The sequence below is a fragment of the Camellia sinensis genome, chromosome 5 (assembly GCF_055761805.1).
Source record: "Camellia sinensis isolate YWXY chromosome 5, ASM5576180v1, whole genome shotgun sequence".
NCBI classification, from domain to species: domain Eukaryota; kingdom Viridiplantae; phylum Streptophyta; class Magnoliopsida; order Ericales; family Theaceae; genus Camellia; species Camellia sinensis.
Window position 1 is genome coordinate 92,547,121 of NC_138965.1, and position 72,089 is coordinate 92,619,209.

The window sequence follows — 72,089 nt, forward strand, 5'->3', positions numbered from 1 at the left end:
TGTAAACAAAAAGCAAAACACGAGGTCTACAATTAGCTCAAGTCAGAGTAGTGTGTGTATTTCGGTTTGTCCAAATTGTGGAAGGAAGCATAGAGGTATGTGCTATCATGCATTCGGTGCCTGTTTTCGATGTGGCAAGACAGGCCATGTAGTGAAAGATTGTTCTCTTGGGTTTGATAATACCAACCACCCTACGGCAAGTTCAATCGGATCTGCCTCTGCATCTAGAACAAATATGAGAACAAACATTGGGAGAGAAAACTTAAAACAAGGCCAAGTTTTCGCACTAGTGCTTGGTGATGTGCTAAACACCGAAGCTGTGGTGTCAGGTATAATTTCCATCTGTGCTCAAAATGCGTATGTGTTGATACATTCTGGCTCTACACATTCTTTTGTGTCGTATGCTTTTTCACAAAAATTGACTAGACCATTAGAACCTATGAATTATTTACTATCTTTATCTACGCCATCTAGAGGTTCTATGGTATGTGCTTATTTTTATTCGACATGTGATATTGTGATTGGTGATGTGATGTTGTATGTTAATTTATTGCCTTTGAGAATTAATCATTTTGACTGCATACTAGGTATGGACTAGTTGACGAAGTATTATGCAACTATTAATTGTGTGAATAAAACTGTCGTGTTTCAACCACCTGGTATACCTGAGTTTGTATTTGTTGGGAATGGGGTAATTCCTCCACCATACTTGATTTCTTTTGTAAAAGCCAAAAAATTGTTGAGAAAAGTGTGCCGGGGTTACTTGTGTTGCATTTTGAATGTGACTTTTGATAGTCGTAATGTAGAGAACATCCCTGTAGTAAATGAATTTCTTGATGTATTTTAAAATGATTTGCCCGAAGACCTAATTGATAGAGAGATTGAGTTTACTATTGGAGTTATACTGAGAACATAGCCGATTTCTAAAACCCCATACAGAATGTCAACCTCTAAATTGAAAGAATTAAAAGTCCAACTTCAAGAGCTACTAGAGAAGAAGTTTACCCGACCGAGCACTTCACCTTGGGGTACTCCTTGTGTTATTCGTTAAGAAGAAAGATGGGTCTTTGAGGCTAAGTATTGACTACTGTGAACTGAACAAAGTGACTATCAAGAACAAATATCCACTACCTTGAATAGATGAGCAATTTGACTAACTCCAGGGAGCACAAGTGTTCTCTAAGATAGACCTTAGATCCGGGTATCACAAGCTAAGAGTTAAGGCAGAAGACATAGAGAAAATTGCATTCAGAACTAGATGTGAGCACTACGAGTTTTTGTTAATGCCGTTTGGGGTAACTAATGCACTTGCAGCCTTCATGGATCTTATGAATAGGGTGTTTAAATTATATCTGGATGAATTCGTTGTTGCATTTATTGATGATATTTTAATCTACTCTAAAAGCAGGAAAGATCATGAGAACCATCTGAGAATTGTGCTACAGACCTTGACAGAAGAGAAATTGTATGCAAAACTCTCCAAATGTGAATTCTGGTTGGACAATGTGACATTTTTGGGGCATGTAATCAACAAGGATGACATATCTGTGAACCCACAAAAAATTAAAGCTATTGTAGACCGGCCAAGACCGACAAATGTATTCAAAGTCAGAAGTTTTTTTGGGCTTGCTGGCTATTATAGAAGATTTGAGAGAGACTTCTCTAAACTTGCCTTGCCATTAACACAGTTGACACAGAAAAATATACCATTTGATTGGAATAATCAAAGAGAATCTGCCTTTCAAGAGTTGAAAACCGGGTTAGTAACTACACCAATTTTAACTTTACCCAATGATACTGATGGGCTTCAAATTTACAGTGACACTTCATATAAAGGTTTGGGGTGTTTACTAATACAAAATGGTGAGGTGATTGTTTATGCGTCTCGGCAACTCCGACTACATGAAAAGAATTATCCTACCCATGACCTTGAACTCGCAGTTGTGGTTTTTGCTTTGAAAATCTAGCGTCATTATCTGTATGGCACGACTTGTGAAGTGCATACTAACCGTAAAAGCCTCAAATATTTCTTTACTTAAAAGGAATTAAATATGAGACAGAGACGATGGCTTGAGTTGATCAGAGATTATGACTTGCAAATTCTATATCATCCGGGAAAGGCAAATACCGTTGCAGATGCATTGAGTAGAAAGTCAATTAGGAATTTATCATGTTTTCTCATCGGTGAGAAAGAGTTATTATATGATTTGGAGAGGAATGAGATTGAAATTGTGTTATGTGAATAGGGTGAAATTCTAGTCGTCATCTCTGCCCAACCTGTAATTGTTGAAGAAATTAGAGAGAAGCAGTTGCAAGATGAATTTTTGAAGAAAATTGTGAATGAAATGACTCAAAATCGAGGCCGAGATTTGTGATTGAAAATGATGTGCTAAAATTTCAAGGTAGACTTTGTGTACTGGACTATTCTGACTTGAGAAAACGTATCATAACCGAAGCTCACAGCTCTAAATTTGCTATACATCCGGGGAATACAAAGATGTACCATGACTTGAAACAGAATTTTTGGTGGCCTGGAATGAAGAAAAGTATTACTGATTTTGTGGCTAGGTATTTGCATTGCCAACAGGTAAAAGCAGAACATCAACGACCCACAAGATTGCTTTAACCGCTTCCAATATCAAAATGGAAATAGGAGCACATTAGGATGGACTTCATTGTTGAATTGCCTCGCTCCTCTTGAGGTATGGACTTTATATGGGTCATTGTTGACTGTTTAACTATGTCTGCCCATTTTCTGCCTGTTAAAACTTTTTATAATACGGACAAGTTAGCTAACATTTATGTGAATAAGATTGTGAGATTGCATGATGTACTAGTATCCGTTGTATCTGACAAAGATTCTAAGTTCACATCAAGATTCTCGCAGAGTTTGCAACAGGCCTTGGGAACTGAACTGTGACTGAGTAGTGCCTACCACCCATAGATAGATGGCGAAACTGAACGAACAAATCAAACTTTGGAAGACATGTTACGGATGTGTGTGTTAGATTTCCAAGGGAATTGGGAGACTTACCTCATTTTGGGCGAGTTTGTATATAACAACAACTATCATTCAAGTCTTGGAATGGCTCCTTATGAAGCTTTTTATGGTAGGAAGTATCAATCTCTAATTTGCTAGGCTGAGGTAGGTGATAGACCATTGTTGGGACCAGAACTTGTGCAAGAAACAACTAAAAAAGTGAAACTAATTCAACAACGTTTGAAAGCTGCACAAAGCCATCAAAAGAGTTACGCGGATGTCTGGAGAATAGATAGAGAATATAAGGTCGGAGACCATGTGTTTATAAAAGTGACTCCAATGAAAGGTCAGACACAATTTAGGGTGAAAGGCAAGTTGGCACCGAGATACATTGGGCCGTATGAGATTCTAGAGAAAGTCAACTCGGTAACATATCGAGTGGCCTTACCTCTGGTTATGGAGAATATGCACAATTTTTTTCATGTCTCAATGCTTCGGGATTATTTAAGAGATCCGTTACATGTGATTGAGCTGACCCATGTGCTTCTGAAAGATGACTATACAAATGAAGAACAGCCATTCCAAATTGTGAACTGCAGGATAAAAGATTGAGGAATGAGGAAATTCCGTTGGTGAAAGTTGATTGGCAAAACCACGAAGGGACCTAGTTAACTTGGGAGACTGAAGAAGATATGATGAAGAGATACCTTGAACTGTTCTCTCTGGATTCGATATTCTTCCAGATTGAAGGTAATTTGAGTTTGGAGGACCAAACTCTTTAAAGGGGGAAGACTGTAACAACCCCCACCTATGATTAGCCTATAAACTATGATTAAGAATGCCTAATAAGTAGTTAAGAAGAAATTTTGAAGTAATTGCATTTTTATTGCATTATTTCAGTTTATATCAGTCTGCTGTAGAAATATCTGTCTACGTTTCTGTTTTGATATGCAAATTGAAGGCCTTATCTGCATCCAATCATGAAATTGACTAAAGTTTATGTGTTATTTTATGGTAGGTTTAATTGAAATTTGATTCGAAATAAAATAATTAGAATAAATTGATTACCACTAATTTAAGTTAACATTAACTAATCAAAGTTTATTAGCCTAAGTTAATGAGCCTATATAAGGCTCCATTACATGTTATTACACTTATACTCAACATCTTTGAGCCTTCAAAAACGTGAGCAGAGGAAAGAGGGAGAGAAATTGAGATCAAAGCTTGGGAAATAGGGAGTTGAAGAAACTTGAAGAGAGATTTGATGAATTAAGCAAGGATATTACTACATTTCAAGAATTGAGAATCTTAGGTAAGGATTTAACTCACATTTTGTCACTTTAAGCTCATTTACTTGTGAATTCAAAGGAAATTAGAATGTAATGCATGAATTAATCTTAAAAATAAAAAAGAAGAGCATTCCATTCATGCAAGTGCATTTCATGGAGTTTTGATGTTGTTTTCAAAAGAATTCTCTCATACATGTGATAATTCTAACTTGGTTTTGGGAGATCATCATGATTTATATCATTTGACTTCATTTGACCATATTTTGGAGGCTTATAAATCAATCCATTTCATGCATGTTTTGTTCTCAAAGTCTCTAGTTGGTTTTGGTTCAATTGCCATGCTTTTGGGCTTTGATTTTGCGAAAAAAATTTGAATTCACATTGTTTTACAGGTTTACATATGTTTCTTCAAGCTTTTGGCCCAAAAGAACATGTTTTGCAGCTTTGAATTTGAGTTTTGGACATAGAACATCAATTTGGAAATTTCAGAATTCTGCATCACCGCTCGAACGACAAAAGCTATGCTCAAGCGACCACCCTTTGTTTCGCATCTCAGCTCAAGTGAAAAGAAGTTGGCTCGAGCGTAAAATTCATTCTCTGTGAAGTTTTAAGAAATTTTGCAGACCGCTCGAATGACAAGAGTTGCACTCGAGAGAGGACCCTGTTTATTCAGTCTTTTGCTCCAATGATCATCGAGCGTCCATTGAACGAAAAATTCTTACAACCAGTACTTTTGGAGACCTAAGGGCTCAGTCAAGCGTAGGAAGTGACACCTGAGTGAGGTGCCTTCGTTTTGAAAATTTTGCTAAGTGTTTCAAAGTGCATTTTGGCATCCTTATTCCATTCTACGCATTCCTAAGACATAATTAAGGCACAATAATGAGGATAAGACTTAAAACACACCAAGAAAGAAAAGAAATGAGTTACGTGTTTTGTGAGCATATGTGTAGCTCGACTTTCTTCACGCACCCCCCTATCGGAGAGGCACGAATTGGTCCTACAGGTCGGACTCCTGTCGTGGTTCTGAATCTAATCTCACAAAGTGCAATGTGAGACTGATAAACACCAAAGAGTCCAATCCGGCAAATCATTTTGGAAAATCAGATTTTAAATCAAATAATGCCAAACTGGACTGCTTTGCAAGATTATAGAGTCGCCACCTAAATATTTTGTTTTTGGGAAATTTAGAAACCCTGACTTGTGGCAAAGGTCACGTGTCCATCATCACCAAAGTTGCCTCGGCTCGGGAACTTGGGTACGAGAGGGGAAGGTCCTGAAATGAGCACCCCCACTCGCCCGATCAAAGGATTGGCCTCTACTAAGCATGATATGTTGTTTTATAAACCTCATATGTTCTTATCCAGTTATTAGCTAACTTTACTATGTGACGCACACGTACAAGTATAGATTAACTCACGAGAATTGGAACAAAACAACTCATGTTTGTTTTCGAAAATGGTTTGCAGGTGCCACTCTCAAGTGGGCTAAAACGCGGATTTGCCACTCTCAGGTGGGCTTAAAACATGATTTTGCCACTTCACAAAGTGGGCTTAAAACTCACAATCATCGAATTGTCCCAATTCAAGCAACCAAGCCTTCATCCACAGGCATTCATGCAATTAATCAAGTAAGCACATAGCCTCATTGCAAGCATGCGAAACATGGCATCACTCACACTCATGCAAGTATGCTAAGGCATAAAGCTTACAGTGTACTCCGAGCCAAAACAAAAGCTAGTTAGAAATATGCATTATCCTAACTATCTTAGCAATGCCTAATGCAACACATGCAATAATGCAATTAATAGGCTCGACTATCTAAGATGGCATATGATTCAACTTGATAACATGCTTTGAAACACGTATTCAAATAAGTATAGAAATACAATGCAGTTTGAATGATGCGCCTGTAGACACCCCATTTTTGACCGACCTTAAGACTCAGACGTCATCGATTGAGCGCTCGGTGATGGTGCATGTTGTGCTCGTTCTGAGGTTTCGGAGTTTCGGCTGAGAGCTTTATCCCCGGACCTTGGGACCCTTTTGTGCTTTGCCTCGGTTTGCAAACCTGGTCTTGTTTTCTCTTCCCGGAGGGAGGGAGAGGTCTCATAGACCATCTCTTAGTGGCCGTAGGCTACTTTTCGTGGTCGCAGGCCACTGTTCCCGTTTGGAGACCAGTTTTTGGTTTTCAGAGCCGTCGGCCGCGCGCCTCGGTTCGGGACCGCTTAACATTTTTCCTTTGGCACAATTTTTGGCACACACCTTGTTTCCTCTGTCTAGAGGGACACTGTGGCCCGGGAGACCACCTCTGTGGTCGCACGACACTTTCGATGCTTAACAGCCTGTATTTGGGGCACCCGGCTGCGCGTTTTGACCCCGAACCCTCGTTTTGCATCCGTCTTGGTTCATTTTTGGCATGGACCTTGTTTTCATTGTTTGGGAGTTGGTACAAGGGTGGGAGACCACCTTTTCTCCTTGGAGACCACTTTTCTCCTCCCAGCCAATTTTCTTGTCAGGAAGCTGCTCTCCTTGATCTTTGAGCCACATTTACTGGTCTCCCACCATACCACTAGCCTGCATTCAATGTGGAGACCATCAAATGGGGCTGCCGACCACCTTCCATTGACTTGAACCTTTTGAACTGGTTGGCCGACCAGGGGAAATGGTCGGCTAACCACCTGAACTGGTCGGCCTACTCCCTCTTGTTTTGTCCTTGTGAGTGTGTGCCAGCAGTGCCAATTGGAAGGCACAGTTTGTATCATCCATACACGTGTATGGAGGATCTTGAGCCTTGTTTTCTAGCTTCTTGAAGAATATTTAGCCTTGTATCTCTATAAGAGAGGCCCTCCTCTCCCTTGGTTAGGGTTCAGATTTTTGTCTAAGGCTTATGCATACACTTCCCTCTATATCTCTTTGTTTTGGGTTCAAAAGGGTCTTGTTCTTGACCTATTACACTACACCTCATAGCCACACACCTCCACCATTGTTCTAAGGTTCTTGGAGGGTCTTGAGAGGTCTCAAAGAGTTGGTTTTGGGCTGGAGAAGTTGTTGTCTTGCTGAGCTTCAAGGGTAACACACTTTTTCCCTCTTTTAAGCTTTATTTTGATCCATCTCTTTGCCTTATTTTCATGCATATTTGAGCCTTGTTGTCAACTAAAAAAGGTTTTTTTTTTGAGGTTTTTTTGATGTTTTTTAAGGTCATTTTGTTGTTGGGGGTCATCTACCCCCTTGCATGCTTCATTTTGCCTTGTTTTGAGCCATGCCCTAAGGCCTTTGTGTTGACCTTTGCTTGGCCTTTTAACCACTAAAATCCAGCAGATTTTCAGTGGTTAACATGTGTTTTTGACAGCCAAAATCAGAGAGGGGTGACCCTCTCCCTCATTGTCTTGTTCACTACCATTTTTGGCATTACAAAGGAGCCTTTATTTGCACACCTCCAACCCTTGTTTCAGACCCTTTTTCGTGACTTTCAGGGCCTGCCTACGCTCTTTCTAGAGTTGTTTTTGTCACCTTGGGTGTGTCTCTTGCATGTGTAGAATAACCCCTTATAGCCTATCAAAGGAGCATGTCATTCTTGCATGCATTGATTATGTTTCACTGGGTTTTTGGGCTTTATTTGGCATGTCATGTCTCTGAATTTTGCTGGTTTAGTGGCCTCTTGAATACCTCATATGCTTGTAGTGTAATCCATGTCCACTAGCTCACATTGCATGTTGTTTCGGCCCTTGATTCTAGCATATTTTGGCCATGTTCTAAACTGATTTTATTCATGATTTGGGCTGCCTTAGCTCTATTTTGAGGTCCCATGGTCGAATGATGCTTTCCATGCATGCTTGTAGTGTAATACCCTTGCCTAGCTTCGAGTTTTGAAGCCTCTTGCATGCTTAACTGGAGCTGTTTTCATGTCTTGGCATCATTGAACATGTTATTTCAGAGCTTATACTTGTGCCATATTCCATGTTTTTCACTCTTTAAATGCGTTTGAGAGTTGTGCTTGTAAGCTTCATTTTTGGGCTATTGCATGAGCTTCATTTTTGGGCTATTGCATGAGCTTCATTTTTGTGCATTGCAAGCCATCATTTTAGTCCATTTTTCCACTGTTTTGGGTCTGCATAGGGACTGTTTGGGGTTGGTTTGGTCTTTTGGGCATCGCTTTGCATATCTCTAGTGTAATGCGCTTCACTAGTTTCGGTAATTGTGCCATCCAACTTGCATCGGGTGAGTTGTTTGCATGATTTGGGACCATCTTGTATGTCATTTCAGAGCTGGAACATGAGTCATTGTATGTCATATTTCATCTGTGTCATGCTTTGGTAGAGTTGCACTTTGTTCCTTAGGTTTGGTCACTTGCATTTGTGCATGTTTGCATGTACCTTGTTGCCTCATTTTCATCATATTGGCCACTGATGTGGGTGTGGCCGAGGCCCATCCATTTTGGTTTAAGTCCATCTTGCATTGTGTATGCCTTATAGTCCATGTTATCGCATGTTTGATCATTGCATTGTGTATGCCTCGTTCATAACATTGCGTATGTTAGTGCATTGTGTATGCATGCCATATAATCCATGTGCATTGAGTCTGCCATTGATTAATTCATAGCATTGTGTATACCATTTGCATGCTTGTATGTCATTCCGTGCATCTTTGCATCACTTGGTTGCATTGCATTTAGATCGCATGCTAGAGTTGCATTTCTCCATACATTATTTGTTACATTGTGTTTGGAGTAGGGTTTAGTCCAAACACGGGAAACAAGGGATGTTCCATACTCAAAGTGACGAAACGTGCCTCGTTTCTTAGTCACCGACACTCTTGATCATCCATGATGGAGTTGTTGGTTTTAGTTGCTTATATGTGCATTCATGTCCCATTGAGTCATGCAATTCGACTCCTCGACCATCATGTATCGGGATGCCTGATTGGTGGCCTGAGGATCGAGGACTACACTCCCTAGAGCTTATGCAATGATGGGGAGAGTGGTCGAGCACACATATGTTGAAAATACATTGCCTTCTATCTCCCTTGCCTTTGTTGCAGAAAAAACAGAAACCAAGAGAATGAACTAGTCGGCCGATCTGGTTTTCTGGCAGGCCGACCACCTTTTCTGGTCTTCACCAACAAGGGTGGTCGGCAAGTGGTCTCCTTTGCACATAGCTTGGTCGGTAGCCTTCCCAAAGCTTCCCTGGGTGGAGTTTCACCTCTCTGGAGCCTCGTGCAACTTTCTGAAATCAATTGCAAACAAAGACGAGCCGGGGCATCGCGATTGATTTCCCGAAAAGGCGACTCGAGCATGCATGCGTCCTTGATCATTCGGAACAGAGCTAAGGCAGTCCATTTCATGTAGCTTGCATGCTACTTTGTTTTCTTCCTTAGTTTAATTTGGTAATTAATTAATGTTGTGTAATATTTAGCTGTAATTCGTTATTCATTTCGGTGTGTAATAACTAGTTTAATTAGGTTAGTTTAGATTAGCTAGTTGGTATTGTATTATTTATTCAGGCCCTCCGCGAGAGGACGAACTTTGTAATAAGTGTGCGTGTGTGTGATGCATGTCTTCCAACCCCACGTCTTTCTCCCTTTTATTTACCAGCTTATGATGGTTAGTTTTAGGGCATGTTTTAATTAGCATCGTTATGTTTACTTGATTGCATTCATTCATTTATCTTGCATGCACCGGGCTCGACGCATCATACTAACTGCATTGTATTTCAATTCTGAGTTCAATATGTGTTATCTGTAGCATCTCATATGCCATCTTAGAAAAGCCGAGCCTATCTTAGTTGCATTTTTCATGTGTTGCATTAGCCATGTTAACATGAACTAGGATCATGCATTGATTACTAACTAGTTTCTGTTTTGGCTTGGAGTACTCGGTGAGTGTTTATGCTTTAGCATCCTTGCATGTGTGTGAGTGTCGCCATGATAGCATGCTTACCATGAGGTTATTTGCTTATCTGCTATAACTACTTGAATGCTTGTGGGTGAAGGTTGGGTTGCTTGAATTGGAATAATTCATCGAAACCTGTGTTTTAGCTTACTTGCGAGTAGCAAACTTCAATCCATTTTCAAAACAAACGGATATACAATGCTTCGTTCCAACTTAGGCAATCTAGTCTATACTTGTATGCTGTGCGCATCACATAGTAATTCTAGGTTAATAACTGGCATAAGAGCACATGTGTTTTCAAAAACAGGGTATCATGCTTAGTAGTGGCCGATCTTTGATCGGGCGAGCGGGGGTGCTCATTGCATGACCTTCCCCAATCGTACCCAAGTTCCCGAGCCGAGGCAACTTTGGTGATGTCGGACACGTGGCCTTAGGCACGAGTCAAGGTTTTCTAAATTTCTCAAAAATAAAATATTTAGGTGGCGACTCTGTATCTGGCAAAGCAGTCCATGTTTGGCACTTCTTTATAAAAATTAGTTTTTCAAAACGATTTGCTGGATTTGGACTCTTTGGTGATTTATCAATCTCGTATTGCACTTTGCGAGATTAGATTAAGAACCGTGACATTTGAGTACGAACTGCAGTGAGCCTAATGAACAAAACGAGATTTCTCCCAGGACGTTCGGGGATGTCTACAGTTTCTGGCGACTCTGCCGGACATTTAGAGAACTTGACTCGAACTCATGACTCGAACTTGACTCGAACTCATGACATCTTTTAGAGTGTGTCTCTACAGGAATGCATGTATCAATTTGCAAATTTGGGCATCAGGCCTGTGAGCACCAGTGTTTTGAGAATCAGTATATCTGCAGGTATCAAATTCAGATTTGGGGGCCGTAATTTGGGAACAATGATCAGTGTTTGAGAACAGTGTATTTAGCTTATCAACTGCGTGTTGTTATACCCAACTGTGTCTTGTGTTTTTTTAAGCTGTTATGTTGTCCGTTTTCTGGTTATTTATTTCCTTATTATTGCTTTATTTAACTTTTTGCTAGGTAGTTTAGCACAATTGCTTCTGACCAAGCAGATATTCCCCAAGCACTCTGGACTAGAGGTCGTCGACTCCATCGATCTGAGGATCTGGTAGACGGACAACCAGTGTTCTATTCCTTACCCCTGGTTGTCAGGCGAAGGTCAAGAAGACGCAGTGTATCGGTACCGAGATTGCCAGATCAGTGGTCTTTGAATAGTCAGGTTGGGATTCCCGAGGCTACTCCAAAGATAGACATACCGATAGTTTAGATAGATCAGGGCAATATAGCAGGGATGGAGGAAATGATGCGTCAACTCCAAGAAAGTATGAAAGCCATGTAGGAGGGTGCTGCTCATCAAGCATAATTTGCCAAATAGCAGGCAATCGTCATGGCCCAACAGGCAGAGCTAATCACCCGGCTACAGCAGCAAATCAGAGCATCTACTTCACACCAAACTCCTCCCCCACAAAGAGTCCCAATACTCAGGGTGACGACGAATGTCCAGAATGTCCAGGAAGATACAGACATCTCAACAGGGCCGGCTCCATCCCCGATTCTACCTCAACTATCCAAGGCACCCACTACTATCAATCAACCGGATTCTCCCTTCGAATTCGAGGTGGACCCGACGGCATTAAAAGTGAGCAAGCTTGAAAAGTTGTTCAAGAAATCTCAGGGTGTGAAGTGCATCCCAGACATCAAGGATGGGTATACCGACACAACCGTGACGCTGCCGGACAGATTTAAGATGCCACATATTGACCGCTTTGACGGGTCCGGTGATCCCATGGTGCACTTACGACTGTTTTCAGACATATTAAGGCCGATGGGCCTCACCAGACTACAGAAGCTTTCTTTATTCGGCCGGACCCTGTCGGGTGTGGCGGCCATCTGCTACGCAAAACTGGAAGACGATGTTAAGAGGAATTGGGATGAAATAGCCGAGGCTTTTGTCGCTCAGTACTCCTATAATACATAGATCGAGATCACAACCCGTGATCTTGAGACGACTAGGTAGGAGCCTAAGGAGAGTTTTTCTGACTTTGTAACCCGGTGGAGGGCCAAGGCCTCAATGATGACCACTAGGCCCACTGACAAAGATCAGATTCGGATGATTGTGCGCAATCTCCAGCCCAAGCTTATGCAGAAAATGATTGTCCTTCCCTTCCCCAACTTTTCAGATTTACATGAGATGGGGGTACAAATTGAGGATGCTATGAAACAGGGTCTAATTGACTATGACAGAGAGCAACCCAGGAGAACCTTCAACCGCAACACCAATACAGGCACAAGCAATGCCGCAACTGCCAGATCTTCAGAAGTAAGCATGGTCACCACCACTTCCCCCCCCCCCCCCCAAGAGCCCTTGCGGCTACACCATTCACCGGTGCGTCCGGTAGCAACTCACAGATAACCAAGTACCAACCCCAAGGCCAAAGAACCTTCACCCCATTATATATGCCCCTGTCCAAAGCTCTGGGGGTTTTAATCAAGAAAGGGCACTTGAAACCCCTAGAGCCGCGGCCATTGCCAGAAACACTTCCCCCTCCCATAACCCAGCCAAATATTGCGCCTTTCACCAGCAACATGGTCACGACACCGACCATTGCTTTAGATTGCGTCACGAGATTCAGGACCTCGTCGACAACAGGGTGATTGTGCCTCTAGAGAAACCCAATGTCACAACCAACCCTCTCCCACCACACAACCAAGCTCCACCTCCCAAACGCATCAACTTTATCCAGACCGGGGTCATGTCATACGTCCCCAGCATATATATCACCCTATCTCACCTACCCAAGCCGGAGGTGTCCTTTCCTGACAGCACTGACTTGTGCATATTGGACATCTCTTGAACCCAACCTAAACCAATGGTGGTGGCTGTCGAAGATAGAATAGGGATGATTTCTGAGGAAAGTGGTACAATGGATTCAGGGACTGAGGAATTGGAGAGCTTTGCTGAGGAGGTGTACAATCCGAGTGGCTACATTGCATCAGCGGGTCAGATTAGGCCGAATGTGGAATTGCCGGTGGGAGCAGAAATTTGTGTATTACGAGGGGATGGACTTGATCAAAGGATAGATGACTTAGCAGTTCTGCAAGGGGGTATTGCTGACCTTCAGATTTTTAACAAACAAGATTCGGGGGACATGACAGTCAACTGGTTCGATTTTGAGGAGTCAGCGAAGGTCACAGGGTGGCTTGATAACCAACCAGATATTGTTGAAGAATCTCGGCTGGAAAAGGGCCCATCAGGGGCAAGGACATCAATTGTGGCTGGAAGGGCCGGGGATCAGAATACATCGCTGGAGAGCGCCGGTGCCAAGAATTTCGCTCAGGATTTGGGCATTTTGAATACAGGGAATGTTGAACAGCAAACTGTACTGACGCAGTTGGAACAAGAAGGAATCAAAGGCTCTGAGAGAGCCAGAAAAGCCAAGGCCCCTGTGGGGATTGAACCTGCTATGTGCACAAAGATAGAGCGTGCTGCGAGCACTTGGACGGAAAGTACTGCGAGTACAAGAATAGTTCCAACGGAGCTAGACAGGTGTCTGTCGGCTGCCGATGGAATGTGGTGGAAGGACGATGGTCTATGTCTTGCCCACACAGATGAGGATTGGGGGAGCAATCAGCCGGATGATACCTAGTATATTGGTGAAGTTGACCATATGACTAGAAGTGGGCGGTATTTCAAGCCCCCGCACCTAGATCAACCAGAGGCGTCTGGAAAGGACAAGGAGGTGGAGAAGCAGAAAGAGAAGCTACTTGAAGATGAGGCTGTGCTGAAACAATTGAAAAAGATACAAGCAGACATCTCCATCTGGGACTACTTATGGCTTCACGTGTTCATAGACAGGCTGTCTTATCGGCAATGGACAAGGCCAAACTCTCAATAGACATCACGCCTGAACAGCTAGTGGGATTGGTTTTTCCAGGAGGGGCTTCCGCGATGTTGACCTTTTTCGACAAGGAATTGCCGCCTGAGGGTGCAAATCATAACCAACCACTTTACATCTCTGTGGAATGTAGAAGCAAATGGATACTGGTGGTTCTTGTCGACACAGGATCCATTATTAACGTGTGCTCGTCAAGGACGCCATATGCAATTGGGTTGAAGCCCGCAGACTTTGTGCCAACAGCCCAGGTGATAAGGGCATATGATAACACAAGTAGAGGGGTGATGGGGACTGTGAAAATTCAGACCCAGGTTGGTCCAGGACAACACGAGATTGACTTTCATGTCTTGGACGTTCCCGCAACCTTTAACCTACTTTGGGGTGGCCATGGCTGCACCAGGTAAAGGCAGTCTCTTCCACCTTGCACAAGATGTTGAAATACCCCCACGGGAAGGGAATAGCTATTGTTTTTGAGAATTCGTCAATCCATCTGCCGTCGGAAGTGTCTGCACCAGTTTTGGAAATCGAACACGGCACGGAGGATGTGTTCCTATCAGGGTTTACTCTGGCTAAGGCCCGGGTTGTACAGAACATCTTAGCTATTGATAAGGGGTTATATGTCAGCGCACAATCAGTGTACCTCATGAACAAGCTCCAACACATCCCCGGGATGGGATTGGGCAAGAGTGGCCGGAAGGGCATTGCAGTATCGGCCGAAGAGCCGCACAACCCACATACCTTTGGCTTGGGTTATTTTCCCAACAAAGAGGATTGGGTGAGGAAAGGTAAGGAGATGGTTGGGAGAGCCAGAGCGAAGTAGGCAAGGAGGCCTTTTGAGTTGATGCATTGACTCATCTAGGGTATCCTAAACGGACGCTTCGTCCGGGAGGGGGAGGACTTTCCATTTTGTGGCTTCCCAGAGCCATGGCTGAATGCCGAGAGGAGGCGTCTACCGGGGTTTGAGATGTTCTTTGACCTGCAGTTATCCAGGGAAGATGTTACCGAGGAGCAGACGGATCCATCAGCTGAGATTGAGTAGAATGAGAAAGTGGATTCTAAGAACACCGAAACTGAAATGGGGGTAGCACTGGCTAGTCTACTTTCAGATCCTCCAATCGTACAGAAGTGCTTGGGGGCTAACTTTTCAGTGTCCATGATTGGGAATGAAACGACTGCGAGCCCACCGTCAAGCATTTTGGATGCATCCATCGCACCCTCTCTCATCTGGCAGTACGATGAGGGATTTTTGTCAAGCAGCACCGGGTCAGGTAGTGAGCCAGAATCTGATTCCACCGAGTCTGTAGAGTCAGAATCAGGTTCCAGCTCGTCTGAGTCTGAGTCCGATAATCCTGGGGGTGATAACCTGAATACCACAGTCCTGTCTAGGTTGTCTTTTTCTTTCTCTTTTGAGTCTGTTGTAACAGAGAAATCGGACGATTTGGATGTGCTTAATGAGAATGGATTGGCTGTGGTTTCTGAGTACTTTTCTGTGCCTTTGATTTATTGTATTAATCAGGACTTTCAAAATTTCGATGAAAACGATGAGGAAGAAATTCCACCGGTTTTACAACGTCTAATTGATCAAGAGCAGGAGAGGTTTGTTAAACCCTTGGTTGATGCAGTTAATGTGGGTACTGAGGAGGACCCGCGGCTGGTCCAAATCGGGTCCACGTTGTCTTCGGAGGAGCGCAAGCGCTTAGTCGCTCTATTAAAAGATTTCAAAGATGTTTTCGCGTGATCCTACGAAGACATGCTGGAATTGATCCTGAGATTGTACGGCACCGAATCCCTCTTGCCCCAGAGGCCCGACTCGTTAAACAGAAACTCAGAAGGATCCGCCTGAACTGGGCTCTCAAGATTAAAGAAGAGGTTACCAAGCAAATTGATGAAGGGTTCCTGCTGGTATTTGAGTACCCAACTTGGTTGGCCAACATTGTTCTGGTGCCGAAGAAGGATGGCAGAATCTGGGTGTGTGTGGATTTCAGGGATTTGAATAGAGCCAGTCCGAAGGACGACTTTCCTTTGCCGCATATTGACGAGTTAGTGGACTTCACAGCGGGGCATGCTTTGCTTTCATTCAGGGATGGCTTCTCGGGTTACAACCAGATTGTGATGGCACCCGAAGACTGAGAGAACACTGCTTTCACCACTCCATGGGAGACTTATTGCTATAGAGTAATGCCATTTGGGTTGAAGAATGCTGGAGCTACATATCAACGGGCCGCAACCACAATATTGCACGACATGATCCACAAAGAGGTTGACGTGTACGTGGACGACATAATTGTCAAGTCCAAAGAAAGAGAGGGCCATTACACTGCCTTGCAAAAGTTTTTTGAAAGGATCAGAGAATTTTGGTTGCGGCTGAATCCTCAGAAGTGTACGTTTGGTGTTACATCAGGGAAAATGCTGGGGTTCTTGATTACACAGAGAGGTATCAAGGTCGACCCTTCCAAAATCAAGGTCATCTTAGAAATGTCACCACCAAGGACTAAAAAGGAGGTGAGAGGCTTTCTGGGTAAAGTGCAATTCATAAGACGGTTTATCTCAAAATTAACCTTGATTTGTGAACCACTTTTTGGTCTCGTAAAGAAAGGAAAAAAGTTCCAATGGGACGGCCGATGCCAAGCTGCTTTTGAACAGATCATTGAATACTTACAGAACCCACCCGTGTTGTCACCGCCTGAGCCGGGAAAACTGTTGATTTTGTACCTTTCAGTGACTGAAACTACGATGGACTGCATGCTTGCGCAGGAATCAGAGGATAAAGTGGAGAAAGCTATCTACTAGCTGAGCAAGAAGATGTTGGATTACGAGACCTGTTACACTCCACTCGAGAAGGCTTGTTTAGCCTTGGTATGGGCTACTAGGAAGCTGCGGCACTACCTGTTAGCTCACTCTGTAATGTTGGTTTCAAGATTAGATCCCATTAAATATCTCTTCGAGAAACCAGCGCTTATGGGTAGGCTATTTTGTTGGTTGCTTCTGCTTTCCGAATTCGATTTGAAGTATGTGACTCGCAAGTCAGTAAAAGAGAGAGCGGTAGCAGAGTTCTTAACCGATCACCTAGTTGAGGGGGATGAAGCAACTGAGTACTTATTCCCAGACGAGGCTATTTTGCATATCGAGGATGAGTTTTGGACGATGTACTTTGACGGAGCGTCAAACCAGTATGGGTATGGGATAGGGGTGTTGCTGATAGCACCCGACAATTCCCGTATCCCTCTAGCATTTAAACTCCGATTCGAAGTCTTGAACAACGAAGCAGAGTATGAAGCATGCATTGCTGGTTTAGAAGCAGCCCTAGAACTAGGGGCAAAATGGTTGGACGTCATCGGGGACTCGAACCTTGTTGTATCCCAAGCTAAGGGAGATTGAAAAGTCAATGAAGAAAAGATGAGAATGTACCACCAGGCCTTGGACCTACTGATTCCTCAGTTTGAGAAGCTGAACTCCGCTCATCTACTAAGAGAAAACGGCAGGTTCGCAGATTCACTAGCAACTCTATCTTCTATGATAGATATCCCTTTTGGAGTCCAGATGCGTCCGATCATCATTTACCAGAAGTTTGCACCGGCCTACGAATCGATTGCTGCCATAGAAGAGGTTCAAGATGAGAAACCCTGGTATTACGATGTCTAGAACTTCTTGGAGAAAGAAGCATATCCGCCAGGGGCAAATTCCAAAGTCAAGAGGGCAATCCGAAGAATGGCTGCTCAATTCATCATCTGTGGAGGAAAACTGTATAAGAGAGGTTATCTGGGAATGCATAAGCTGTGTGTTGAGGCTGAAGAGTCGAACCACCTAATGGAGGCCATCCTTGGAGGAGAATGCGGAGCACACTTGAACGAGGTGATGATAGCCCGGAAAATCCTCAGACAGGGTTACTACTGGCCCACCATGGAGGAGGATTGTATCGGCTTTGTTCGGTGATGCCACAAATGTCAGATCCATGCAAACCGCATAAACATCCCGCCGTCGAAGCTGTACAATATGACTTCGCCATGGCCATTTTCTGTCTGGGGAATCGATGTGATCGGGGCTGTCACTCCAAAAGGGTCCAATGGGCATGAGTTCATTCTGGTTGCGATAGACTATTTCACAAAGTAGGTTGAGGCCCAATCTTATGCGGTGTTGAAGTTGTCGCACGTTGCAAAGTTTATCAGGAACAACATCATCTGTCGCTATGGAGTCCCGAACGAGATTATCTCAGATAATAGTTCCCACTTCAAGAAAGAAGTGATCGACTTGTTGGAGAAATACAACGTGGCTTTTCACAAGTCATCTACATATCGGCCGTAGACCAACGGAGCAGTTGAGGCCTCCAACAAGAATATCAAGCGTATTTTACAGAAGATGGTGGAAACCTACCGGGACTGGCCAGATAAGCTGTCATTTGCTCTGTGGGGCTACCGAACTTCAATTAGAACTTCTACTGGAGCGACTTCGTATTCATTGGTTTATGGGATGAAGGCCGTTCTACCTATCGAAATTGAGGTTCCTTCATTGAGAGTGCTGGCTGAGTGTCAGATAGTCGAAGCAAATTGGCAGCAGAGCAGATTTGAAGAACTCATGCTCTTTGATGAAAGAAGACTGAAAGTACTGTACCATGTTCAAGGTTATCAATAACGAATTTCCAGGGCTTTCAACAAGAAAGTTAAGTACAGGAATTTGGAAGAAGGAGATTTGGTGCTCAAAGACAACTGAGCTCCCATCCACGACCCTAGGGGCAAGTTCAGACCTAATTGGACTGGTCCTTACATCATTAAGTCTATTTGGTTGGGTGGAGCCGTCGTTCTCATGGACCTAGATGGCCTAGAGTTCTCACAACCGATCAACATGGACAAGTTGAAGAAATATTACCCCTGAGAGGCTCGCTAGGCCGAAAACCCGAAAGGGCGACGTAGGCAAAAGTTAGAGCACAGAAAATTTGAAATTATAAAAACTGAGCTTGCAAGGTTGAAAACCCGCAAAGGGTGGCCTTGGCAAAAGTTAGAGCGTAAAAGGTGAGGGTTAATACACGAGTGAACCTGAGTTGAACTACATAAGGCTTGATTCTCATCTTTGGGATACATAGGCAACTTCCTCTTAAAGTCCAGCCATAAAATTTTCCCCAATCAACTTTGTCCATTTGATCATATCGGTCATCTTTGTCTATTCAGCATTCAAGAGCTTCGGTTGTGATCTCCGGTGCAGTGCTATTCAAACTAGGGGCAACTTTCCAGTTGCTGGGGTCCGTGGTTGTGCATCTTAGTGACAAATCTTAGGCGTGTCTACTTCTGATCCATATCGAAAATGGTTTTGAAAAGTTTTAATAAAAGTTGATTTTGCTCAAATTAATCTTTTTACAACTTAGACCAGTTTTTGGACCAAACGGAAAATTTTCAGTACCCATAACTTTCAATTTTATTGATTTCAATACAAAGATCTCCTACTCTTGCATACAAATTCAAGTTGCTTTTCATTACATTCATAAAGAAAACTTATAAGTTCTAATTGAGGAAAATAAATCTGGGGCATAGTCAGGTGTTCCTGCGTCCCCTCGTAGAGCTGGTCGAAGCTTCTGATGCCAAGCTGGGCCCAATCTGCACCTCTTCATTAAGCCAATCTATGCACTCATCAGACAAAGTGCAACTGAAAGTGGGAGCGGGGGCCAGAAGCTCTCTCGTCCTCCATGCCGTGGCATACCGAGCTAGTTGTGCTCCTCGGACCGAAAATGCAGCTGGATACTCTATCCCCTCCGCTGGGCAGATCTGATCATGGCCGAACTGGCGCTCGAACCGGAAAGGAAAATAGAACACGCAGTGTGTCAGGCCAATCAACTGAATCCCAGGCTGCCGGGACATGCTATAGCTCATTGCTGGTAGATTGAGCCAAGGACAGCGCCAAGCAATACGGTCTGCCGACAAATTGCACATCTAGTCAAACCACCATCCCTCATCAAGGGCATCGACTAGACGTCGTCAGAAGAAGTAGCCGCGAGCTGAGTATGCTGGGCAAGAGTCCACAACCTGTAATTTGTCCATCAACCACACCAGGGGAGGGATAAAAATGGGAGATTAAAGAATAGAGAGGTGTATGTTGAGAGAAAAGTGAGAAAGGGTTTTGAGAGAAAAATCGAGCCTGCGAGCCCAGTGATGTGAGCAATATATATGTGAGGAAGGGTGGGAACATTACCTGCAGCAGCAGTGGACTCCCCGCAAATCTCGTCGTTTCCCGACGATGGAAAGCATCCAAGCCCATCAACGTCTTGGCCAATGTCATGGCAATGCAGCTCTTGTCTTCTCTCAAGCCTTGGGCAACTTCGATCAGACGAATGCTAGACCCACTGAAGCTTGGGGCAAGCAAAAAGTGAGATAGCATGCACAAACAAAGGGCATGACGCCGAAAACCTTGCCAGTGATGATCACCACGGTCACCAGCATCGAAAAAATGACGAATTAAACTTGGAATGTTCAGCATTCCGTCACAAATCAATGACCGAGCGTCGTGCATAGTGAGCCCACGCATTCTTCCTAAGGCTTGAGCGAGGCCGAAACGAAGCTGAGGCAAGATTTTTTCGTCACGTTCAGATTCCATCAAAGCTTGGAAATCTTCAAAGGTGGGACACACCTCTTCCCCACCAAAGCTAAAGACATGTGTTACCAGATTCCAAAACTTTGCCGCGACATGGAGGAATGGAAGATGTAGCGGAGTGCGACTCAGCGTGAATAGTGCATTTCTGCCAAATCCCCGGAAGTTTAACTTTTCCAAGCCGTCTAAGGTAGCAATCCAAGCTGTGAGATTTTGGATGAGAAATGCCTCCATTTTGATGCAAAACTGAGATGGAATGAAAGAACCATGAAGCTGGAACTTTTATAGAGGATAAGGCACGGTTTGGAGGACATGTGTCAAAAATCTGGAGGTCGCCGGGCCAAGTGGTCGGCCGACCACTTTTTTTGGTCGACCAGCCAGTTTTTCAGGTCGGCCGACCACCCCATTGGTCTCCAAGGCAGAAAGCTGGTTGGCCAGCCTTCTCTAGTGGTCGGCCATGGAGGAAAGTTGGTCTTTGGTCTTTTCCTAGTCTCTAGAAGGGAGCTCCTAGCATTTCCATGTGTTGGGAATGTTGAAGGTCTGAGTCTACCTCTGTTTCGGGTACGTTCCATTGCCTGGTTCGTCCGAAGTGCATTTGCTTATCGAGTTGTTGTTCTTTATTTATCGAGTTGTTGTTTAAGTTTTGTTTATTGAGTTGTTAAGTTTGCTTATCAAGTCATCGAGTTTTTTACATCGAGTTGTTACTCTCTATTTATCAACATTGCCATGTTTTTGCTTATCGAGTTGTAAACTTGCTGAGGTTTTGTTGTTTCTTAGCGAGTTAAGTTCTTTAGTTTGTTGCGTCGGTTCACTACCTGACTTGGTAATATACAATGCTCAGTTTTCATTCAATCTCATTTTTGTGCAAAATGATGCGATGTGATGCTAAGAATACAAAATACAACACTTTTTGAACAAAAAGTTGTTTCATTCCATCATAGCTTCTTTTTTTACAACATCTTACAATAGGGTACAAGTTTCAAAGAAAATAAAACTGCCTAAAAGCAGATGTGCTACAACGACTAGTAATAAAAGAAAACAAAGCAGGAACGTCTGCATCGGTGCTATCAAGCGCAAGACTGAGAGGCCCTTTTCATCCTCTTCGGCTGAGCAACCTCTGCACCATCACCACCCGAATCGGAGTCACCGCCCTCGGAATCCTCCTCGGCATCACCTCTACCCTCAGAATCGAATCCAGAGTCATCCTCTCTGCCCGGAGATGTCTCTGACTGAGGATGTACAGACTCCTCCTCCTCACTGGACTTCGGATCATCTCTGATAGGTGCTCTACGCCTGCCTTGGCTGCGAGTCGATTCCCCTCTCTCAGCTCCTCGAGAAAGCCAGGATGGCCCAGCCTGTAGCGGTGGCATCTGAAAAGAAGACAATTTGAATACATTAGCCAATATGTATACCAGATGCAGAGACAAGAAAGCTACATGGAATGGGTGTATGCAGATATGATATATGAATGTGGTGTGTATCAAATGCGCTCTCCACATGCAGTCAACCAATGCAGTGAAATTGTCAAATTCAGCATGTCATCAGAAGTGTGATAAATGCAAGGAAATTGAAAAATATCGAGACGCCGGCGATGAACAACTGTGTCTCCCTCCGCAGAACCATGCCCTCGAGTGAGGCCACCAGTCCAAGCATCCAATCCATGTACTCTCTGGCAGGCTGCAGATGTAAGTGCAAGTCATCAATGAATAAATGAATGTCTAAATATCTGAGTGATAAATCAAAACTGTAAAGCATACCAGTGGCGAGTCAGGGTCACTGACGTATCGATGATCAGGCAATGGAGGCTCCAATGGAATTGGGTAGGATGTCCGATACTGCCAGCCTGTCAACTCGGTCAGAGGATCCGGCCACCCAGCATGCTGGTAAGTCGAGGGAATCAGTCCAGCCCCATCTCTCGATGTGCTGGCCCTACTAGTTGAAGGAATGTCTCTAGTTAGGGCGTGACTCGAGGAAGGCACATCCGCAGCTCTCCTCGTAGGAGTACGGATACCTGTTAATGGGGGCATCAGGTATGTATGGCGGTAAGTCGCATACTCCCCCTCTTCCGTGTGCAGAATCACATTAGTACCGAACATAGCGGCGTCGACCACCTCGGGAGTGAGTCCCTCAGTGGACCGCATGTCCTCTGGAGGTGCTGAGGGGATACTCTGATCAGGGGCGCCCATCGTCTAACGCATGAAGCGATCCCCCAAAAACCAGGCCCTGCCAACCGGCCCCTCAAATAGAGTCTTGTATAGAGAAGAGGCCCACCCCCCAGGGAATCAAAAATGGATATCTCCTCCCAAGGGCACCCAGGGCTGCCAAGTGATCTACGGATAACCAGTGCATGAGCTGACTAGATATCGCAAATATGCAAAATGAATCAAAGCTAAAAACATGAAGAACTGAGAGTTCTGAATTACCTCGGTCGCCCACACCGTATCAAAGAACTGCCGCAGGTAGGGCACAGTCTCCCGAGCCCTCGGCCGGTACCGACTCTCAAATACGTGAGAGTAAGGAATCACAAGAGGCACCTCCACCACGAGCTCTGGGGCTAGCATCGAAAAGTATCCCCTCAGCACAGCCATCAGAATACAAAATGTACAAAGAACACAGAATGCTAAATGCGTAATATGAGTACAGAATGGAGAATACAGAATGTTGAATACAGAATGTAGAATACCGAATGTAAGGTGTGCCGTGTGCGGTGTACAACTAATGTAAAACATGAATGTAAATCAAGAGGGCAAAAAGTACCTCCCAGGCTCCCCAGTAGCCACCAACTATGTTTCCCCGCCCGCGGGAGGTTGCACTCATGTAACAGTAAAGGGTAGCAAGGCTGGCGCCACCCCAGTCATACTGGCTAACCTGTGATAGGTCCACTAAAGCACTGAGCAGATATAGTCCAACTATGTTCCCCCTGTCAGAGAACAAAGTGGTCCCAATGAGGAACATCAAAAACCCTCGAGCGTACTGCTCTATCTCCTCGAGAGTCTCGGGCATAGTCCCCCTGTACTATGTGGGAAACCAGGTGTATCTAACTCCACCCGATGATCTGTCGATCGGCGGGCAGACTCCCAGCAGATAAATCCAAGCCGCCTCCCACTCGCCCATGTCTGCGTCGTAGGGGACTGATGGACTGGCCACATCAAGGCCAGTTAGCATGGTAAAGTCAAACGGGGTCATCGTCATATCCCCGGTAGCCAAAAAGTGGAACGAGTTGGTGGTGTCCCACCATCTCTCCACAAGTGCCTCCATTAAGGTCCTGTTCGCCAGGTAACGTGATAGCCCCGTGCAGAAGGGTCCAAACCCTACCTCGTCGACCATATGACGAACCGTCTCTGGGAGCTCCGCATACCACTCCCTAGCGACGATCAAGCCATAACCTCGCGTGGAATGAGAAGATACCTGCATTCAAAATGAACAAGATGTATTCAGTTTAAAATGAAATGTATGAGCTGCGTTCAAATGAAGTAGATGAACTGTGTGTACAGAAACAAAGTAAACATATAGACTGCGTGTTCAGTATGAGCTGTGTGCAAATCAAATCGGACACTATGTTACGAGCTGCGTGTTCAGTGAGTGCTGCGTGCAAATGAAATGTGTGAGCTATGTGTTCAAACAGAAAAATGAGCTGTGTGCCCGAGAATGTGCTGTGTGCCTGAAAACGAGCTGTGTGCCCGAGAATCTGCTGTGTGCTTGAAGACGAGCTGTGTGCCCGAGAATGTGCTGTGTGCTTGAAAAGGAGCAGTGTGCCTGAAAATCTGCTGTGTGCTTGAAGACGAGCTGTGTGCCCAAGAATGTGCTGTGTGCTTGAAGACGAGCAGTGTGCCTGAAAATCTACTGTGTGCCTGAACACGAGCTGTGTGCCCGAGAATCTGCTGTGTGCTTGAAGACAAGCTGTGTTCCCGAGAATGTGCTGTGTGCTTGAAAACGAGCAGTGTGCCTGAAAATCTGCTGTGTGCCCGAAGACGAGCTGTGTGCCCGAGAATGTGCTGTGTGCCTGAAAATGAGTTGTGTGCCCGAGAATGTGTTGTGTGCCTGAAGACGAGTTGTGTGCCCGATAATGTGCTGTGTGCCTGAAAACGAGCTGTGTGCCTGAGAATGTATTGCGTGCCTAAAAACGAGTTGTGTGCCCGTGAATCTGCTATGTGCCTGAAGACGAGCTGTGTGCCCGAGAATGTGTTGTGTGCCAGAAAATGAGCTGTGTGCCCGAGAATCTGCTATGTGCCTGAAGACGAGCTGTGTGCCCAAGAATGTGTTGTGTGCCTGAAAACGAGCTGTGTGCCTGAGAATCTGCTGTGTGCGTGAAGACGAGCTGTGTGCCTGAGAATGTGTTGTGTGCCTGAAAACGAGCTGTGTGCCCGAGAATCTGTTGTGTGCCTGAAAACGAGCTGTGTGCTTGAGAATCTGCTATGTGCCTGAAGACAAGTTGTGTGCCCGAGAATGTGCTATGTGCCTGAAAACGAGCTGTGTGCCCGAGAATGTGCTGTGTGATTGAAAACAAGTTGTGTGTCCAAGAGTGAGCTGTATGCCCAAAATGTGCTATGTGCCCGAGACAAAACTGTGTGATAAGAATGAACCAGGTGTTCAGAACAAGCTGTGTGCCAACTTAACAAAATACTGTGTTGTAAGCTGCGTGCCGAATAAGCACAAGTACGGTGTGTGAATGTGTTCAGAACAAGCAGATAAAAAATACATAGCGAAAGCATGGAATGTACAGGAAATGCAGAATACATCGCGGAAAATGTAAAAGCGAAGTACATACCTCTCGTGCCTGATGAGAGAGATGAGACTCTGCCTCCCGTAGTAGCAGATCCGCGGGTGCTCGTCGATCAAAGTCAGTGAAGTGATAGAAAGTGGTCGGAGGTAGGACGTGCTCCTGAGGGTCATACCTCGCGGGGTCGAAAGGTTGAACTCTCGAAGGCAGTGACATGATGTCCGGTTCACCCCCGCATGCGGAGGACCTCCACCATGATGAAAATGACCCGCCATTTGAAGAAATCTGCAAAAATGAGCAAAATTAGCCAAAATTGGAAAAAGTCAACAAAAGTTGACTCTCGGGAAATGAAAAAGCCAACAAAGTAAACTCCCGAGAAAATGTTCCAAATTTCGATACAAACTTACCTCAAGCGGTGAAAATGGAGAAAAAAGCCCCGAAATCAATTTTTAATCGGTTCAAAGTGAAGAGGACTGAAAGTTTTCGCGAAACAACTTTGCGTGGGGCATTGGAAAACGTATATAAAGCGTAGATCTGAGGGAGAAAATTGTCTAGGAAGGAAGAGGGACTGATTTCAGACTTGGAGTTGTGAGCAACAGTGTTTGGGATGTGTGTACTTAAAGATCCAAGCATGAAAAGACAAAACTGCCCCGGATTTAGCAAACTGGTCGGCCGACCAGTTTTTCTGGCAAGCTGACCACCCCCTGGGCAAAAACTGGTCGGTGGCACTGGTAGGTGGTCGGCCATCCTTCCTGGGTGGTCTCCCAGGTCCCTTTGTTCTCCTTGTGAATTTTGGTGATGATTGGAGTCCCCGGCCCTCGAGAAAGTACAAGAAAAGTGCACTTTTCGGCACGAAATGCCTCCGCCAGAACTTCAATTCAAGTCTTCGACATATGGCTCGTCGTTGCTCACCAAGAGCAAGGTGTATCCTTTTTGAGTACGTTGCGACCCCTCCGAGAGGTAAATCGGAGGCCGCGTTTGAGTTGCTCTCTTCGAAGCTTGCACTTCTTTACTCGGCATTTTGTTTCAAGCATGCTTTTGAAGTTGCATTGTTATGCACACCACTGGCATTGTTGCGCACATTCCACTGGTATTGTCACGCATCCATACTTAACTTGCGTCGTCACGCATGTTTCAGTTGCATTGCTATGCACTTTTCTATCGACATCATACGTATTTGCGTTTGATATAGCGTTGAACATATGTTGCTAACCATATTGTACCTGTTAAGTTTCTCTCTTTTACAGGCACGATATTGTATGTACAGTTCATTCGAGGCTGGAGCGACCAGACGATATTGTATGTACGGTTCATTTTGAAGCTAGATATTGTATGTACAGTTCATTCGAGGCTGGTGCAACCAGACGATATTGTATGTACGGTTCATTTTGAAGTTGGTGCGACCAGACGAGCCGGATGGTATTGTATTCTCTGTGTGAGACGTAGTGAGAATTGTATAACTCTCTTACATTCTTACTACATGAAATGTAGTTTGATTTGCCTTCTTGTTTAAAACTATCGCATTTATTGTGAATATTTACTTCATTACAACTTTCTTTGCATGATTCTTACTGCATGAAATGTAGTTTGATTTGCATGGCATTCTTGCTAAACTGTTGCATTTATCGTGAATATTTGCTTCATTACAGCTCACTTTGCATAATCATGAGTTATGTTCGACTTTGTGCATATCGTTTTGCATTTTGCCCCAGCCTGCGGGCACATCTTGTGCTTATCCCGCCTGTTTGTCTGAGTCTTCGGCTTTGTCAAAAATGGGTCATCTCTAGGCTTTGACATTCACTCCCGTCACGTATGACTTTCGAGTTCTGTCAAAGAGGGGCAACTGTAGACACCCCATTTTTAACCGACCTTAAGACTCAGACGTCATCGATTGAGCGCTCGGTGATGGTGCCTGCTGTGCTCGTTCAGAGGTTTCGGAGCTTCGACTGAGAGCTTTACCCCCGGACCTTGGGATCCTTTTCTGCTTTGCCTTGGTTTGCAAACTAGATCTTATTTTCTCTTCCCTAAGGGAGGGAGAGGTCTCGTAGACCATCTCTCAGTGGCCGTAGGCTACTTTTCGTGGTCGCAGGCCACTGTTCTCGTTTGGAGACCAGTTTCTAGTTTTCGGAGCCGTCGGCTGCGCGCCTCGGTTCGGGACAGCTTAACATTTTCCGTTTCGCACGGTTTTTGGAACACACCTTCTTTCCTCTGTCTAGAGGGACACTGTGGCCCGGGAGACCACCTTTGTTGTCGCACGCCACTTTCGATGCTTAACAGCCTATTTTTGGGGTACCCGACTGCCCGTTTTGACCCTCGAACCCTCGTTTTGCATCCGCCTTGGTTCATTTTTGGCATGGGCCTTGTTTTTATTGTTTGGGAGGTGGTACAAGGGTGGGAGACCACCTTGTCTCCTTGGAGACCACTTTTCTCCTGCCAGCCGATTTTCTTATCAGAAAGCTGGTCTCCTTGGTCTTTGAGCCACATTTACTGGTTTCCTACCATACCACTAGCTTGCATTCAATATGGAGACCATCAAATGGGGCTGCCGGTCACCTTCCATTGACTTGAACCTTTTGAACTTGTCGGCCGACCAGGGGAAGTGGTCAGCCGACCACCTGAACTGGTCAGCCTACTCCCTCCTGTTTTGTCTTTGTGAGTGTGTGCCAGCTGTGCCAGCTGGAAGGCACAGTTTGTATCCTCCATACACGTGTATGGAGGATCCTGAGCCTTGCTTTTTAGCTTCTTCAAGATTCTTTAGCCTTGTATCTCTATAAGAGAGGCCCTCCTCTCCCTTAGTTAGGGTTCAGATTTTTGTCTAAGGCTTGTGCATACACTTCCCTCTATATCTCTTTGTTTTGGGTTCAAAAGGGTCTTGTTCTTGACCTATTACACCACACCTCATAGCCACACACCTCCACCATTGTTCTAAGGTTCTTGGAGGGTCTTGAGAGGTCTTCAAGAGTTGGTTTTAGGCTAGAGAAGTTGCTGTCTTGCTGAGCTTCAAGGGTAACACACTCTTTCCCTCTTTTAAGCTTCATTTTGATCCATCTCTTAGCCTTATTTGCATGCATATTTGAGCCTTGTTGTCAACTAAGAAAGGTCTTGTTTTGAGGTCCTTTTGATATTTTTTTAAGGTCATTTTGTTGTTGGGGGTCATCTACCCCCTTGCATGCTTCATTTTCCCTTGTTTTGAGCCATGCCTTAAGGCCTTAGTGTTGACCTTTGATTGGCCTTTTAACCACTGAAATTCAGCAGATCTTCAGTGTTTAACATGTGTTTTTAAGAGCCAAAATCAGAGAGGGGTGACCCTCTCCCTCCTTTTCTTGTTCACTAGCATTTTTGGCCTTACAAAGGAGCCTTCATTTGCACACCTTCAACCCTTGTTTCAGGCCCTTTTCAGTGACTTTTAGGGCCTGCCTAGGCTTTGCCTAGAGTTGGTTTTGTCACCTTGGGTGTGTCTCTTGCATGTGTAGAATAACCCCTCTTATAGCCTATCAAAGGAGCATGTCATTCTTGCATGCATTGATCATGTTTCAGTGGGTTTTTGGGCTTTATTTGGCATGTCATGTCTCTAAATTTTGCTGGTTTAGTGGCCTCTTGAATGCCTCATATGCTTGTAGTGTAATCCATGTCCACTAGCTCACATTGCATGTTGTTTCGGCCCTTGATTCTAGCATATTTTGGCCATGTTCTAAACTAATTTTATTCATGATTTGGGCTGCCTTAGCTCTATTTTGAGGTCCCATAGTCGAATGATACTTGTCATGCATGCTTGCAGTGTAATACCCTTGCCTAGCTTCGAGTTTTGAAGCCTCTTGCATGCTTAACTTGAGTTGTTTTCATGTCTTGGCATCATTGAACATGTTATTTCAGAGCTTATACTTGTGCTATATTCCCATGTTTTCCACTCTTTAAATGCATTTGGGAGTTGTGCTTGTATGCCTCATTTTTGGGCTATTGCATGAGCTTCATTTTTGTGCATTGCAAGCCATCATTTTAGTCCATTTTGCCACTGTTTTGGGTCTGCATGGGGACTGTTTGGGGTTGGTTTTGTCTTTTGGGCATCGCTTTGCATACCTCTAGTGTAACACGCTTCACTAGTTTCGGTAATTGTGTCATCCAACATGCATCGAGTGAGTTGTTTGCATGATTCGGGACCATCTTGTATGTCATTTTAGAGCTGGAACATGTGTCATTGTATGTCATATTTCATCCTTGTCATGCTTTGGTAGAGTTGTACTTTGTTCCTTAGGTTTGGTCCCTTGCATTTGTGCATGTTTGCATGTACCTTGTTGCCTCATTTTCATCATATTGGCCACTGATGTGGGTGTGGCCGAGGCCCATCCATTTTGGTTTAAGTCCATCTCGCATTGTGTATGCCTTATAGTCCATGTTATCGCATGTTTGATCATTGCATTGCGTATGCCTCGTTCATAACATTGCGCATGTTAGTGCATTGTGTATGCATGCCATATAATCCATGTGCATTGAGTATGCCATTGATTAATTCGTAGCATTGTGTATACCATTTGCATGCTTACATGTCATTCTGTGCATCTTTGCATCACTTGGTTGCATTGCATTTAGATCGCATGCTAGAGTTGCATTTGTCCATACATTTGTTACAATGTGTTTGGAGTAGGGTTTAGTCCAAACACGGGAAACGAGGGACGTTCCGTACTCAAAGTGACAAAACGTGCCTCGATTCTTGGTCATCGACACTCTTGACCATCCATGACGGAGTTGTTGGTTTTAGTTGCTTATATGTGCATTCATGTCCCATTGAGTCGTGCAATTCGACTCCTCGGCCATCATGCATCGGGATGCGTGATTGGTGGCCCGAGGATCGAGGACTACACTCCCTAGAGCTTATGCAATGATGGGGAGAGTGGTCGGGTACACATATGTTGAAAATACCTTGCCTTCTCTCTCCCTTGCCTTTGTTGCAGAAAAAGCAGAAACCAGGAGAATGAACTGGTCGGCCGACCAGGTTTTCTGGCAGGCCGACCACCTTTTTTGGTCTTCACCACCAAGAGTGGTCGGCAGGTGGTCTCCCTTGTCCATAACTTGGTCGGCAGTTTTCCAAAAGCTTCCCTGGGTGGAGTTTCATCTCTCTGGAGCCTCGTGCAACTTTCTGAAATCAATTGCAAACAAAGGCGATCCGGGGCATCGCGATGGATTTCCCAACAAGGTGACTTGAGCATGCATGCATCCTTTATCATTCGGAACAGAGCTGAGGCAATCCATTTCTTGTAGCTTGCATGCTAATTTATTTGCTTCCTGTTTAATTTGTTAATTAATTAATGTTGTGTAATATTTAGCTGTAATTCGTTATTCATTTCGGTTGTGTAATAACTAGTTTAATTAGGTTAGTTTAGATTAGCTAGTTGGTATTGTATTATTTATTCGGACCCTCCGCGAGAGGGTGAACTTTGTAATAAGTGTGCGTGTGTGTGATGCATGTCTTCTAACCCCACGTCTTTCTCCCTTTTATTTACCAGCTTATGATGGTTAGTTTCAGGGCATGTTTCAATTAACATCCTTATGCTCGCATGATTGCATTCATTCATCTGTCTTGCATGCACCGGCCTCGGCACATCATACTAACTGCACCGTATTTCAATTTCGAGTTGAATACGTGTTATCTGTAACATCTCATACGCCATCTTAGAAAAGCCGAGCCTATCTTAGTTGCATTTTGCATGTGTTGCATTAGCCATCTTAACATGAACTAGGATCATTCATTGATTACTAACTAGTTTCTGTTTTGGCTTGGAGTACTCGGTAGGTGTTTATGCTTTAGCATCCTTGCATGTGTGTGAGTGTTGCCATGATAGCATGCTTACCATGAGGCTATTTGCTTATCTGCTATAACTACCTGAATGCCTGTGGGTAAAGGTTGGGTTGCTTGAATTGGAATAATTTGTCGAAACCCGTGTCTTAACCTACTTGCGAGTAGCAAACTTCAATCCATTTTCAAAACAAACGGATATGCGACACTTCATTCCAACTTAGGCAATCTAGTCTATACTTGTATGCTGTGCGCATCACATAATAATTCTAGGTTAATAACCGGCATAAGAGCACAGTTGTTTTCAAAAACAGGGTATCATGTTTAGTAGTGGCCGATCTTTGATCGGGCGAGCGGGGGTGCTCATTGCATGACCTTCCCCAACCGTACCCAAGTTCCCGAGCCGAGGCAACTTTGATGATGATGGACACGTGGCCTTAGGCACGAGTTGTGGTTTCCTAAATTTCTCAAAAATAAAATATTTAGGTGGCGACTCTGTATCCGGCAAAGCAGTCCATGTTTGGCACTTCTTTCTAAAAATCAGTTTTTCAAAACGATTTGCCAGATTTAGACTCTTTGGTGATTTATCAATCTCGTATTGCACTTTGTGAGATCAGATTAAGAATCGTGACATTTGAGTCCGAACTGTAGTGAGCCCAATGAACAAAATGGGATTTCTCCCAGGACGTTCGGGGACGTCTACAGCGTCGAGCCTCGGTGCATACAAGACAAATGAATGGATGCAAACATACAAAGCATAAGGTATGCTAATTGAAAATGATCCCTAATCTAACCATCGAAAGGGATTAAATAAAAGGGAGAAAGACGCGGGGTTGGAAGACATGCACACACGCACGCACACTTAAATAATTAGCAAACTAATTAGTTAAATTACAAAACCATGCTAACTAAACATGTAAAGCATTAAACCACACTGCCTCAACTCTGCTTTAAGAAATTGAATATGCATGCACTCAGTTTTCAGCCCGAAACGCCTTCCTGTTTTCTCTTGAGAGGCTCTGTTTGCAGGGTTACTCCAAGAACTTTCTGAACCAATGCTGAGGACTGCACCAGTGGCTTGCCGGCCATGAGTGCTTGCCGCCGGCTATCTGCCGGCCAAGAGTGTGCTATGTTGGCCTAGGATGAAGCACTGTCGGCCATCAGTGAGCCACTACCGGCCACTGGTGCCCTGAGTCACCACACTACAATAGAGCATAAACAAAGGAAAATTGAGGGTTTTCCAAGGATATGTTTGTACTGTGCCCCTCCTCATCATCTCAAAACATCAAAGGAGTGGCACTCTTAGATCCAAAACTACCAATCAAGCATTTTCAAAGCATGATGGCCAAAGATCCAAGTTGTACACTTTCAATAAATGCACAAAACAAGACTCAAAGGACCACCACCCTAATCAAAACCAGGGTTGCATGTGTTGGATTGGACCGACTTAGAAGTAGATGAGGATGCCTCGTATGAGGAGAGACCGATAAGAGTCTTGGATAGATGGGATCAAGTTTTGTGAGGCAAGACAATTCCCTTGGTAAAAGTATTGTGGAAACATCACGGAGTTGAGGAAGCGACTTGGGAATGTGAATTAGAAGTTCGAGAGAAATATCCGGATTTGTTTGTTGATACATGATCATGTATTGAGAATTTATTGCATTAATGAAAAGTCTAAGCATTGTATATGTTATAACTTATGAAAACATTGTATATGTTATGGTTGTTTGGGAAGAATATGGATTCAATATAAACATTGCTTATGTTTTGAGAATTTGGAATATTGATGATCTTGTATCATTTTTGGAAGCATTGTATATGCTATGTACGATTTTTGAAAATTTGGACTTTAGTTAAACATTGTAAATGCTTCGGGAAAATTGAAAATTTCATTTTAATTTGGGACTTGTGAATCGAGTCGAAGTGAATAGATGACCGGAGAATGGGTCATGGTGTTGAAGTTGTGGAAATAACATGGTCGTGAATGGTTCACTTATGTTTTAGAGCCTGATTTGTAATTTCGGGGACAAAATTCTATAAGGGGGGGAGGTTATAGCGACCCTGGTTTTGACCCGTCTCTTGTGGTGTTCCGGACTCGGGTTTGTATGGTTTGGATGGTGGTTCATGTCTTGCTTCCCTTGTCTTCCCCTTAATGTTGGTTATTGGGTTGTAGTTGTGTGTTTGGAACAGGTTGGCTGCTTGTCTTTCCAAGCCTTTGTCACCTAGAATTTGGCTCTTCCACTCGAGCAGGCATTCTTGCGCTCAAGTGGGATTCTGAAATTTTGCTCTACGCTCGAGCGAGCATTCGGGCGCTTGAGCGGGGATTGTGTCTGCAAAAATACTGGATGAATATATTCTACACTCGAGCGGTCTCGTCGCGCTCGAGCAGGTAGTGTCTTGTTGTTATGTCTTGGCGCTCGAGCGGCATGTGTTATGCTTGAGCGGGTAGAATTTACGTGTCTGACGCTCGAAAGTGAAACTCTCCGCTCAAGCGGACCACATTTTATTAGATCGTGAAAGTGACATTACATATCACTTTTCTGTTTTCTCTCTCTCTCTCTCTAAAAGTCTCTAAATCTGCTGATCTTGAGCTTCTCTCTCTAGAAACTACCTTCTCTCTAAGATTTCATTTAAATCTATTGAGTTCTTGGCCCTAGTGCCTTTGAGAATAATGTAGAGGGCTTCAAGAGCTTCGTATTGATCTAAGTAAAAGTGGGTTTCGTCATTTTTGGAGTTCAACCTTGTTTTTCTCGCCTTCTCTTCTTTAGGTAAGGATTTTCTACACCCTAATATGGTTTGTACCTTAGTTATTTGCTATTGTGTATAGATGATGAGATTTGGTTGTGGTTTGGACAAATCTAAGATTTGGGTTTGAAATGAAAAGAGGGGTTTTTGATGTATAAGAGATAAATGAGTATGGGGTTTGAATATAAAATCTTGGTGTACCAAAATAGTTGATTTTGGATGTTTGGGTCAATATTAGAAAAAGGGGGATTTTTGCCCTAATTTGATAAAATGATTATTTTGTATAAATAATTGGAATTAACATTGAATATGTTAAATTGGATGGTTATTGATATAGATGGTGATGTTGGATATGTATTATCTCATCTATGGAAGTTTTAAATAAACTATTTATTTCGATATTAAATATATATTGGAAATAATTGCATTGGGCTATCGGTGGGGGATAGCTATGATTGTTGTAGAAATTACATGAGGATTAGGCAATTTAATGCTAATCCATTGTTGATGTCATTGAATATGATCATGTTGTAAATACATTGTATGTGTACGTTTATTGGGAGTAGAAAGGGGATGTACTCCATATATGATTATGTTTATAAATGCATTGCATATGTATATTTATTTAGGGAGGAGAAAGGGGATGGACTCCATTTAAAGCAAGTTGGCCTGAGTGTCTAGGGTGAATGACCCAAAATCTCTTATATAAATGGGTGTCGGTTCCTTCGGACGAAATATCCATAAAATGGCAAAGTTTGAAGTTTTTTTTGTGTGTTTTTGCATAAATGGAAAACCATTGAGTTGTAATCTCATTTTGGTTGTTGAAAGATAATGAATTTAGCTCATGAATTGAGAAGTATATTTGAACTGGAAATGAATTGAAGGAAAACAGATTAAGATTGGTCTTAGTAGCATATGGGTTTGCAAGCCTTGTGGATGCTTCCATATCGGTATTGTTTATGTACGTGGTATTTATACCTTTGCTAAACCTCATAAATTGTGTTAGATTATTTCTACTGAGCTGTTGGCTCACCCTATACGGGAATATCATTTTCAGGTGCAGGTGAAATGTTTCCTCCAAGGCAATAGCATGGATAGACTTTCGGGAAGCAAGAGCTTCTTATTTATACCTTATGTGTGTATGTTTGTTATTTGTAAAGCCGAGGGCTTAAGATGTAATGAGCGAGACTCAATTTGTGTAACCAAGCAATGACTTAGAAAGATGTAAGCCTACATGGCATTTAACTGGTTGTTAAACAGTGAACTCTGATGTATGAAAGTACGTTGTTTCGCATATTTATTCCGCACATGAGTTATCTTTAGTGTATTATTTTGGGGGCATTACATCATCTATTAGTTACAATTGTAGAAATATTTTAGTAATTGGTAGCAAATAATAGCCAGAAAAACAGGTGGTTGGATTGGCTGCCTAGTGTTGGATTGGATAGCACCAACCCATGATGCTCTTCTTCATTGTGAAACTGCAAAAGGGCTCTATGGGAGAAAGAAAATTGGGTGGTGGAGATTGAAGATTGTTGGAATGGCTGCCTAGTGTTGTGATGCAAATTGGAGTGAATTGGGTGGTCTTCATTCCAAGAAGCATGAACTGTAGGCAAAACACTGGACTGAAGAGGACACACATGCAACCATTTCAATTCAACTTTGACATAGAATGTACAATGGTACAAAATGTTCTTTACTTCTTCTTTCCAATTTTGTTATTTAACTTCTTGATTCACATATGTTATTTAAATAGATGTTCAAATCTTCATATGAAACCGTTAAGTTTTGTGTTTATAATATAGGTTCATCAGTGAAGCGAGTACAAGGTCTGATGAGAGGTAAGAAGACTAGTAGACTTATCACCCAATATGGTGGCAAGAAGCTTTTTGTTAGAGTTTCTAGTGAGTGGTGAACATTTGTCGGTCTTAATGCCACTAAATCAGCTAATGAATTGGGGGCACAAATTCGATTGCAAGCCCCTTTGCAAGGAATAGAAAATTGGGAGGACGTTCCACCAGCCATTCGAGCAGCTATTGTGCAGTCCTTGCAGGTAATTTAGTTTTTATAGTTCATGTAAGTAGGTTAATATATACGATGTCTGATTACTTGTCTAATTATTTAATTGGGACATGATAAGTTTGAGATTGAAGGATACAATGAGAGCTCACTTGAACAAGAAGTTATTGACACAAAGGCCACACATATGCTGAAAGGCTAGCGATATCACATGAATCAACATTAAAAAGCGTTGGTAAAGGCAGAGACGGATCCTTATAGTAAGCCATTTGTTGGGGTGGGCGAAGAAGATTGGAGGTAAATGATTGATCATGTGTTTCTTGGTGGCACACACAAGGTAATTAACTCAACACTCATGAATGTTTCTTCTAATTGCACCACAAATCACCATTATACCTTATTCTAATTGCACTACAAATCCATGGATGTTTAAATTTCTTACAACTCAAAGTTCCCAAGTTTCTTTGAAATTGAAAGAATGGCTATTGATACGTACAATATTAAATGCATGTATATATACATATAAGGAATGAATGTGTGTGCTATAGAGTAAGGAAGTTGTAGAGAGAGAGGGAAAGAGAGAGGAAACTGAATATGTGTGCTATAGAGTAAGGAAATCATGTTTTTGTCTCATCTCCTTCTGCACCTATGTATCTTTGTCCCGCATTGTTCTGTTGTCTCTGTCCCAATTTCAGCTCCTTTACCTGCTACCTCTTGCTCTGCATCGTAGAATAAATACAATAATATTTGTATTGCATTGTAGGAACGGTCAAAAAGAAAAATAAACAACAGAAAAAAATTACCCTATAATCACACTATGGGTTCAAGATCATTTTCAACAGCAATCTCAATTAAGGTAACATATTTTTTGTTTTAAAACTATTAGCTAATGCTGCATTTTTTTTAATTAATAATATTACTAAGCTTGCATTTTATATTTTTAATGCAAGGAATTGAAAATGGCAAGGAGCCTCACTTTGTACATTTTTACAGGACCTCACATTGGAGTAAGAAAAAGACTGATTGGATTGAACCAATTTGTGGGGTGTTATATGTAAGTATACTTTCACTATATTTGTTATCCATATTCCTATATAATGCTTAACTAGTTAATGTACTTGTAAAATATAGTTACTACTTGTTTTTTTTTTTTTTTGGATTAATTGCACGTCAACTTCTCCTAGTTTTACTCAAAAGCACTTTACCCACATGAAGTATAAAAATATTTACGCATTGTCCTTTTGATTAGGAGTAAGACCTGCCAAACCAAAATTACAAAAATACATCAATAAGCTTAACATTGCCAAACACAAGTAATTGAGGACATTTGGACATCCCTATTGTTCAGAAACCATGTCCCAGGGGTTAGGGAACCTGGGAAGTGATATACAAACTGAACCTGAACAACCATTTTAGGCTTCTAGCTATACATGACTTGAGTCTACAACATATATCCATAGCAAAAGTATGACAACAGTAGCAACATATGTCCATTACAATAGCACAACAACAGCTATTGCAATCATTTTTTTTAGGTACATCGGAAAAAAAAATAAATAAATAAAAGATAAAGGACTAAGCCCTTTCCCTAGCTCTCCCTATGTTATCTACAACAAGCCAACTCCTAATCTCTACTGATGGCTCATTCACGACTATGATATCTTCTGGTTCTTTAGAGCCAAGTTTTGCTCAAGCATTTGTACACAGATTTCCCTTTTTGAATACATGCTGCACAGTACATTCACAACCTCTCATGATAATCTTCGCATCCTCTAGGAGACCTCTGTATGGCGAGTTTGCCTTTATTTTCTCCTCCAACAACTTCACAGCTTGCATAGCATCCGTCTCAATTATGATTTTGTTCCATCCTCTTTGTAGCAGAACTGGTAAGCCTTTATAGATAGCCCATAGTTCATTTTCTAGATTGGTACCATGGGGTAGTCTGCCATAGTAACCACACAACCATGCTCCCGCTTCATTTCTGAATAGTCCTCCAAAGCCACCATCACCTCTTAGCTTCCTACAAGCATCCGTGTTTAATTTAATCCTACCTACAAGGGGAAGAGACCACTTAATCATATTGAAAGCTGGTCTACCATTAACAATGGCCATGTTAAAGGCTTGGTTGATCTCATTGGCATAGCTCAAAATAAGTTTCACACTGTCTTGGCTATTAGTCACAATTTGTTCAAAAAAATTTAGATTTTTGTTTTTCCATATTTGCCAAAGACAGACTACAAAAACAGTAGACCAAGTGGTTTGATCAATAAAATGATTTTTATTTCTGGAATTAGACATTAGCCAATCCAAGCAAGGTTTTTTAATAATGGCAATAAACCAAGTCCTACCAAACATAGCTAACCAAATAGCTTTAGCTTTGTAGCAAGTTCTAAACAGATGGCTCATGTCTTCCACCTCATTACAGCTAAGACAGCTGGGATCTGAAGTCAGGCCCTTTTTTTCTCTCAACTGATTAGTTAAAACTTTACCATGCATAACAGTCCACAGAAAGCATTTAAGTTTCTGTGGCAGCCTCAATTTCCACATCCAACTCCAGTCCTCCTCCAGGCCTAAGTTACCAAAAATGATGTTGTAGGCACTAAAGGTAGAGAACTGACCATCACCTGAACCTTTCCAAAGAGGTTAATCAACATTAGCATTAAGAGGAGGTAAATTAAGGATAAATGATGAAACACAAGGTGGAAGTTCATTAACTTTCATCTCATCCCAATCTCCTTGCTCATTAACAAGATTGTGAATTGAAAGATTCTCAGGTGCAATAAATTGATTTTGCAAAGTATGAGGAACAAGCTCTACAAAAACTGGTCTAGCATTAAGCACATCTATATGAGTGCAAGAAGTATTGTAGCAGTAGCTACAGTCATTAAGCACCCGTAGGAGTAGGTATTAATACTAGAGACCAAATTAATCACCAAACCAGTCCTAACAACTTTAGATGAACCTGTCCAGAAAATAGGTTCAGTGATGAATTGCCAATAAATGGAATTGTGTGCCTCAGAATAGGCCATCCAATTTATGATACAAGCTGGAATTTTTTTATACAAAGAACACATGATATTATATATGATTATAAATAGGACATGTACTTTGTGTATCAAGACAATGTAATTACAATTTTTTTTTTTTTAAATTGACAAGAGAAGATGGACCAACTTCGTGAGGAAGCTTCACAACCTAGAGCAACCCCGATAACACAGGTGTAAATTTCTGTTCAAGTCCTTGGGAAGTGGTCAGGGTATTTGAAAGGTTTCGGGGTTGGTCCAAAGTCGTCTTCCACTTTCAAGTCTACAGCTAGGTCACAAGCACATGATGAAAAGGTTAAGGGCCTTAAAGAAGATGTAGCATCACTGAAAGGGATAATTCAATCATAGGAAGGACGCTTTGAGCAGTTTGAACACTTTATGAGACAAATGCAGGATAATCATACTGCATACGACTCTTTTGATGAGTAAGTACTTTAAATGTTATTACATATATTAGTGCTTTTAAAATAGCAATATTTTATAACTAACCATTTTCACTTGTTCCCTTTATGCATGTTGTTGAAGTGACTGTTAATATTTGTTCCACTAAAGATATCTTTAATTTTCTAATCAGGATCCAAATCCTTAAATTTTTAATGAGTTTGTATCATAGGGAGGAAACTTAATATATGTTAAGTGAAATCGAATATGTTAAAATCATCATCTTAATACAATATGTTAAGATGTGATCATGACGTTCAAAACGTTCTATGTGATTGTTAGTTTGAGAGTGGAATTCGATCTACCGAATTTTACAAAATTAAATAGAAGTACAAGCAAAATTATTATTATTAACACTTTTTTCATTTTTTTTTTCCGCTTGCAGCTAGCTAGAGGTGTAGTGATGCGAGTTTATGGACATGATTAGTTTGCCAATGCATGAATTCTAAGTTATGCTTATACGTAGGCTTTTTGATATATTTCCCATCAGACAAATATGACACGCACTTGGATATATGAATGGTTTTTTAAATCTTTGATAATTTTCTCATATATGTTTTTGATTTGGTGAATATTCATTGTAAAGTAAATGGATGGAAGGATGGTAATTTCATAAAGTAAATGGATGAAAGGATGGTAATTTTGTAAAGTAAATGGATAGATAGATGGTTATTTTCTCAAATATTAATGTGATCGTGTTGACAGGTGGTAGTAATTAGATGGATTAATTATTATTCTGACTTCCTTTTGATGGTTTTTTGTTTGTAGATTGTATTGTTGATGGATTGGTATGTTGAAATTAATTGGATGGACATGAATTATGCATTAATTGTAAATGTATTACAGGTATTACAAAAAAAAAAAAAAAAAAAAAAAAAGTAGCATTACATTGACAAAAATGTTGTTTACAATTGAAAGTTTTTTTTTTTTTTTTTTTTGCGACCAATAAAATTGTAGTCGTAATAGGTCCTTCATAAGCTTGTAGATGTGCTAGACTTTTTGCGACTAAGACAGTTTTGGTCGCCAAAAAGCACATATCAGTGACTAAAATTGGTGGTCGCAATTGTTACCTTTTAGCGACTAGATTTTTCGTCACAAAATGAACTACTTTCCACGACCAACATATATGGTCGCAAATAACTACTTTTCGCGACCAACATTAATTTTGGTTGCCAAAAACTACCTTTCAGTGACTAACATCGATGGTCACAATTGTTACCTTTCAGCAACTAGATTTTGGGTCGCAAAATGAGCTACTTTCCATGACCAAGAATATGGTCGCGAATACCTACTTTCTGCGACCAACTTTAGGTTTGGTCGCCAAAAACTTTCTGTGACTAGCTTTTAGCGACTTCATTGCGACCAACTTTTTTTGGTCGCTAAAAATAATCAGCGAGTAGATATGAGCTTTCTGCGACCAGTTTTCTGGTTGCTAAAAGTGTTTTTTCTTGTAGTGTATATGGTAAATCATATGAATAAGTTGAATAATTTATTCTACACATTTAATAATCCAACAATTTAGATAAAATAACAAACAAATGTGAACCCAATTGAGATTGCGGTTTTGGTAATGAAAAATGTGATGTGGGGTTGTGTACAAGTTGAGAGTGTTGATATTTTTCCATAATAATATAAGAAAAATATATAAAATATAGAAATGACAAAACAGTTTATTTTATTTTATTTTATTTTATTTTTATTAAAGGATGAAATACAGAATAAACGACACAATTAAATATAGAATAAATTAGATTACATTACTATAAGAACAAATTATTAACATGGACAACTAAAGATTAGAACTCGTTGAGGTAAACAAAATTTTGAAAAATTAAAGAACAAATAATAATAAAAGAAGCAAACTGAAGCTTGTTTGACACCATAGTTTCCTTAAAACCAATTCACTGCCTCTCGATGGGTGTTGGAGCTATACCGGCGTCTGTCTCCCAAGATACGAACGTCGAAACCAACCAATACAAAAGCACCTTCTGAATAGCTTCAGCAACAATGGATGCACTCTCTCTAACAATAACAAAAGAAGAGGCGAACAAAAGAAGATAGAAAAAAATTTCTTTGGCGTAAAAAATCATCTCCAACTTTTTATTTCAAAACGCCATCTCATTTTCCATCACAAAACCTCTCTAAAAACAATCTATTAAGTTGGAAGAGAAAGGCCTCTATTTATACTAGTAGGGAAGAGCTTTAACCCTGAAGGCTAACATCAATGGAGTCATCGAATGTCATCAACTCTAGCCATTACGGCTAGAGTTACAAAGGTTCAAAACTCCCAAACCATTAGATAAATCATAATAAGTATATAATACATAAGTTTTGAGAATTAAACTAGATAGGTTGCAAAATGGATGCAAGTGTTAGGTCATAACCCGATCCAAGCTCAATCTCAAACACATGCACAAACTAAGCCCAACACAGCTCAGCCCAAAGCTCAAGACAAGGTCCAAGTCCAAGTCTAAGACGAAACCCAACACATGCACAAACACAAGCACAAGTCTAGGCACAGTCCAAACTAAGACTAAGTCTAAATCTAAGCCCAACTTTATTGATGCTCACTTTATGAGACAATGCTCATTCACAACTCAATGGTTTCGGCTCATTATCTTTGTATTACAATCTTCCCACCTAAGAGAATACAAAACCACTCAGACCCACCTCAACCAACGGTTGGGTCCCACTTTAATTTCAAATTAAAGTTGCTGAAAACCCATTATTTTCCAACCGAGAGTGCATTGATTGCTAGTTTCCAACCCAAAACTGCAACTTTCAGTTTTAGATGCAGAATATAAACCATATCAGTCAAAGGAGTTCCCAGTCACAATCATCTTCCTGTGTTTCGTCCTTTGTATTATTACCGTGCACAATGTCAAAAAACTCGTCCTATTGATTCCGACTAGTATCACTCAGCATGTCATAGTGATTGGCTGCCCTTAGCAAATGGTGCACCCTTTGATTCATTAGTTAGCTTGGAAGTACGGTTACAAAAATTATCAAAATCATTTGCCAAACTGAAAAAGAAAAACAGAAAACAAAAAACAAAAGAAAAAAAAAAAGAAAAAGAATGTCATGGTCAAAAAAAGCTTCAATCCTTGAGCAATAATAAAATGAATGTATGGAATTTAATCAAGAACAGCCAGCCAGCATGCATACCTTTGTCCCTGTAGTAAAACCCAATTGCCAAGGATGAATCGACGGAGTTAAAGGGTACATGTTGTACAATGCTGGAATCATTATCAAAACAAATAAGGGAAAAACAAAAAGCAACACAAATAAATGGCAGAAGAATAAAGTAAATGGAGGATGATAATAAAGCCATCACTATGTCTCAAAACTTACTGGCAATGATAAGATGAAGTATCGGCATCTAGATTATCTCTCCTGATATCAACTACCTGATTATGCAACTAGGTAAAGAGAAAATGGGGTATACATCATAAATACTCACACATTATAAAGCAAAAAAGGCAACAACATAGTTTATGCCTTTTTTTTATTAGCAACAATATATTTCATCGTTCCAAGTAATTAAAGATCATTATTGGACAATAATCAGAAAATAAAACTAAGGAAAGCAAATCAAAACAAAGGGAAACAATGACATTCATTTTGTTGGGACTACCATTAAAAACCACCTAGGCATTTAGCATTTACAATTTTCATTTTAGTATACATTTTCAAGGCTAAGTATATAGGCTTGATATAAAGCATATAGTTTCAAAACAAACCCAGTATAACCTTCTATATGGGGGCATGAACATATTTTCTAACAATGGCACTTTAAAGGTTGTCTACCATTTATAGTGAAAAAGGACTTTGTCAAATCAATATTCTTAAAACAACTCATATTGTGAACTTTGATTTAAACTATGATTTTGTATCATTTCACCTAGGGGTGTAAATTTGGCCTAGCCCGACCCGACTCACCTGGGTCTGGGGTCGGGCTAACCTATGTCGGGCTGCGTAGGCTTCTGCCAAAATTCTAGCTGAACCACGGCCATAAAATTAGGCCTAGGCCCAGGGGGTATTTAGACCTTGGGCAAATCGGCTAGTCAGGTTTAGGCTTGGGCTCGGGCTTGGGTAAATTTTTTTTCTTCTATTTTTTCCACCTAAATTTTATTATTTTCCACTAAAAATGAAACTAGGCCTTGGGCAGGCCAGGCCTCGGGTCGAGCTTTGAGTGAGCCATAAGCGGGTTGACAGGCAAGGCTAGGCTTCAAAATGATAACCTAATTGGGCCCACCTCAAGCCGTGGGCAAGTTTCCGGCTACCCACGAGCAACCGGCCATTTTTACACCCCTTCCACCTAAGAAATTATGGCCTTTTTTTATTACAAATAAAATTTGTAGGATGTTCACAAAAAAGAAAAGAAAAAGTGAAGACCGTATTCAAGTTGACAACAAGCAGATTGCCAACCTAGGTATGTGTAGACGTCCTCGAACGCCCCTGGAGGATGAGTCCCTTTCTGTTCATATTGGGCTCGCTACAGTTCAGGACTCTCAAATTGCCACGGTCCTAAATTTGATCCAAAGAGTCCAAATCTGGCAAATCGTTTTGGAAAACAGATTTTTAGAAAAGAAGTGCCAAACATGGATTGCTTTGCCAGATACAGAGTCGCCACCTAAATATTTTTTATGGGAGAATTTAGGAAACCCTGACTCGGTGCCAAAGGCCATGTGTCCGTCATCACCAAAGTTGCCTCAGCTCGGGAGCTTGGGTACGATTAGGGAAGGTCAGCTATGAGCACCCCCTCTCGCCCGATCCGAAGATCGGCCTCTACTAACCGTGATATCCGTTTTTGAAAACGTTATGTGTTCTTATTCCGGTTATTAGCCTAGAATTACTATGTTATGCGCACAGCAAACAAGTATAGACCAAATCGCCTAAATTGGAACAAAACATTTCATGTTTGTTTTGAAAATGGTTTGCTTCTCGTAAGTAGGCTAAAATGCAAGTTTTGCCACCCTCAAGTGGGCTTTAGAAAAGATGGTTTTGCCACTATCTAGTGGGCTTAAATCTCACAGTTTTAATACATTATTCCAATTTAGGTAATTCAACCTCCACCCACAGGCATTCAAGCAATTATATCACATAAGCAAGTAGCCTCATGGTAAGCATGCTGTCATGGCAACACTCACACGCATGCAAGGATGCTAAAACATAAATGCTCACCGAGTACTCCAAGCCAAAACAAAAACTAGTTAGTAATCATGTGCATGATCCTAGTTCATGTTGAGATGGCTAATGCAACACATACAAGATGCAACTACAATAGGCTCGGCTATCCTAATGATGGCATGTGAAATGCTGCAACTAACAGGTATTCAACTTGGAATTGAAATACAAGTGTAGTTAGTATGATGTACCGAGCCCGGTGCATGTAAGACAAATGTATGGATGCACGCATGCATAGCATAAGGTATGCTAATTTAAATATGCCTAATACTAACCATCAAAAGTAGGTAAGTAAAAGGGAGAAAGAAGTGGGGGTTGGAAGACATGCACAGACGTACCCACACTTATTACAAGTTAGCCCTCACTCGGAGGGACCGAAAGAATAATACAATTTAACTAACTAACAAGCTAATTAAATATTACAGACCACCTAATTAATTAAGAAAATTAATTAATCTAATTTAAGCAATAAACAGCCCAGGGAAGAGGGTCCAATGCGTTGCGTGCTCGGTTCCGCTCGGAAGTCACTGCCATGCACAAGCTGCCTCTGCTTTGACTGTTCTGCTTCTCTGAAGACTGCACAAGTCCCAGGGTTGCTTCTCTGAGTGTTGTGGAACACCACCGGCTGAGGGAATTGGTCACCGGCCATGGATAATGGTCACCGGCCACAAATTAATCCATCGGCCACTTATGGATGGCCGGTCGGCACTGTAGATGGCCGACCGGCCCAATCTTCCTGCAGAATCTGTTTTTGACAGCAGCAGAGGGCAAAACATAGCATGGCAATGCATTTCAAGCAATGTATGCACCAATCACACCCCTTATCATATTCATGACTCAAAGGGATATGATTCTCGATTCTCGGACCACCAATTGCGCATTTCCATGCATGATGGCCCAAGGAACCAGGTAAGCATTTTGATATGGAATGCAATGCACATAATCAAGCAAAGGGGGCTCAACCTCTATCATACTCAACTCAAGAGGTGAAGCATGCATGCCAATGCAATTCATCCTAGGTATGGAGGGTAGTATACAACATGGCAATGCAATGTGTAATGTAGGTTAGGCACACAACCTAAGTAAAGAAGCATGTAAGGCATGAAGCAATGCAACCTATATGTATGCAAGACACAATATGGATGTTCAAGCATGCAAGCAAGCATGTGGCTTCATTCAATCATGCAACAACACACTAGTATGCAACAACATACAAGGTTAGCATGCAACAACATGCAAAAGGGTGGACTTAAACTAATTTAGGCAGCCACCAAACAAACCTAAAACAGTGGCCAAAATGATGCAACAAAGGCATGAAAACACACACACAAAATATGCATCAACAAGGGCCTAGACATGGAGCATAAGCCATCAACTCTTCAAATCATGAAGGGGATGGAAAATGCAAGCATATAATCACATCATGAGGTTTGAAATAACATACCAAGTGATTCCAAACCACTAAAACAAAGCAAGGATGGCATGCTAGAGAGGCCAAAGCTTAAGGCATTCAAGAGGGATTGCATGGTAGCTATACAAAGCAAGACATGAGTGACTCAAATGACCTAAAACATTCCCTTAGCACATTAAAATATGCATGTAAGCTTCACAAAGCTTAGCCAAAACACATGAGCATGGTAGTCTAAATGCTATGCATGTATTGAGGCAAATCATGGCATTACAAGGCATGTATGCTAAGAAAGCATGGTGTACCAAAACCAACTAAAAACAGAGCTATATCATGACATAATAAGCATAAATATCAGTCAAGGCATGGCCAACATGAACCTAAACATGATGCTCACTAAAGAGGCAAAAATGGCCCTTTTCAAGGACAACAAGGAGAGGAGGTGGCCCTCTCCTTCTTAGGACCTCAAGGTACCATCCTCATCACTGAAATCCCTCAAGATTTCAGTGGTGAGGAGGCCCAAACACAATGGTCCCAGAGCTCAACCGAAATGGCACAAAATAAGGGCCAAATAAGCCTTAAGAGGGATCAAACAACCCCAAAGCTTAAAACACCCTTAAGAAACTATTTAGGGAAGATAAAAACAAGACTTTTCTATGTTATATGCAAAGTCTAAAACAGCAAGCAAGGTAGGCAAAAATCTAGTGCAAGATTGGGGAATCTAAAGTAAGAATGTTACCCTTGAAGAACCCTTGAGGAACAGCAAGATGAGCCACCTTCCTATGATCAAAATCAGTCCAAAAGCTCAAGAACAAACCCTCTAAGCCTCTCAAGGTCGAAGTGTGGTGTAATGGTGTGTGTCCTAGTGCAAAACTAAGGTCAAAACACACTTTTAGGCCACAAAACACACACAAAAGAGGAGAGAGAGGGAAATATATAGAGAGAGAGTGATGTATATCAGAATATATGTATAAGCTCTAGTTTTTTTTGTTCAACCCCCAACAATGGTGGAGGGGGGCTCTATATATAGACAACGCAAAGGTTTGAAGCTTCTTAAAGAAGCTAAACAAAAAAAGGGCTCAAAGGGGGCAAACGGGGCAAGGCTTCCTAAGGAAGCTAGGACAGCTGGCAAGCTTCTTGAGGAAGCTTTAACAAAGGGTCAAGCTTCCTCAAGAAGCTTTGACCAAAACGGTGCAAAAAGGGCAAAACAGCCACATGTATGCCCCAGGGCAAGTTTGGTGTATTCCAACTGGCACAGCTGGCATGCACCATGCCGGAAAAAGGTAAAAAGGGGCTACCGGCTAGAAAAGGAGGTCACCGGCCAGACAGATGGCCGACCGGTCATACTAAATGCTGACCGGCCAATGGTATAATTCACCAATGGCCGGTAGCCTCAAAACATGGCCGGTGGCCTCAAACCAAGGCCGGTGGGTGTCAGGGGTAGCTAACAAGCTACTTTCTACCCTCAGAAGCAAAAACACAAGTGTTTGGTGCAAAACCAAACACAGAACAGTCGAGTTAAGAGATCTTGAGGCAAGGCGCATAGCCGAGACCCCCGGGAACTCAAAACGAAACACAAACATGAGTAATCACCGAGTGTTCGAGCGGTGACGTCCAAGTCTTGGGGACGGTCAAAAATGGGGTGTCTACAGTTGCCCCTCTTTGACAGAACTCGAAAGTCATAACAATGATGGGAGTGATTGTCAAAGCCCAGAGATGACCCATTTTTGATCAGGCCGAAGACTTAGACAAGGCATACAAGCTGCAGATAAAGATATGTGCCCGAGCGCAGGGGCAGAATGCAAGACAATGCACCAAGCCGAGCATAACTTATAATCATGCAAAGAAAGCTGTAACGAAGCATAACATGCTATAGTTTTAAGCAATCATAGACAAAACTACACTACAATGCAGAAAGCATGTAAGAGAATCATGTAATTCTCGCTACGTTTCACGCGGAGAATACAATACCTGTTCGGCTTGTCTGGTTGGACCAGCCTCAAATGAACCGTGCATACAATATCGTGCCTGAAAGAGAAAGAAAACTTAACAGGTATGATATCATTAGCACCATGCATAACATGCAAAATGAATGCAAAATGATATGCAATATATACAAAACTATGTACAATAATGCAAAAGAAAATGCAATATAATTAAATCATGATCCAATCATGAGTAGTTCAAAACCACACGAATGTCAAATAGATTGATGGAGGTAACAAGTCCATCTACCATAGAAAAGGTGCCGCAACCCTCAAAGCGCGTACACATGCAGAACTATGAGTGATGTAGATGGACGCAAGAACAAGTAATTGGGTGGAATGACATAAGTGGGGAATGATCCGCTAACAAAAGAACATGATCCTAATGCAGGATGCAAAAATTACACTACAATGTAATATGTATGATGGATATGGCGCGCGGGCCAAACCAAATCTTGCCTAGGAAAGGCATGGACACAAACAAACCACGTCTAATATAGAATGGTCATACAGAACTATGAGTGTATAGACGTGAAAAGTATGGTCACATACCAGTCCAAGCTCAACAAGGAAAGGCGCAAACCCTAGATGGAGGTGATGCAATGAATGCATGCAAGCTACAATGCAACATCTACAATATGCAATGGAATGGATATAGTGGATTAAGGCCTACGGCCAAACCATATCTTGCCTAGGAAAGGCATGGACACAAACAAGCCACGTCTAACATAGAACGGTCATACAGAACTATGAGTGTATAGACGTGAAAAGTATGGGCACATACCAGTCCAAGCTCAACGAGGAAAGGCGCAAACCCTAGATGGAGGTGATGCAATGAATGCATGCAAGCTACAATGCAACATCTACAATATGCAATGGAATGAATATAGTGGATTAAGGCCTACGGCCAAACCGTATCTTGCCTAGGAAAGGCATGGACACAAACAAGCCACGTCTAACATAGAACGGTCATACAGAACTTTGAGTGTATAGACGTGAAAAGTATGGGCACATACCAGACCAAGCTCAACAAGGAAAGGTGCAAACCCTAGATGGAGGTGATGCAATGAATGCATGCAAGCTACAATGCAATATATACAATATGCAGTGGATGGAATGGATATAGTATTTACAGTGGGGTGCATGACATATGCACTATATACAAGGAAATGCATGACAGATGTATGAAAATGCATGATAATGCATGCTATTTACAGTGCATCACATATGCATTTTTTTGAAATGCAAATGATGCATGTTGTTTTTGGTTTTTCCTTTCGAAATGCAAATGTTGCATGCTTTTTTTTTTTTTTTTTTGAAATGCATGTTGTCTGGAATGCAGGACAATGCAAGTTGCTTGAAATGCATGATTTCGAAATGCGCGACAACGCGCGGCTTGAGATGCATAAAAATGCATGATTTTGTTGTTGTTGTTGTTTTTTAAATGCATGAGAATGCATGATTTCGAAATGTGCGACAACGCGTGGCTTTTGAGATGCATGACAATGCAAATGAGGAAGATGCATAACAACGCATGTAAGGTGCGTATAGCAACGCGTGACGAGGATCATGCATGACAATGCAGACGCCAAAGGTTTCACACCTTTGAAGGATTTAAGGTCTCCTAGACCGAGCGTATTTAAGGTCTCGCCAGACCGGGCGTATTTAAGGTCTCGCCAGACCGAGCGGGTTTAAGGTCTTGCCAGACCGTAGCTGGGGTGCAAAACAATGTGAGCTGTGTGCATGATAATGCGTGTAAACATGCATAACAATGCAATGTATCTGAAGTAGTTCCCAAACCTTTGCAAGGTACAAAAAGGATATGAAAAGGATACACCTTGCACGTAGTTGAGGATCGCGCACAGAAGACATGGCCCGAGGTCAAAACGGAGACCGGTTAGGCTTCGAAAATGCTTTCTCTTGCACTTTCTTGAGCAATGGAGGCCCCAAACCACACATATCACCCTAACAAGGTTGTAGGAGGCTCACCGGCCATCAGGGGAGGTCACCGGCCATCCAACGGCCACAAAAATAGTCCACTGGCCAAATATTTGGCCGACCGGCCAACAGCAAAGCAACTCAAACAAACCATTTCCCATTTTGAACACTCAGCTCGTAACACAGTTCTTGGTTTAATCTGCATATAGCCCACACAGCTCACAACTGATTCTGAACACTGCTCATTCTGAACTTCATAGCCCATAACACAGTATTCTTAGTTCATTCCGCACGTGGCGAAAACAGTTCAAATCTGAAAAGATGGAATACAAAGGTGGGATCGGCTGAAGTTGAAGCACACTCAGATGCAATTTGGAACCCACATGTTCACTGTTTCCAAGTGACCCGGGTGGAACCCCTGCGGTTTTACAAAAGAACCAAACCTGTTTTACAGAAATGTGGAGAATGGCACAGCACTCTGAGCACAAAACGATTTGAGAAAAAGGGTTTTCAACCGGGTATTGAGCCTATGACTGAACACAGTGAAAAAGACTCAATAACGAAAAACAAAAGGTAAACAACCTAAACACAACGAGACACGCTCGGAACGGACTCAAAGCAAGAGTTAAGGTAAACAAAACAAAAGACACGGCACACAGACGCATTATATAAATGAGAGACCTCTCAGATCACGAGGAGCCAGTTTCTCCGGGTGTTATTTCCCACACTTTCTCATTTGTGTGATTCTCACATCACTCGGCTCTCAGGCTCGGTTTTTCTCTCACAACCCGTTTGCTCACTTTTTCTCTCAACTTACACCTCTCTATTCTTTATTCTCTCATTTTTTCATCCCTCCCCAGGGTGATTGATGGAGAATAGGAAGTTGTGGGTTCAAACCCAACACTGTTAGCTCGCAGCTATTTCCTCCAAGGACATCTAGTTGATGTTCCGGATGAGGGAACGGAGTACCTTATCCATTCCAGTTCGTGCTTCGCACTTGGTTTGATACCCCGTTGCTTGGAGGAGGTTGAGGGCTTTCAGCCCTTTTACTGACAGCTTCAGTTGTGCCTTCTTCTGGCGAATAGAGTGCCCTTCTAGCAAGTATGTTGACTACAGGGGAAAGACTGAACACCTGACTCAACTGTGCCCCTAGTTCATCATTTTGACCATTATTTTTTCTGGTTTTCTACTAAAACTGTCTTGACCAAGATGAGAGTTAGATCAACATACTTGTTCGATTTTTGATTTGAAAATCATGCAGGTCAGGCTATGAGCACTGAAAATTTTCCTTTTTGGGTCCAAGAAAATGGTCCACTTTTGGAAAGTGAAATAGTTTTCGAGAAAATAGTCAACCTCAGTAAAAATTTTCAAAAACTATTTTTGCAAACAGTCAATGCTCAACGAGCACGGAACTTACTCTCGAGATGTACAACCTCGGATCGGAGGCAATGGAAAATTGCCCCTTGCCTGAAGAGAGCTGAACGGCAACGGAAAGTTGCCCCTTGTTTGAATGACGACTCATGGCAACGAAAAGTTGCCCTTGTCTGGATAACGTCGCAGCATACTGTAGTCAGTCCTCATTAGTGATGATCGTGACTGAACTCTCAGATACAGAGAAGACAAAGATGGTCAAAACCAATATATGGACACAGTCACTTTGAAAGTGTTGGTGGCTGGACTTCAGGATGAAGTTGCCTACGTATCCCAAACATGGGAATCAAGGATGATCAAAACCATTACATGGACTCAGTCGCTATGAAAGCGTTGGGGGCTGGACTTCAAGATGAAGTTGCCTACGTATCCCAAACATGGGAATCAAGCCTTACATAGTTCCGATTAAGGTGCGCTCGGGTATTTTAACCTTCACCTTTTAGGCTCTAACTTTTGCCAAGGCGCCCGATGCAGGTTTTCGACCTTGCGAGCTTTTCTTTCCTTTTTCTTTCTTCCCTTTCTTTTTTTTTTCTCTTTTGTATATTTTATTTTATTTTTCTTTCTTGTATTTTTCTCTCTTTTGTATATTTTTTTCTCTTTTTTTCTCTCTTTTTGTATATTTTTTCTTTTTTTTTGTATATATTTTCTTTTGCTCTAACTTTTGCCTAGGTCGCCCTTCCGGGTTTTCGGCCCAGCGAGCTGCTCAAAGGGTAAAAGTGTAACAAGTCCATGCCAAATGGTTTTAGGGTTTTGAAGCCATCCGTATCCGGGAGAGTGGCTGTTGCATTGACTTACTGAAGGACCCATCTTCGGCTCTTCGAGCAAATCGGACATTTTTGCCCCTAGTTTGGAGGGGTGCTTCTGTTCTAACTTTACAGGCTTCTTCTGATGAGATCTGATCTTCTTGATCTGACTTTGGTGCCTCTTGTTCGAGGGCTGCTTCCAATCTGGCCACACAGGCCTCTCTTGATGGTCGATCGTTGAACACACCGAATTGTGGTTCAAGGCTTTAAAACAAGGGCTCGACTCTTGAGGCTGAGAGCGATCCTAAGCTGCACAATCTCAAGAGTGATCCCACACAGGTCTTCGTAGGACCACACAAAACAATTTGTTTTTGAAAGTTTTTAAAGAAGTGACAAATCGCTCGCGCTGAAGATAGTGTGGAACCTGTCTGGATCAAACCAGGGTCCTTCTCAGTACTCATGCTGACAAGCATGATTTCAATCATTAAGGGCTTAGCACGCCTCTCTTTCTCGCAATTTGATCAAAGTTTGCAAAACCCGAGGAATTTCTTCCTCTTTGTTTTCACCACAGTGTTCAAAAAGTTTTGAAAAACTTAGGTCAATGCAATGATTTTTAGGGCACAATAGAACGGGTGGAATGTACTGATGTTCCATTCAAGTCCCTTGGCACAACTAATTCAGAATAGTAGTAAGCATGGAAACATGATAGCCGCAGCTGTTTCATTCAGATTCCCTGGTTGCAACTGGCTCCATGACAGAAACAGACTCAAAAGAAAGCAAAAGGGTAATTACAAAACAAAACGGTGTTCGAGGCAACAGCTCCAGAATCACCCGACATTCTATACAAAAGGGACTGACTCGCTACAACAAGACAGACCCATAAGCAAAAGGACTGACTCAAGACAATGAGATAGACTCAAAACAAAACAAAAAACTAACTCGACACCCAAACCAGAATTTACAAAACTAGCATTCGCAGATGCTCCAAAATGCGTGCCAGACGCCACATCCAAAATACGCCGAGCGCCGCCCGCAGGTGGTTCACTTCCTGATTACATACTCGCAGTATCAGTATCCTCAAAATCCAAATACTGGGTAGTAACGGACTTGGCTGAGGTGGGCGGGAGGATAACTTCGTTGTCGATCAAGTCTTGCACCTCATGACAGAGGCGAAAACAATTGTCGGTAGCATGACCGGTTTGCTGGTGGTACGCACAGTACAAGGTAGCATCATGTGTAGTAGGGAGATTCTTTGGGGGAGGTTGAGGCTCCAAGGGTTTAAGATGCCCCCTTTCGGGAAGGATCTGAAGTGCCTTTGACAATGGCATATAGAGAGCGTGAAAGACCCTGCGCCCTCGGGGCAGGTACTTTGAAGGTTGAGTATTCTTGCTAGACGCACTAGCGAAAGGGTCGGCAGGCGCCGCCTTGGCTTTCTGATCTTTCCCAGGTGTAGGGCTGGGAGTGGAAGGAACTGTTCTGGCAAGATGGGGCCTATCCCGATTTCCTAACTGGCTTGTACTGCCTTCGGTTGGAGTGGGGAAAACATCATCCACAACCTTAGCTACGACTACGAATACTTGTTGTTTACTCATCCCCTCGGCTTTCAAAGCCTGGACTGTCCATAGCAGTTGTTCAATGGGATCGGCATCTACCTTCATTTTGTTCTTGCCTCTGGCCTCATCCTGATCGAGGGTTTGGGTTGATGTTGATACGTCATTGTTATAGTTGGAGGCCACCTCGGGTTGGCTAAGTTCGATCATAATCCGTCCCAACAGTGGGGGCTCCTGTGGTACAAAATTCCCGGCATACGGTGCGGCTGGTGGCGAAGCTGACATTCCGTAAGCGAGATCCGCCACGGACCTCTGGAGGTCACCTATCATTCCCATCAATTCGAATGTGGTGGGCTCACGAGCCTGATACAATTGGGGGGTCCAGACTGGGTGCGCGACAGGCGACTTGGGTGGATGCGGTACATCGACATTGGTCTCGCTTTGCAGAGTAATTCCTTGATCTAATGCGGCCATCATAACCACAATCTCCTCTGAATTCTGCGTCATGATAAGTCCGTTGTACTGAACGGTGACTGACGGATCAGATTTCTACCTTGCATCAGTAAGGAGGAGCACTAGCTATTCTGTATCAACTCTCTGAACTGAAAGGAAAAACAAGCAGCGTTTCAGCCCAAATGGATCAAACACAGATGTAGCCGAGAAATTGTACTCTACTACTGACCATTGTTGCCCGAAATCACTGCCCCCAAAATACTGAATCGGATACCCACAGGTATAACTGATTCTCATAAACTGATACTGGTGCCCTCAGGCCAGATACTCAAACTTGCAAACTGATATGTACGTTCCCTGTAGAGATGCACTCTAAAAGCATATAGCAAGTAAAGAGAGCCAAAACACCCCTATGGAGGGGTAGGGTTTCCCTGTCCTATTTTTGTCAGGAGCTAGGGTTTCACTATGCACGCAGCAATTTTCAAACAACCTAACATCGGGTAAGCAACCTGTCCTAGTTTGGAATAGTCACTATGGATTTCGATATGCACTAGGTCGAATGGTCGAAAAGGGTGCCCCGGTAAAACCGGGGTTTGTGTTCCCATATTGTCAGAGCCCACAACCAGTCAACCTTTATGGCATGCTTTGACAAAGTCAAGCCTACGACAAACCGTTCAGGAATGGCAAATGGCAAACACGGTGTCCTAGGCGCACCAATGCACATGCAATGCAAAGAGACACAAAAATGAAATCAAAACAGGATATCATGAGTTCGAGTCAAGCTCTCTAAAATCCCCAGCAGAGTGGCCAGAAAACTGTAGACGTCCCCGAACGCCCCGGGAGGATGAGTGCCGTTCTGTTCATATTGGGCTCGCCACAGTACAGGACTCTCAAATTGTCACGGTCCTAAATCTGAACCAAAGAGTCCAAATCTGGCAAATCGTTTTGGAAAATAGACTTTTAGAAAAGAAGTGCCAAACATGGACTGCTTTGCCAGATACAGAGTCGCCACCTAAATATTTTTTATGGGAGAATTTAGGAAACCCTGACTCGGTGCCAAAGGCCACGTGTCCGTCATCACCAAAGTTGCCTCAGCTCGGGAGCTTGGGTACGATTAGGGAAGGTCAGCTATGAGCACCCCCTCTCGCTCGATCCGAAGATTGGCCTCTACTAATCGTGATATCCGTTTTTGAAAACGTTATGTGTTCTTATTCCGGTTTTAGCCTAGAATTACTATGTTATGCGCACAGCAAACAAGTATAGACCAAATCGCCTAAATTGGAACAAAACATTTCATGTTTGTTTTGAAAATGGTTTGCTACTCGCAAGTAGGCTAAAATGCAAGTTTTGCCACCCTCAAGTGGGCTTTACAAAAGATGGTTTTGCCACTATCTAGTGGCCTTAAAACTCACAGTTTTAATACATTATTCAAATTTAGGTAATTCGACCTCCACCCACAAGCATTCAAGCAGTTATATCACATAAGAAAGTAGCCTCATGGTAAGCATGCTGTCATGGCAACACTCACACGCATGCAAGGATGCTAAAACATAAATGCTCACCGAGTACTCCAAGCCAAAATAGAACTAGTTAGTAATCATGTGCATGATCCTAGTTCATGTTGAGATGGCTAATGCAACACATACAAGATGCAACTACAATAGGCTCGGCTATCCTAATGATGGCATGTGAAATGCTGCAACTAACAGGTACTCAACTTGGAATTGAAATACAAGTGTAGTTTGTATAATGTACCGAGCCCGGTGCATGTAGGACAAATGTATGGATGCACGCATGCATAGCATAAGGTATGCTAATTTAAATATGCCCTAACACTAACCATCAAAAGTGGGTAAGTAAAAGGAAGAAAGAAGTGGGGGTTGGAAGACATGCACAGACGCACCCACACTTATTACAAGTTAGCCCTCACTCAGAGGGATTGAAAGAATAATACAATTTAACTAACTAACAAGCTAATTAAATATTACAGACCACCTAATTAATTAAGCAAATTAATTAATCTAATTTAAGCAATAAACAGCCGAGGGAAGAGGGTCCAATGTGATGCGTGCTCGATTCCGCTCGGAAGTCACTGCCATGCACAAGCTGCCTCTACTTTGACTGTTCTGCTTCTCTGAAGACTGCAGAAGTCCTAGGGTTGCTTCTCTGAGTGCTGTGGAACACCACCGGATGAGGGAATTGGTCACCGGCCATGGATAATGGTCACCGGCCACAAATTAATCCATCGGCCACTTATGGATGGCCGGTCGGCACTGTAGATGGCCAGCCGGCCAAATCTTCCTGCAGAATCTGTTTTTGACAGCAGTAGAGGGCAAAACATAGCATGGCAATGCATTTCAAGCAATGTATGCACCAATCACACCCCTTATCATATTCATGACTCAAAGGGATATGATTCTCGATTCTCGGACCACCAATTGCGCATTTCCATGCATGATGGCCAAGGAACCAGGTATGCATTTTGATATGGAATGCAATGCACATAATCAAGCAAAGGGGGCTGAACCTCTATCATACACAACTCAAGAGGTGAAGCATGCATGCCAATGCAATGAATCCTAGGTATGGAGGGTAGTATGCAACATGGCAATGCAATGTGTAATGTTGGTTAGGCACACAACCTAAGTAAAGAAGCATGTAAGGCATGAAGCAATGCAACCTACAAGTATGCAAGACACAATATGGATGTTCAAGCATGCAAGCAAGCATGTGGCTTCATTCAATCATGCAACAACACACTAGTATGCAACAACATACAAGGTGAGCATGCAACAACATGCAAAGGGGTGGACTTAAACTAATTTAGGCAGCCCTCAAACAAACCTAAAACAGTGGCCAAAATGATGCAACAAAGGCATGAAAACACACACACAAAATATGCATCAACAAGGGCCTAAACATGGAGCATAAGCCATCAACTCTTCAAAACATGAAAGGGATAGAAAATGCAAGAATATAAGCACATCATGAGGTCTGAAATAACATACCAAGTGATTCCAAACCACTGAAACAAAGCAAGGATGGCATGCTAGAGAGGCCAAAGCTTAAGGCATTCAAGAGGGATTGCATGGTAGCTATACAAAGCAAGACATGAATGACTCAAATGACCTAAAATAGTCCCTTAGCACATCAAAATATGCATGTAAGCTTCACAAAGCTTAGCCAAAACACATGAGCATGGTAGTCTAAATGTTATGCATGTATTTAGGCAAATCATGGCATTACAAGGCATGTATGCTAAGCAAGCATGGTGTACCAAAACCAACTAAAAACAGAGCTATATCATGACATAATAAGCATAAATATCAGTCAAGGCATGGCCAACATGAACCTAAACATGATGCTCACTAAAGAGGCAAAAATGGCCCTTTTCATGGACAACAAGGAGAGGGGGTGGCCCTCTCCTTCTTAGGACCTCAAGGTACCATCCTCATCATTGAAATCCCTCAAGATTTCAGTGGTGAGGAGGCCCAAACACAATGGTCCCGGAGCTCAACCGAAATGGCACAAAACAAGGGCCAAACAAGCCTTAAGAGGGGTCAAACAACCCCAAAGCTTAAAACACCCTTAAGAAACTATTTAGGGCAGAAAAAAACAAGACTTTTCTATGTTATATGCAAAGTCTAAAACAGCAAGCAAGGTAGGAAAAAATCTAGTGCAAGATTGGGAAATCTAAAGTAAGAATGTTACCCTTGAAGAACCCTTGAGGAACAGCAAGATCAACCACCTTCCTATGATCAAAACCAGTCCAAAAACTCAAGAACAAACCCTCTAAGCCTCTCAAGGTCGAAGTGTGGTGTAATGGTGTGTGTCTTAGTGCAAAACTAAGGTCAAAACACACTTTTCGGCCACAAAACACATACAAAAGAGGAGAGAGAGGGAAATATAGAGAGAGAGAGAGAGTGATGTATATCAGAATATATGTATAAGCTCTAGTTTTTTTTTTTCAACCCCCAACAATGGAGGAGGCGGGCTCTATATATAGACAAAACAAAGGTTTGAAGCTTCTCAAAGAAGCTAAACAAAAAAAGGGGTCAAAGGGGGCAAAGGGGGCAAGGCTTCCTGAGGAAGCTAGGACAGCTGGCAAGCTTCTTGAGGAAAGGTCAAGCTTCCTCAAGAAGCTTGGACCAAAAGGGTGCAAAAAGGGCAAAACAGCCACATGTATGCCCCGGGGCAGGTTTGGTGCATTCCAGCTGGCACAGCTGGCATGCACCATGCCTAAAAAAGGTAAAAAGGTGCTACCGGCCAGAAAAGGAGGTCACCGGCCAAACAGATGGCCGGCCGGTCATACTGAGTGCCGACCGGCCAATGGTATAATTCACCAATGGCCGGTAGCCTCAAAACATTGCCGGTGGCCTCAAACCAAGGCCGGTGGGTGTCAAGGATAGCTAACAAGCTACTTTCTACCCTCAGAAGCAAAAACACAAGTGTTTGGTGCAAAACCAAACACAGAACAGTCAAGTTGAGAGATCCTGAGGCAAGGCGCGTAGCCGAGACCTCCGGGAATTCAAAACAAAACACAAACATGAGTAATCACTGAGTGTTCTAGCGGTGACGTCCAAGTCTTGAGGACAGTCAAAAATGGGGTGTCTACAGTATGCACAAATTTATTACTTCATAAACGAGTCAATGTGGAAAAGCAATATTGCACTGTACCGACTGAGCTTCATGTGGATCAAGGTAGAAAGCTTATTCATCCTACACGCCAACAATGATTGAAGCACCAAGTGTACCACCAAGGATACCAAGGCTCTGGCAACACGTGAATATCGAGCTCAATAAAGGAATATACCTAATAGAATTTTAAAAACAAAATAATTCTGCTTAACATACAAGAGAACATTAAACCAAATAAGGTAAGAAAGGAATAGGACACATAAGTAACTTCAACATTTCTAGTTTTTCAACGATTATATCAGTGCGCACAACCCACATAGAACAATTTGCTTGAAAAAAAATTATGACACTGAATCATATAGATCAACATACCCCAGTAAACATATTAGGGGAGCCACCAATTCTCAATGCATGGCAAATAAACCCCTAATAGCCATAGAACAAGAAAAAAGTAACCTCGTAAAAAATATTAGAGTACATGAATACTTGCTACGATCAAAATTGTTTGAAAAATACATTGTAAAAATTGTGTGAAAAATGATGAGGCGAACAAAACAAATGATGATGAACATGGAGACAAGCATCAAAAATACCCAAGTACCAGGCGTTGATTTTGTCAAGACCAAGAACCAAGGGAACTAACAAAAGAATAGGTGTCCAATTAGCCTGGCCTTTTGAAAACCCGAAACAATGTCTAGAAGCATCCTTGATGCAAACAACTAGAGCTCCACCTCTTATCCCATCTTCATCGCCAGAAACAACATAAAGAGCCATGGGAAAAGACTGGTCTTCAAGTTCACTCTTCTCTCTCTTAAAGCGGATTAGAGATTCCCAAGTGTGACACGTGGCATAAGGGCCAACCCATGATCCAGCAACAAGGTCATAACCATTTCCTGCTTGAAGAGGCTCTAAATGCACTTCAAATTGTTGGTTGGGAACCTCATTCCTAAGTGAAAATTTGAAATTTTTTTGTTCACTTTGAACACCCTAAATAATCCCAATCTCATACTCACCCACCCCAACCATCCTTTGCCACTGTTGGGTTGCCTGTGTCACCGCCTTCTGATGCCTGACACCCCTTCTCATCTTTTGCTGCCACTCTCCTTCCTTTGTTGTTCGTTATCGCTTGAGATGTTTACAATCATGCTATTTCATATATTGTGAAATGCTTTGCAATTTGTAAAATATTAAAATATTAGTGTTTTGCTTGAGGTAGATAAAATGTTGCTTTATGAAATTCTCTTGCATGCCTAACAGGCTAACCTTAAAATTATCTTGAGAATTCATCAAGTATATTTCAAACACTTGAGTGACTTCATTCTTCTAATACTACATTACTTATGGTATTAATACTGAAATTGGTGTTTAGTACTATGCAAAACAAATACACCCATCTCTAATCCCGTCCTCCTCATCCTACAATTAAACACCTTGGTGGACTTACATGTTCTCTTCACACTCAAACTACTTTTAATATGTCAATCAAGCATGCCCTATATGTGGCCGGTGTGAAAGAATACAAAAATTTGAGTTGTAATTCAAAGATTGAATTTAGAAATATTCCAATATATAAACCTAAACCCACCTAAAATTGAAAATATTCAAGCGAAAATTAATTGACAATGGCAATTGAGAAATTTAATTACATCATCATAGTGTTTTTATAGTTTTGAAAGATTAAGGTTTGGACCTAAAAGGTAAAAAGGAAAAATTATTAAGAGGGGCCTTCCACCTTAATTCCAATTCTATCATCATTCTTAAGCTTTTGAAATCTTAATTCTAGCCACTTTCAGTTTCCACTACTACCACCTCCGACAACCCCTCTCTACCCTCCCCAACATCGCAACCCCCTTTTTTGTTTCTTTCCTTTTTTCTCTCTTTCACATGACTCTATTTGTCACTCACTCTAGAGTCACAGGAAAATTGTAGAGCCTAGGGAGAACATGTGGATAGGGTTCCATAGCAGATGGGCTAGGGTTTGGAATTAATAACAAAGGTGATTACATTAGGGTAAAATTTTAATAAAAAAATTATTAATAAGTGGAGGTCCAAATAGAAACAGACAAAAGGGATAATAATAGATTTACGCCTAGTAATTTTGTCACCGACTCACTCGAATAAGCCCATTGAATAGTATTTTAGCTTGGATCAACAAAAAGGAGCCCATTTTTAAGCTCCGAAACACACTTCTAAAAATAGAAAAGGAAATTTTTTGGCTCATTCGAGTTCATTTACATATACATGACAACAATTATATAAATATATCACATCAAACTCTTAACTAGCACTACTAGAAAACTAGTTTTTTGCGTTTATTTTTTTGCGACTTATTGTTTAACCATCACGCAAATATATATATATATATATATATATATATATTTGCAAGCCGAAGTAAATTAGAAATATCAAAAAAATCACTTTTCACTTGTCATTCATGTGCCCAATTTATTTTTTTCATTTTCTTTTATTTATTTTCCTTTTTACTTAAACCCCGGATTGTGTAAAATTTTTGCCATGGACTCTCATTTCCCAAATCTGATTTTGCTCGATCGTGATTTGGAGAATCCAAGAGATTGTGATCGATCGTGATTTCTCTCGCTCACTCTTCTCTCCCTTCACTTGTTATTTTACGAAGCACAGAGGAGAATCCAAGGAAGAGAAAGAGATTGAGGCCATATGATTTGCATCTCTTTTGATCTAAATCAGTTTTAGGCCTTTATGATCTAGATAGTCTAATTCAGTTGCTCTGCCCTAGTTCGTTAGATGATCTGATTTAATCTAATCTAATTTTATTGTTATGTTCGATTAGAGCTTCAATTTTAGAAATGGAGCAACGACCAAGGGCAATGGACAGGTATGGAGTTCTCTCCCACTCTCTTTCTGTAATCTCATCTTCTCTCCATTTTTGCTACTAGGGGTTTTTTTTAACAGATTTTACTAGTTTTTAGATTTTATTGTTGATTTGAATTCAGTTACTCTATTACATCGAATGTTTATTTGAACCTACTATGAATTGGAAAATGGAATTGCTCTTTATGTATATTGTTCTTCTTGTTTGTGAAATCAACTAGTTCCTATTGTCACCATTCAATCTTCAATTATTGCTACATTTGGTGAATTTTGTTGTTTTGTGAGTTCAATATATAGCATATTTGGATTGGTACTCATTTCGATTGATTGAAAAGTTTTGATTCCCAGATTTGTTTCGAATTTGCTGGTTCCTTGATTATCAGCAAGTTTGAATTTGTTGAGGCAAGAACTGGTAAATTTGAAATTGGAAGGTAAAATGTCCTAGTGTTGAAATAAAATAAGAATAATATGTGAAAAATACCTGTGTGTATAGATTTTGGAGTGATTTGGTACGTATTATATGTGAATGAGTGGAAGTTTGTGATAATATGTTGGATTAATTTCTGGATGTGTTGGCTCTTTTTTGATATTTGGTTGCTTTAATCTCTCTATTAATTTTTTTGCTTGCTCGGAATTTGAAGGAAAAAAATGGAAAATGTGATTTTGAATATTTGTATTTTGTTGCTTCAATCTCTCTCAATTTGCTTCTCTTTATCTCTCGTTCTCTTAATCTACTTATAAATACTTATCTAGCTTTCTCATATTCTATCTATGATTTTAGATCATTTATGATCTCTCTGTGGATCCTTTAGTTTGTAGACTTTGAGTTCAAGCTATAAGTTTTGTGATAAAAATTCAATCGAAATTCAAGCTGAAACCCTAGCATCTTTTGCACACTCAGCATGCCAAACTAGTGTTGCCACCATTTCTTCTTCAAGGTAAACTTCACTACTAAAGTTCGATTTAAGTTCATAATCGTGTATAGATGATGCAATATTAAATTCTAGGTTAGCTGTTTGGTGCTTTGGATTAGTATTTACTGGCAATACCAGATCAGAATGTGATGTATGTGTATCCATATATATTTGGAATTTTTTTCTCTATTATGTTTTTGGTTGTGGGTGTGACTTTTTGGTCCCATCACCAACTAATGAGTTTATAATATATTAACATTTGACTGCGTCATATTTATGGGTCAAAGTTAGATTGAGTTGAGACTGGTACATTATTAGCCAAGAGTTGTTAAAATCTAGATACATGTGTGGCAATAGTCATTTGCAACTATATTGTGGTTTTGATGGCCCACAAATGCTGCCAACAGTTTGAACTACCCCAAGAAACAATAGCTAATTCGAGGCTTCTAGGTAGATCTTGTTGTTATGAGGGCACAATTTGTGGCTTCTACAGGGGGTTTCACTGTTCTTGTTCTCTGGTTTTTTATAGGATTGTTGGAATATTGATGAAGGTGCATGCGTATTGTAGTGTTATGTAGTGATACTTCTTAGTGTTATAATAATAGTTATGTTCTGGTCTTACAACAATTCTTTAGATAAAATCACATATTTTGAATGAACATTTACCAAATTTGGGCTACGAGCAATTTATTTTTTGCAATTATTAATTTAAATGATGCACTCTCTTGTGAAAGATGTTTTCATTGAAGGAAAGAACTTTTTAAGTTATTGAATTCTATGATTTTTATTCTTTATGTTTTTGTTCCTTTACTGATTCAATTCTTTCATTTCAATTTGGCCAAGGTCAATATACTTCTGTCAAACTGCAAAATTATAATTTTGGTATTCAGTAAATGATCAACTAAGTGCGACAAGGCTGTTTTAGAATTTATTTTTATTATGCATTAGTATCTATGTTAGACGAATGGTTGAACAAAGTGGAAGTGGAAGCAGAGCAGCAAGAATTCAAGAGTTGGAAGCATCTATGTATTTTATATATAAAGACAACTATAGAATCATGGTGTTGTACTTGTAGTCAATGATATGTATTAAATTATTTTACTAGTGTGATACTGATGAATTATCTTTGATAAGTAGTTGAAAGAAAAACAGGATCTTTCTTAATTTCTTGCTCTAAATTCCAGGATCACATGTTGAGATTGGAAGCATTACTTGTAGCATTGTCATATTTTATATTATTGTGGCTTAATTTCCTGTATTCAATAAGGTATTTATTTTATTGTAGAAAATGAGTGTTAACTACTTCAAAGAGCATTTTTCTGCCATCTACTTGTAGCTTGTTTGACTAACTAGTTTCTTATAGTTCGAAAATTGTTATCTAACCAAGTGACTGCTAGATATTATCTTTTGTGTTGTTTAGAGTTTTTTGTTGCTAACTTAAATTTCTAGACTGCCGTCTGATTAGGAAATAGAAGAAATTAGGTACAAATTTAAGGGTGACAAGAGTCACAAAGTGTAGTCTAGTTTTTTAATTGTGTAATGTATTAATTCACTTTCAATTCTTTGTTATTATTTAGTTTCTTTGGTTTAATGGAAAGTATATTTTGAGGTTAGTGATGGTTCCGAGGAAAGAAAAACAAGAAAGTGTAGAAGAAGCGTTAATGTCACATGGTTTAAAAAGATAAAGAGAAACATGAGGCAGTTGATGTGTCCAATAATCACTTTTTTGTTCATAGCTTGACATTTTGTCTCTATTTTGCTCATAATCATATTGTTGGTGTTGCTTTGTATGCTTAGGCTTGTGAATTTTGACTGTTTAGCACCTAACTATCATCTGTCAGACTTTAAAATGAATTCATAGATATTATATAGATCATTGTTGCTATTTTAAAGCATTATTGAGCTCCATTGTTTCCCCAAGTTGATACTTGAGCTACATTGGTCTCTCTCTCTCTCTCTCCCTCTCTCTATCTCTCAAAGCAGTTGACGAAACTAGAAGATGTCTGTAATCTCAAAGTTGCTGCTCTTTTTATAGACTCTGTAATAAGACTGTGAAGGAGTGCCCTGTTTCTTGCAAGGATTCTTAGAATCAGAACTACTATAACCTCAAATGTTCTTTGTAATTGCAAGAGGTGGAAAACCTTTGTAGGTTTCTTTCAGGAACTCCTCGTTTTGGTTGCACTTTTTTTTGTTTTTTTTTTTTGTTTTTTTTTTTGAGGAAGGATAATTTTATTAAGGGAAGAGATGGAAAATAATGCATGAATGTTGTGATTTTTACAAAGATGTCTTTACATTTATTGTACATAATATTTGAATATACATATATATATATATATATGTGATTGTATGCAAATATTTTTTTTTCGTGACAATAACAAGATGGTCGCTAATACATTGTAGGCATTTTTTTAGCTTTTTTGCGACAACAAAATATTAGTTGCCATAAGTAGATTAGGTGGTCGCAAAAAGTATTTGCCACTTCTACATTCACGACCCTCATTTGTTGTCACATAGGCCGTCACAAAAGGTCTTTTACGACTGTATTTCTATTATTTGCGACGGCTTGTAGCGATCGTAAAAAGTATTTTTTTTTAGTAATGTAGCAAAGCTACTTAAAATGAAGCATTGCTCTAATAACTAGATAATTACTTCACCCATAGATATAGTAGAGTCTTATCAAAGGCATAATTTATAGACTTCAGTGTGCTCTAGACATTCGTGATGAAGTAGCAGTGAACAAGAAGAAGATATTAAGGAGCATGCTCAAAAGTATTTACAATTCTCTTCAGGTCTAGTCTGGCGACACTGCACGATTAAAGAAAGAAAAACAATTACAGTAATGATACATAGCCAGGGGTGAGCAGCAGATATATCGATCCGCCGCATTTTGGACGAATGCGTGATGACAAGCGGATAATTGCGGATTGATATTTTCCAACCTGCCTAGTTTTGGACGGATGGCGGATTTGAGGTTCCTTTGGCCCCAACCGAATCGCCAAACCGCGAGCACCCTAGTAATTTGTAAGACTCTGTTTTCAATTTATTTAAATATGCTGTTTGTGTTTTCAATTGAAAGCAGTTTAAATATTCTATTGAATATATTCTATTGAAAAAGAGTTTTAAATTGAAAAAAATAAATTTATTATTTATCTATATTTTTTGGTTTTTAAATCTAACTCTAAAAATAATAAATAAAAAAGATGATATATACTAGTTGGTTTTTGTTTTCAAAAACAAACATAGATGTAACAATACAGACGCACACAATCTCTACTACTGCTCTATTCATGGTTTTGATGGTTTGAATTGTTTTTATATTTTAAGAACCACAGATTGTAATAATTTATGTGAATGAGGCAATTTATGATTGTAATATGTGGATAAGGCATGCAGTGATTATGATATTCTAAAGTTTCAAACTTTTTTTATTTGGATGAGGCATGCAGTGATTGTGATACTTTTTTAAGTCATTAACTGTAATACTTTTTTTTTTTTTTTGAGGAAGTGCACAAGTTGAATTATATTGAAAATTTATAAAGTTTTAAACTACCAAACCGATTTGCATCCATCTGCAAATCTGCCAATCCGCTCAATTCACATTCGCCTGAGTGGCAGACGGATGTAGATTGATTTTCTCCAACCCGCCAAACTGGCAAACGGATGGCAGAATATTATAATATTCTAAAGTTTCAAACTTTCTTTATTTGGATGAGGCATGCAATGATTGTAATACTTTTTTAAGTCATTAACTGTAATACTTTTTTTTTTTTTTAAGGAAGTGCACAAGTTTAATTATATTGAAAAGTTATAAAGTTTTAAACTGCCAAACCGATTTGCATCCATCTGCAAATCTGCCAATCCGCTCAATTCACATTCGCCTGAGTGGTAGACGGATGTAGATTGATTTTCTCCAACCCGCCAAACTAGCAAACGGATGGCAAATTAGAGGATCGTGGCCGCAACCGACCCGCGTCCACCCTTGCATAGCTCTAAATGGAGCTCTAGTGAGGTGGGAGACAAAGAGAGTAGAGAGAGGAGTGTGGGCTCCACCTTCACATGGGCACTCTTCACATCATTAGAGTTGCATTAGAGCTCTCAAGCATTATTCAAACAATTATTACAAATATGAACAACCTCTCGACATTTTATATCTCAAATTACCCTAAAATGCTAAGTTAGGGAATAGAAAAAAAATTAAAAAAAAAACCTTTTCTCAACTATAGAACCAATCTAACTCTCACTAGAAGAACATAAATGTTACTTTTATTTTACAAATCATAATTTCTTGTAGCTCAACATTTGTAGTTTGAGTTTTATTTGATGGTGTTAATAATTTTCTTATAATTACAAACACAACGAAAGTATGAAATATAACGAGACAATAAGAATACTTTCTATCATTCATTTTAGGCTATGTTTGGATCTTATACTTGTAAAAAGAGGGAGTGGGGAGACATATTTGTGGTAGGGGAAATGCTGTTTCATTAACTTTTTCCTAAAAAAACATAACTTTTTGTGGGTGTTGATTTTTGACCAGATAACCAAACATGGAACTTAGCTGGAGAGCACCGGCAGAATAGATTGAGCCAACCACCTGCCAACAAGAAGATGAGAATACCGCGTTGGTTCGTCCACCTAGTGGCACTTCGATGATCAAGTCAGTCAACTTATCTCACAAGATATCATCAACTCAAATCAATGACTCACGGAATAAAGCACATATCTTAGACCCACGGGGGTGCCTCACTTTGATAATGATCAGTGTCCAACTTTCCCAAGAAGTCTTAGTTCATACTCTATCCTTTACAATGATAACATCTATCACAACTCACACTATTCAGATTACGATGAACTTCCTCAAGAGTCCCATCTCTATCTGAATAGGTAGTTTAATGTCATCTAGGACTCTAGTCATCTATCCAAATATCTCGGATTCCGGTATTACCACACCATATCTCGACACCATGGTTTGCTCACATGGCACCTCGGCTAACAAACTCGGCCACATGAACTACCTAAAAAATATGTCCCCATAACTGCCCCTAGGTTCTATTACCTCGGCAACCTAAGGTGATAGAACCTACATCGTTTCATCTTCTAACATGTCAGCTAAACAACATGCTAGAGATGCTCTTCAGACCAAAATCATGAATCGTCGGCGTAAAGAAACAAGGACTCAAATGTCCACTCGTCAAGAATCAGGAATCAATAATCAAGAACCAAGAACTATCATGTTCTATCTCATCCAAGTTTAACATCTCGACACAGATCACACTACTAGCGAAGATCATGACTTGTTAGTTTAAGAACATCATGATCCTAGTATCAACTCATAAGGAATCAAGAACAAATGGGTTTTGTCCAATCCAAATTCAATATCTCAACTAAAATCATTATCTCAACCAAGATCAACATATCTATCGAGATCATCATGTCAACCAAGATCAATCATTTCAACCGAGATCGCCATCTCAACCAAGATCAACATGTTTGGCTTGCCCAAAAGAAGCACTTTAGGCTTAACCTTAGTGCACCGAGAGTACTAACTACCTCGGCTTTTCTTACAAACTAACCAGGTCATGGCCAGTTTCGCCTTGTTTCATGCCTAAACATCACTAACTTAGCCAACTCTATCATCATGGCAGGTCTAAGCTGATCGTCATGTTTCATGCTAAAACACCACGAACTTAGTTCAACTCTGCCGTCATGGCAAGTCTAAGTTAGTTATCATGTTTCATGCTGAAACATCACAGACTTAGTTCAACTCTGCCACCATGGCAAGTCTAACTTATTCGTCATGTTTCATGTTGAAACATTGTAAACTTAGTTCAACTCTGCTATCATGGCAAGTCTAAGTTAATCATCATGTTTCATGCTGAAACATTGCTAACTTAGTCCAACTCTACCATTATGGCAAGTCTAAGTTAATCGTCATGTTCACCACGGGAACTTCACTTTAAGACTTTTTCAGTCTTATCTCACAATCATAAACAACATTCTGTAATGAACAAAGTCGATACTAGTATTTTATTAATACTTCGGCTAAGGTTATTGACATCATTAGAGCCGAGCTCCAAATTTTGTCAAGCCATATTCCAAGGCCTCGACAATCTCTTACTGTCGAGATCTTCTAATCTCAGGTAAGCTTTGTTTTATCTCAACTCTGATTGCCACCGGTAAGTTCTGATCTTTACAAAATTGTTCATCTAGGTCGAACTCCTATTTTCTCAGACCTACTCATCTAGGCCGAGATCTTATCTTCTACGATTTGGGATCTGGGATCTACTTCGTTAGGCTGAGCTCTTGGCTTCTCGAACCTATTTATCTAGGCTGAGATCTTGCCTTCTAGGATCTGGCTAGGATCTAGGATCTGCTCACTTAGGCTGAGCTCTTGTCTTCTCGGACCTACTCATCTAGGCCAAGATCTTGTCTTCTGGAATCTAGGTTCTGCTCACTTAGGCTAAGCTTTTATCTTCGCTGACATACTCATCTAGGCTGAGATCTTGTATTCTAAGATCTTGGATCTGCTCCTACTCATCTAGGCTGAGATCTTGTATTCTAAGATCTTGGATCTGCTCCTACTTACTTAGACTGAGCTCTTGTCTTCTAGGACCTATTCATCTAGGCTGAGATCTTGTCTTCTAGGATCTAAGATCCGGATGTGCTCACTTAGGCTGAGCTCTTGTCTTCTTGCATCTAGTCATCTAGGCCGAGATCTTGTCTTTTAAGATCTGGGATATGCTCACATAGGTTGAGCCCCTGTCTTCTCGGACCTAATCATCTAGGCCGTGATATTGTCTTCTGGGATCTGGGATCTACTCACTTAGGTTGAGCTCTTGTATTCTCGGACCAATTCATCTAGGCCAAGATCTTGTCTTCTAGGATCTAGGATCTAAGATGTGCTCACTTAGACTGAGCTTTTGTCTTCTCGGACCTAGTCATCTAGGCCAAGATCTTGTCTTCAGGATCTGGGATTTGCTCACTTAGGTTGAGCTCTTGTCTTCTCAGACCTACTCATCTAGGATGAAATCTTATCTTCTAGGATCTAGGATCTCAGATTTGCTCACTTAAGCTGAGCTCCTGTCTTCTTAGACCTAATCATCCAGGCTGAGATCTTGTCTTCTTGGATCTGGAATCCAGGATCTGCTCACTTAGGCTGAGCTCTTGTCTTCTCGGTCCTATTCATCTAGGTCGAAATCTTGTCTTCTAGGATCTAGGATCTAGGATGTGCTCACTTAGGTTGAGCATTTGTCTTCTCGAATCTAGGCATATAGGCCGAGATCATGTCTTCTAGGACCTAGGATTTGCTCACTTAGGTTGATGTCTTTTCTACTTGAAGGTCGTCTTTATCTCGTCGGGAGCGCTCATGCCCCTTTATCTTTGCATTCATCCTTTCTGGAAAGGTCTTCATTCTATCAATGTTGATGCATTCTCCATCCTTTCTGAATTTGTATTCGCCGACACATCGATCTTGCACGATGATGGCCATATATTCTAACTAAGTTCCCACAGACGACCCCAAATTATGGGTGTTGATTTTTGACCACACAACCAAATAGGAAACTTAGCTGGAGAGCATCGACAGAATAGATTGAGCCAATTACCTGCCAACAAGAAGATGAGAATACCGCGGTGGTTTGTCCACCCGAGGGCACTCTGACCATCAAGTCAGTCAACTTATCTCACAAGATATCATCAACTCAAATCAATAGCTCACAGAATAAATCACATACCTTAGACCCACGGGGGTGCCTCACTTTTATAATGATCAGTGTCCAACTTCCCCTAGAAGTCTCACTTCATGGGACTCTATCCTTTACAGGGATAACATCTATCACAACTCACGCTATTCAGGTTAAGATGAACTTCCTCAAGAGTCCCATCTCTATCCAAATAGGTAGCTTGATGTCATCTAGGACACTAGTCCTCTATCGAAATATCTCGGATTCCAGTATTACTGCACTATATCTCGGCACCATGGTCTGCCCACATGGCACCTCAGCTAACAAACTCGGTCACGTGAACTACACCAAAAATATGTCCCCACACTTTCTATTTCAAGATCCAATCGCATCCATAGAAAAATAAATCAAACTAACTGGATTAGTTTCAATTCACTTAATCCTCGTGCAATTTCTACAACAATCATAGCTATCCTTCATTGATAGCCCAATACAGATATTTCTAAACAGATATAAAAATTTCTCAACAGATATATTATTCAAATTTCCATGGGTGGGAGACAGCACGTGTCCACCTCCACCATTTACATCTAAAACCATCCAATTTCACATTACCATCATCAATTTCAATTATTTATACAAAATAACAATTTGACACATTTAGGGTAAAACTCCCATTTCCCAAGTATCAACCCAGATGGCCCAAATCAAATATTTGGCTACAATACAACCTCATATTCAATCCCATAACCATTTATTTCACATTCACTTAGAAACACCTCTTTTTATTTCACACCCAAACCCTAGGTTTGCTCAAACTATTCCCAAATCCCACCATTGTTACACAATGACAAATAACTAAGCTAAAAATCATATGAAAGTGTAGAAAATCCCTACCTCAAAAAGAGAAGACGAGCCAAGCAAGAGTGAAACTTCAAAGATGCCCAAATCCAACTCTATTCGGATCAAAATGACGATCTTAAGATTGTCTACCTTTCTATCAAAGGGATTAGGGTGAGGAAATCACTAGAAGTAGGTGAAAATGTAGAGAGAGAGAGAGAGAGCGTGCTTTAAAGAGAGAGAGAGAGAGCCTCAACTTTAGGTTTTAGGGAGAAAAGATCTGAAAAAGTGATATAAAAAGTCATTTTCACGATCTGATATACGCACAGTCTGCTGGAGCGGAAGGGTTGATGCCCAAGCGTCAGACACAAAAATGTTGTTCCACTCGAGTGCAATAAAGGCCGCTCGAGTGCGAAGACACAATAAACAAGAAGCTCACCGCTCGAGCACAAGAAATGACCCTCGAGCGTAGAAAACACACATCCAGTAGTTTTATAGACAACAGACCAATACTCGAGCGCAAGAAAGACCGTTCAAGTGCCACCCACTCGAGCACAGGAAATGTCGCTCGAGAGTAGAAAACACTCTCCTAGTAGTTTTGTAGACCTGCAAAGTACTGAGAGTTCGCAAAGCCCGCTCAAGCACGAAAAGTGCCGCTCGAGCAGATCAGCAAAATTTGCAAAGCCCGCTCGAGTGCAAGAACGGCCGCTCGAGCGGAGGAGCAAAATTCTGAGCAACACAAGGTTTTAAAAACAAGTGACCAACCTGCCCAAACACAACCACAACAACCCAAAAGCCAATTTCAAAGAGATACAAGAGAAGAAAGAGTAAACAACAATATGAAAACACTAAACCTGAGTCCGGAATATCACGAGAGTCGGGTCAAAAATTGGGATTGCTATATGTATCATATGTTATCCTTTCTTGTGAGTAATTGAAGAAGAAAATGAAATTGACATCAAGCATTGTGGATACAACACTTTAATTAAAGTTCACAGATTTTATGAGTCAAGTTTGAGATGTTTTCCATCAAGATCTTTAAAACATAAAA

At 41.3% G+C, this 72,089-nt stretch overlaps 1 protein-coding gene across 1 annotated transcript; it reads right to left on the reverse strand.

Annotated features, from left to right (window-relative positions):
• Positions 1-42,345: 42,345 nt before the first annotated feature.
• On the reverse strand, positions 42,346-59,838 carry LOC114264587 (cysteine protease ATG4-like). Its single transcript, XM_082871893.1, is given in 6 exon segments — positions 42,346-42,434; positions 42,585-42,655; positions 42,771-42,826; positions 58,792-58,927; positions 59,354-59,669; positions 59,766-59,838. Coding segments are annotated over 6 exon segments (741 nt in total).
• Between the last annotated feature and the right edge of the window lie 12,251 nt (positions 59,839-72,089).